The sequence below is a fragment of the Gymnoscopelus braueri genome, assembly GCF_963280865.1.
Source record: "Gymnoscopelus braueri genome assembly, chromosome: 10".
NCBI lineage: Eukaryota > Metazoa > Chordata > Actinopteri > Myctophiformes > Myctophidae > Gymnoscopelus > Gymnoscopelus braueri.
Genome location: NC_137611.1, coordinates 32155871 through 32227959, shown reverse-complemented (window position 1 = coordinate 32227959; position 72089 = coordinate 32155871). Strand labels below are relative to the sequence as shown.

General features: G+C 41.3%; 2 protein-coding genes across 9 annotated transcripts in view; one reads left to right on the top strand and one right to left on the bottom strand.

Annotated features, from left to right (window-relative positions):
• Window positions 1-15128, top strand: part of nyap2b (neuronal tyrosine-phosphorylated phosphoinositide-3-kinase adaptor 2b) — a gene marked incomplete at its 3' end in the record, with an annotated part of 26839 nt that extends 11711 nt beyond the window's left edge. The window contains exons 3-7 of the mRNA XM_080439851.1: window positions 917-1215; window positions 7826-8887; window positions 13008-14360; window positions 14498-14601; window positions 14856-15128. Of these exons, the coding sequence (XP_080295977.1) occupies window positions 917-1215; window positions 7826-8887; window positions 13008-14360; window positions 14498-14601; window positions 14856-15128 (3091 nt within the window). The remainder of the gene's footprint in view (window positions 1-916; window positions 1216-7825; window positions 8888-13007; window positions 14361-14497; window positions 14602-14855) is intronic.
• Window positions 15129-40053: 24925 nt separating this feature from the next.
• On the bottom strand, window positions 40054-56424 carry palmda (palmdelphin a). 8 transcript variants are annotated; one of them, XM_080440780.1, is made up of 12 exons: window positions 56298-56424; window positions 51980-52028; window positions 51360-51440; window positions 50128-50252; window positions 47743-47857; window positions 47516-47540; window positions 46302-46388; window positions 45600-45760; window positions 43278-44172; window positions 41509-41582; window positions 41354-41397; window positions 40054-41162 (listed from the first exon to the last, which is right to left on the bottom strand). In XM_080440780.1, the coding sequence occupies exons 2-11, from the start codon at window positions 52022-52024 to the stop codon at window positions 41380-41382; spliced, it is 1626 nt and encodes a 541-aa protein (XP_080296906.1). In that variant the 5' UTR covers window positions 52025-52028; window positions 56298-56424; the 3' UTR covers window positions 40054-41162; window positions 41354-41379. The 8 variants fall into 8 exon arrangements, with proteins under 8 accessions (XP_080296906.1, XP_080296904.1, XP_080296905.1 ...); XM_080440778.1 differs by having other exon boundaries at window positions 41354-41392; XM_080440779.1 differs by having other exon boundaries at window positions 40054-41156; window positions 41354-41392.
• Window positions 56425-72089: the final 15665 nt, after the last annotated feature.

Here is a 72089-nt window from a genome sequence, read left to right as displayed (position 1 = left end):
ACACACACACACACACACACACACACACACACACACACACACACACACACACACACACACACACACACACACACACACACACACACACACACACACACACACATGCAAAGCCTAACAAAATTACTTCACATATATACATACTGTAGAGAGATATGAATGTTTTTATACTTTAATATGTCTTTTTTTTTTATTGCATGTCTGTACTGTATTTGTTTTCTTCAGGACCCCAGGAAGCCTAGAGGCTCATTCTTGTGTCTCTAATGGATCTTTTAATAAACACACACGCACGCACGCACGCACGCACGCACGCACGCACGCACGCACGCACGCACGCACGCACGCACGCACGCACGCACGCACGCACACACACACACACACACACACACACACACACACACACACACACACACACACACACACACACACAGGCATACTATGGTGCCTTTGTATCTGGAGGTATGGAATGTTATGGTATAGTGTTGACTATAGTCCACACGGTACAGAAAGTACACAATGTTCAGGGGAAACTCCTTCGCTCATCTCCTTCACTCTAGAAAAGGCAGAATGACAGGTTTGTAAAATGTTAAATAATGTCACATTTTAGATGACTGCATTTGCTTTGTACTGTACGTTAAGTAATATTTGAGAGCATCTTGAAGTCTAAAGCACACGATGTGATGCTTCAAATCCCTTCACTCTGCCTTAGTCTCTCATCAAGCATCATGTCATTTATCATTCATAGTAACATCAATATTTCTGCTCCTTTCCCCCATCTCTGCTCTCTCCTCTATGTCTCTCCTTCTCTCTCTTTCTCTCTCACTTTCCCTCTCTCTCCCTATCTCCTGCTCTGCCCCCCCCCCTCTGTCTGTCTGTCTGTCTGTCTGTCTCCGTCTCTCTCTGTCTCTCTCCTTCCCAGGACGGGTGAGGATACAGCCACTGAAGGCAAGCACTTGCGCATGGGCTCCATGACCATGCCGGCCCCCCAGGAGCGCATGCCCGTGCCCCACCCGCATGCCCTGGCCTGCGGGCCGGGCTTCTCCGTGCGCTCCCAGTCCCTCCACTCTGTCGGCGGGGGCGAGGAGGAAGTGGGGAGCCCTACCAACAGGAAGCAGCCCCCGCCCAAGCCCAGGCGGGACCCGGCCACCAAGCTGAGCATGTCGTCGGAGGCAGTGGACCACAGTCCCACATCCACCTGCCGTGGGGAGCGATGTGACGGTGAGCGGTGCTGGCACTTCACAACACACTGCCCGGCTATATATAGCCGCTCCACAGCTCCCACTACAATGTATATGACATGACAGCTAGCTTTTCAGCTATTCAAACATACTTCACAGTTAGTAAACTGGACCTGAGTTGTCTCTATATATGGATGCTGGGGTTCAGGTGGTTAAGTGCCATGGAGAAGAGGTATGGTATGGCATAACAACAAGTGTTAATTGAAAATGTAACACATACAACAATACATAAATGTAAGACAAGAGGAGATAAAATGTAATCAAATTGTATTCCTAAGGCCCCTAAAATAACCATGGTTGACCAAAGTGCTGTACAAGATAAAAAAACAAAGCATTAACATAATATACACGTGCACCCACCTACGCTCTTCTATTTATACGGTACATAATATAAAATGAAATAAATAACATGGGCTCAGGTGAGATTTAAAGCCAGGGAAAATAACTGAGTCTTAAGCAAAGATTTAAAAAAAAAAACGTGAGAGGTTTAGTGACAGGCAGGGCTGCGAGTGCACACGCTCAAAAAGCACCTAACGGTATGTTTGTGCCACAAACACACGGGCTGGTCAGAACATGATGTGCCCAGAGTCTCTGAGGGCTGACCATTCTGCGGTGTGTGTCTGTCTGTCTTTCTGTTTGTGTGTGTGTGTGTGTGTGTGTGTGTGTGTGTGTGTGTGTGTGTGTGTGCGTGCGTGTGCGTGTGCGTGTGCGTGTGTGTGTGTGTGTGTGTTTGTGCGTGTGTGTGAGCTGGAGTGCAGGGTGTGCAGCGGCAATGCAGATGCATTCCAGAATAATCATAAAAACACACAGGCTGCTACAGCAGAAAGAGGTTACTGAAGGACAAAGGCATAAAAAAAACACAGAAAGATTAAAAGAGGATAAGTTGTAACCTTACTTGACCGCGCTCAGCTTTTTTTTCCCATCCACTGCCTGTAATGATCTACTACTAATGCCTGATTTATACCTAGTTGCGCGTGGGTGTCACGCACCGGAAATAGCTGATCTACATGCTCACAACCCGTCACAGCGTGACGAGTTGTGAGCTTGTGAGCTTGTAGATCGTCTATTTTCGGTGCGTGACAGCCGCCACGCAACTAAGTATAACTCAGGCTTTTATTCATTCAGGCTGGAGAGAGATCCGGGAGGGAGTGACCAGTCCAATTTATGATGTGCCGTTTGAAAACTAGCCATGTGGAAAATGCATGTCTCCCAACAGTTTTTAAAAAGAGATGGAAACATCTCCGTAGAAGTATAGCGGAGACTTGAGAGCATATTTGTTTATCATATGCCTGGTTGGTTGTCATTTCTGGAGCATACTGTCTGTCCCTCATGTCTGGAACGCTGCCTGAGTTCTCAGTGCTGAGAGTAATGTCCCGATGTGACCCGGTTCTTAATTTGGAACCCACTCCGCTGCGTGTTTTTGTTTTGTTTTGTTCGGGATCCAGCTCTAGTAACCTTCATCGCAGGCAGCAGATGGAGCAGCACGTTGCTGTTTTCCTGCAGCCGGTCATCGGCCACTCAGTCATTTGGTTAGTCCAAATCACCACTTTATCCCCCCCCCCCCCCCCTGGGCCCGCTGTCGAAGCTCATGCTCAGTGAGGCTAAAGGGAAGGAGATGACAACAAAACACAAACATAGTAGTGGGAAATTAAATTCTTTGGAAAACAGTGTTGAATACAAAATGCCAAAGTATAAGCACAATCATTTGGTTTAATAACTTTGCGTTCAGGTCATCATGATGGTCAAGCTTGTACATCTTTCTCACTTCAAAGTCAAGGTTCAAAGTCCCAGCTTTATTTTATCTCCAAAGATTAATTTCTCCCGTATGCTCCTCTCTCTCAATCCACAACACAATACACAATGACATACAAAAAAACTACTAGATGCATAGATAATACTTGGATTGTCATAATAAAGGGATGTCATGACACAACACAGTGGGGTGTAAGGATGTGCACACAGGCAGCCGGAAGCGACAATAAATAAGCATAAAAGAAATAACATGCTTCTTTGGCTGTGGATTAAAAAAGAGGACATAATTGCAGTATCGTACATCAACTCATTGTTAGAAACATCACTGCTGGATACAACATGAATTCACAGTGCTGAAGGACTGTTTGCATAAATAAACCACAGATAAACAGGTTGCTCAGGGGAAAGACAACAAAGCACATGCTGGACATTAGCCACTTAAACCCTCTATACTTGGTAAACACGAGTTGCCACGTACTTATTTTTTTCCCCTCTACACCAAATCTCTTGACCAAAAAACAGCCGATCTACTGTAGATCTGCTATTTTTTGGCGAACATTTCTGCCAAGGGCTCAAGTGGTTAAAGGGAGCCTAAACAAGCACTGTAAATCTAGCAAGATATTTTTTAATATTGTAGCCCTCAAATGGAGGAGCCGTGTGAGAGAAACTCACAGTTTTTTGCAGGCGGCTTTGACTGAATTGACTCTGTTTCAGCTTGGATGCTGGGTTGCCAACGTGATGTTTAGGGAGTCAGCCAAGCCTGCCTTCAGATTGGTGGGGATCTCTCTGTGTGTTGCACAGCCTGCCTTCAGATTGGTGGGGATCTCTCTGTGTGTTGTTGCACAGATCTTCCATGGGCGCCACGGCAACCGTCCCACGGAAACAAGACCCCCTGCAGCCCGGCCAATCACAACGTCGCTAGGCGTCTCCGGCCAATGCGGCTGCGAGAGATGCAGAGCTCTGAGGCTGCCCGGGCCAATGGGAGCGCGAGTGTGGGGGTGTCCCTATGGCTGAGGGGAGGGTTGCGTGCTCGGTAGCCGGGACTGTAGCGGGAAGGGGAGGGGCTTGTCAGAGTAGAATTCATTCAGGAGGAGCGATTGACCTAGATTCTGTTTCCCCAGGAGGAGGAGGAGGAGGAGGAGGAGGAGGAGGGGGGTAAACACACCCGCTACAGGGGGAGGGGAGAGGGGGAAGAGAGAGAGAGAGCAAGAGATGGATAAAGGATGGATTCATCATCAGTGCTGAAACACATCACAAGATCCATGGTGCATCTCTGTTAACACACGTGCACGCGCACACGCACGCACACGCATATCCATGCAGTCACACACACACGTTTGTATTACTATACTTGTGAGGAGGATAAGTTTAGGGCGGCATCGGAAATAGCCCACAAATTACTGATCTACCAGCTGTGCGCTTGTAGATTGGCTATTTTTTGGTGCACGACACCAGCGTGCAACCTAGTATAAATCAGATATATACTAACCCTAACCCTAACCCTAACTGTTAAAGCCAACTTCTAGATACATAATCCTAATCCCAAACCTGAATCTTTACCTAATTGTAAGAGTAGCTCTAACAAAAAAAATTGTGAGGACCAAGAAAATGGTCCTCACATTGTCTATTTGTCAAATTCAACTATACTTGTGGGGACATTTTGGTTCTCACAAGTATAGTAAATAATGTACGCATGCACACACGCATGCACACACGCATGCACTCGCTCTCTCTCTCACACGCACGCACGCACGCACGCACACACCGCACGCACGCACGCACGCACGCACGCACGCACGCACGCACACACACACACACACACACACACACACACACACACACACACACACACACACACACAGAGTACTCAGATTAAACAAACATGGACACACTTCATCAACCCAGTTTAAACACACACCAGGAGCACATCTCATTAACATGCCATTAGCCGGGTTAATTAACCAGGTTAATGGGAACCACCTTTGGACTCTCAATGGAAAGGCACGTTCAACAGGCAAACATGTACAGTATCTGCAGATGCTCTTTATTCATCCCTGTATAGACATGAATCCTTTGAAATACCAGAAGACTGACGCCGATACCTTTGAAATACCAGTTCAAAAGCCACATGATCACATCTCTCAGTGGTGGAAAAATTATTTTGTAGAAGTACTCTGTCACAAGTAAAAAGCCCTCCTCTTCAAAATCTGAGTAAAAGTACAAAAGGCTATTGGTATCAAAATGTACCCGCAATCGTTATTGTGTTCATCACATTATTGTTGCACCTGGTATACAGTAGGTAGGGCTGATTATAATTACTTTATGTGCTGTTGGGTAGCTTAAAGGGCTTAAAGATATACAGTAACAGCACTGGTTCTGTGGACCCCCAGGGGTCCTCCTTGGCAGTTGGGAAGTCATGGATCCTCCTCCTCTTCGGCTCTGAAGTCACTCGGGTCCATTTGATTCCATCTATACAGTACACTTTCAGAGTGATCACAAATTAGCATGATGGTTTTTCCTTTGTAGATTGTGGTCCCAGAGATAAGAATCATATCAAATGAGGGTCTGTGGCCTAATGCATATGAAGTTGGGGTCCCTTGAAATTAAAATGGTTGAGAACCACTGCTAGTGTATATAGATTATATATATCTATTAAAAAAAAGACAAAAGTACAGAATTGGAGTCTTCCTGTCTCTCTAGCTGTCTAGTCAACCAAAAATAGATTTTCAGGTCGAGATGCCAATTTGATCCAATCAGGCGAAATAACTTTTGCAGGATACAGGATAAACAAGTGCAATTGTATGCCCATTAATGGGCATATACTGAACATCAAGGATCTCCATATATAGTAATAAAAGGGACATGGACTGACAGATACAGAGATCTCCATATATGGGCATATCAGCATGCCATATATATATATATATCTTTTCCATGCCTTTATTGATAGGATATGATAGTAGGCTGACAGGAAACGGGGAGAGAGATGGGGGTGACATGCAGGAAAGGCAGTCGGGATCGGGACTCGAACCCGCAACGCGCTGTCAGGCTACTTTAGAGCCTGCCTGGACCGCTATGCCAGCTTGTTATCTGATTGAGGTTAGCGGTACTTTAGTCTGTTGAAGTGTGAGGACAGACCAAGGCAGAAAGACAGCCTTGTTTTTTTCCCGTTAGACCCACCAAGATGGCATAACCGGAAATGTGTGTATTCGACGTGTGCCCCAGTTTGGCTTGTGTGTAATGTGTGCGTGGGAATGTGCTCTCTGTGCATGTGTGTGCGTGCGTAGTGGATGCTGTCGTGACGCTGGTGAGTCATACGCTGCCGGGAAGTGTGCATGTGTCTGTACCATCTGGCATCTGAATTATTAAAGGTGTAAAATCTGCAGTTTGAAGATTTTAGACACGGTCCGGCTCTTAACTACACTTTACCCAACCCCCCCCCCCCATCATCAGGAAACAGGGACAGTGCTTACCGGAAGACCTCAGTTGGCTGACCTAGAAATACCACACATGCCAAGATACAGCTATTCTAGTACTGTAGTGCTGTGGTTCTCAAACATTTGAATGTCAAGGACTCCCAAATTGGTAGTTATTTGTCTGCCGAAACCTATTTGAAAAGATTTTGTTCCAGGGACCCTCAAGATTTGAGTAAAAAGAAAATCAAAATGATTCCTTTTTATGTTAAGACTTTTCTAAATTCAAAAGTAGCATATCTACATGCAAGTGAGCTGCTATTTTTGAATAGCCCAATAAGAAATAGGGTTAAACTGGTTAAACTGATTTTGATGCTATAATAACTCATTTGGCTGCGGGGGACCCCCTCTCACCCTCTCAAGGACCCCTGGTGGGCCCTCGGACCCCACCATGAGAACCACTGCTGTATAGTGTGCCTGCGTACGCTTATCACCATTGTGAATGTATGCTGTTCAGTACAGCGCTAACTAGCCTACAGGAATACTATAGTGTAGCACGGCTTCACTGCACCATGTCTAAAGAGATTCACACGGCAATGCCACGTCACCGCTATCAGAAAGAAGCACCCCGCTGCGTGACCCACTTACTGCACTCGCGTACTGCTTCACTGACGTATATGCTGTACATCGTTGCTGTCGGGCAGAAACCTCTTATCTCCATATATTGTAACCGTTTGTGTTTTTTCGTAAATCAACGCCCTACTTGATCACGCTACAGCGTCACACAAGAGCATCAAAAACAGCAGATCCACAAGCTCGGAACGCGGCGCTTCGCAGCGCTTGAGCTTGCCAATCTGCTATCTTTGAATTTGAATCCTGAAAAGTAACAGTTTTGGACATATGAGGTTTCCACCCGACAGAGACGATATATACAGTGACCTAGAAACATGCATATGCCTCAACTATTCCCATATCTGATTCAAGATATCGCTCTCAGCTAGTAGTACGCACGTTGGCCTACATCTGACCCGAACATACAGGCACAGGGAAGTGGGAAATGTAACGTCGATGCACACTTTGATTCGTCAAATGTGCGTCAACCATTTATTGGCGTTATGACAGGGAAGCATGTGTTATGTGGCGGAGCAGCAGCAACAGACATAATGTAACGTGTGTTCATGTGTCATTATCACAAATCATATGCAGTAAGGATTCATTGTCGGGAAATATTAAACCTGTGGTTGTCAAAGTGGGGTCCAGGGACCCTCAGGGTTCCTTGAGGGGGTTCCAAATGGACAAGTCTGTTACTCTGAGAATGTACAAATGGAACCAACATTTGGTTCCATTTACATACTCTTAGTCATATAATACAGTATATCAGTTAGCATTATATATGTGCTAATGGTCACATGTCACTTCTTTCAGCAGCTCAAGGATGCAGTGAGGACTGCCGCAGGGTGCCGCCCCCCAAACCCAAGAGGAACCCCAACACTCAGCTCAGTGTCTCCTTCGACGAGTCCTACATCAAGACCCACGGGTGCTCCTCCAAACCCCTGCACCATGTCACCTCTCCCTGTGAACGCTACGTATCGCAGAGCGACGACAGCCCCACGGACGACTGCGAGGACGAGCCCGTTTACATCGAGATGGGCGGCATCGACGTCGGCGGCCGGGAGCTTTCGAGGAGCGAGGACGAGGAGCCGGGGGAGTCGGTGTACGAGGAGATGAAGTATCCCATCCTGGACGACATGGAGTATCGAAGCGACCCTGTGGGCTGTCGCTCGGCGTGCCCCACCCCGGCGCCCTACGACCCTGAGCCCCTCAGTCGCTGCTCCACGCCGCGTAACATTCCCCTCTGTGACATTCCCGCGCCATTCCCTAACCTGCTCACCCACCGGCCACCGCTCCTGGTGTTCCCCCCGGCTCCGGCTCAGTGCTCGCCCAACTCGGACGAGTCTCCTCTCACTCCTATGGACGTCACCAAGCTGCCCGTGCTGGAGAGCGAGTCCTACAGCAAGTCCCCGACCTCCTCCGCCGAGCCGCCGTCCTCCGCCCGCCTCCGCAGAGAGCTCACCGCCACGCCGACCCTCACCGTGTCGGGACGCTCCTCTGCACCTCCTCTGCCCTGCACCCTCTACAAATCATCCGCCTCGTCATCCTCCTATCAGCGCAGCCACTCGGCGTGCCCGTCCCCGGTCAGCATGGGCCGCTGCCTGACGCCGCTTAGCCTCATGCGGACGCCCCCCTTCGACGCTCCCATGCCATTCCCCGGGGGTCTGCCGCGGAGCGCATCAGCCACCCCTCACGGGAAAGGCTCACCGCCACAGGACGGCGTGGGACGGCTCCACGGTTCCATGCAGAATGTGTCAACGGGACGGTCACGGACACCTACCAGTCCTTTGGATGAGCTGACCAACCTGTTCACTACAGGAAGGAACATGCTGAAGAAGAACACCAGCGGCAGGAAGTCCAAGGAACCCGGAGAGAGTGAGTGAACCCTCAGTCAGTCAGTCAGTCAGTCAGTCAGTCAGTCAGTCAGTCAGTCAGTCACTCAGTCAGTCACTCAGTCAGTCAGTCATTATTAGGTTACCTTCCTATAACCAGTGTTGATTTCGTCGACTAAAACTAATGACGAAAAATGATCGTTGACTACCTTTTTTCGCTGACGAAAACTAACAAAAAAACTAAGCTATGATGACTAAAACTAAGACTAAATATATTGACAATTTCGTCCACAAATAAAAACTAAACTAAAATGTTTGGGAGGGACTAGTGGAGAAGAGATCCAGTAGAACTAAGACAAGTCATCATGGCTATTTTTGGTCGGGTGTCACAGACCAAAAATAGTTGATCTACAAGCTCACAAAAACAAAATATTATGATATTTAGTCGACTAAAACTAGACTAAAAGTAAAAAAGTATTTTATTTTATACAGTACTTGGCACCCTCCTTCCCCCCCTACACCAAATATCTTTGCAGAAAATAGCTGAATTACAAGCTCACAACTTGTCGCATTGCGACGCATTGGCCTTCGGTGATAATTTAACTCAACCCTGTTATCAGCAGGGGAAACAAGTTAACCCATTTAGACCTGAGGCCGATTTTAAAAACGCCTTGTATTCAAAAATAATTATGTTGCTATATTGTCTCTGTCGAGTGGAAACCTCAAATGTCCAAAACTGTTACTTTTCAGAATTCAAATAAAAAATAATCAAAAATAGCAGATCTACAAGCTCAAAACACGTCGCTTGCGCCGCGTTTCAACCTTGAAGATATGCTATTTTTGATACTTTTGTGTGACGCTGTAGTATGATCAATTAGGGCATTCAATTTACGAAAAAATACAAGAAGTTAAAATAGGGAGATAAGAGGTTTCTTCCCAACAGCAATGATATACTGCATATAGCAACCACTACACATAGAGGTGTTCCCGACTTGAAAGGTATAACACTGTATAGGTGTTCCAGGTCTAAATGGATTGGTTAAAGCCTTGCCGAATTAGGAGGGGTGCCTGGTGGTTCAGCCAGTTGTGTGCACAGCAGTGGTGGGAAAAGTAAAAGTATCAATAATGTAATGTAGAAATACTCTGTTACAAGTAAAGGTCCGGAATTCAAAATGTAGTTTTCAAATAATTGTAGTGGGGTAAAAGTACAATATTTGCCTCTGAGATGTAGTGGAGTAGAAGTAAAAGTACTGTCAATTGGAAATACCTAAAAAGAAATTGTACTTAAGTACAGTACTTGATGTACATGTACTTAGTTACTTTTCACCACTGCTGCACAGACCATACATACAGTATGCTCCTTGTGAGCTCTAGGACCCAGGTCCTGACCCCTATAGTTGTCTGTCTTGTCTCTCATGTCTATCCCGTCTCTCTACACTGACCTGATCTGAAATAAAGTATAAAAATGTATCTTTAAAAAGAAAAGCATTGTAAAATTGGTGAGTAGCGTGTCCTGCATCACACGGTATTTATCTAGTGTTTGTAGCATCTCTGCAGTCTTTCCTGTAGTTTGATCTATAGGCCTATAGCCACGCCAACAGATCCCATGAATTAATCTGAAGGATTAGGGGCTAAAGCATTACGCCACCAGACAGCATTATTTTAAATATGTAAACATCATGTTTAAACGCCTCCCCACAAAACAGTCAAAACTACTGGAATTACAAATTCAAAGATGTAACCTGCACACCACCCTGAATAACTTAGAAAAGTTGCCTTAATATTTAGAAAAACATTATGTTTTTTTCCCCCCACTGTGATACAGGGGAGCCTGGTGCAAATACTGTTAACCATCAGTCATGAATTAATGCTTCCATTCTCATGCATAATGCAAATGATATATTTTCCTTCGGATGAAAAAGCTCTGGTGAGGCGATGACGAATTTTGAAAGTTTAATGCCCTAATGTAAAGGAATAAAAGATGAACCCCTGCTTGCATTCATGCCAGATCACATAACTGAGTGATTATTATTTATTTTTTAAGTACTCAGATATTTAACAATAAGTAAAAGTAGCAAGACACAATGTAGAAATACTCTGTTACAAGTTAAAGTCGTGTATTCAAACATTTTAGTTAAATTTGAGTAAAAGTATTGGCATCAAAGTATGTATGAAAGCAGGTCACGTACTAGTTTGTGAGGGTAAGGAGGAACTAAGTGTGTTAATGGGCTTACAGTATACAGTAGTAAATGAAAAGGGATCTATTCTAAATGAACCATGCATCATAAAATGACTACAAAGCGTACAATCGTCAATCCTTACTCAACTCTCATAGCAACCACAACGTAGCAACAGAGGCAGGGGGAGGAATCCCTCCTGTATCTTATTTGTAGATTCCCTCCTCACAGGTTATGCAGCCAATCACAGCTCAGGGCTACGCCTCCAAGGAGGGGACAAGCCAAAGAGTCCAAACTCACAACTCTATTCCTGATCAGAGCTTTTCTGTTGCTCCGTTCTGTCCAATCAGCAAGACCATCATGGTAACACCTGCTATGCATTCCATGTCTATACTGTGTTATAAACATACTTACAGTATTATGCATTATAAGCTGCTTATAATGCTGTATAATTATAGTTATAAGAACTGATTTGTAACAATAATCATAACACTTTATAAAGCATTTTGTAATTACTTAATTACTTGAGTATAAATGCATTGTAGTATACTTAAAACACTGTATAATTATAGTTATAAGCACTCATAAGTATTCATAATGCAATCATAACACATTATAAACCATTTTATAAGGACCCTTCCTATACATCCCATGATTTGTTTTCTATTGTAAGTTAACACCTGTGTACAGGTTCCACATGGGGCTCAGAGAATGACAGGTTGCCTGTGCTGTGCTCTTTGATTGGCTGTTTGCAAACAGCCGTACAGACTCTTACACATTCCACATGTTCGCGTGTACAAACCTCATGTAGCCTATATGCTAAATAGAGGTTAATGGTGTTTTCCTCTTTCACTGAAACGATGGAAGCAGAATCAGCTAGCATGACCCACTTACCAATTGGTTAATCACTACTCTCTCTCTCTCCCTCTCTCTCTGCCCCCCCCCCCCCACTCACACACACACACACACACACAAAGAGTAAAATCCTCAGTGTTCATTTAACTCTGAGAGTAAAAATGGATCAAATGGGTCCATTTCTACTTAAATGAGCACTGAGGATTTTATTGTGCACTCACATTCAAGTGGCATGTGTGACACAGGCATGTCAAGGGACCTCTGTAAATGGTACATGGCAGGCCATATACGGGTCAGGCATTAAAATCGATCATGCACATTAATTTGTTATTGGTGCACAGCATAATCTATATCTGTATTGGACCTTAAACGAATGTCATAGATGAGACGCTCTCTGCTTTTGGCTTCATGTTGATGAAATCTCCAGGAACATTCTATGTGTCTGTATGGTCTGATTTATACTTTGTTGGGTGCTGGTATCGCATGCCTTAAATAGCCTTGTTGTGAGCTTGTAGATTTTCACTGCGCGACACCATCGTACAATGGACTGCATTACTTATTTTGTGAATAGGAGAGAAAATGAAAAACAAACAGCTATGACAGTGATATTATTTTCCAAACCACTGATTACCATGCACACTTCATAGTACAACCAGAATAGACTTTAAAGGCCATGGGGTTCAGTGAGATGTGCAATCATATGAGCATTTTTCACTAGACAATATAAAAGTGAAAACCAATCAGTGACAATATCTGTCATTTGAGATATCTTGAGATATGTTGAAGTCATCAACAAATATGGAACCCAACAGCTGTAATGCCCACCAATTCAGGCAGAATACTAGTCTCACCCAGTCTCCTCTATCTACCAGAGTTGGTAGTGAGTGACACCCAGTGGTTATTTGTTGGTAATACAGTGACTCAAAGCTGCAGAACTGCACTGTAGTACTTGCTCATTCTTAGTTTATTTTGTATAAAAGGTATCTAATTTTATACTTATCGTTTACTTTTGGTCATGTTTTTTCATACAGCACATATTATTAATGTGCCATATGGCTAATTAAGAAAAAACTTGCATACAATGGGATGACCATAATGTACATTATCTGTCCCTTTGTCCTGTCCTTTCAGCCGAATCCAAGAGCAAGTCCCACAGCGAGTCCAAGCGTGAGGGCAAGGAACGCCACAGCCACAGCAAGGAGTCAAAGCAAGAGTCCAAGGAACGCCACAGCCACAGCAAGGAGTCAAAGCAAGAGTCCAAGGAACGCCACAGCCACAGCAAGGAGTCAAAGCGAGAGTCCAAGGAACGCCACAGCAAAGAGTCTTCCCACCGGCGGGACGGAAAAGACCGCAGCTGCAGTAGTGTAGAGCCACTGCCACACAGGCGTGACAGCAAAGACCGTGGCTGCAGCAGCGTGGAACCACTTCCTGTCTGCAGGGACAGCAGGGACCGCGGCTGCAGCAGTGTGGAGCCCATCCTCGTGAGACGCGACTCTAAAGACAGAGGCTGCAGCTCCGTGGAACCCATCCCTCTGATGAGGAGAGACTCCAAGGAGAGAGGGGGCAGCAACGGGGACCTGATGCCTCGGAGGGACAGCAAAGACAGGAGCGGTGGACACGGAATGGAGTCTTTAGTGAGACAGGACAGCAAAGACAGAGAGAGGCTAGATCTGCCCCCCGAGCTCTTACCGAGACAAGACAGCAAGGAGAGGATGAGGAACGGACTGGACTGCAGACATGAGAGCAGAGAGAGACTGCTGGATCCACCCCCTGATCTCTTACCCAGACAGGAGAGCAAAGAGCGCAGCAGGAACAGCGCAGACCCAAAACACGAAAGCAGAGCGCCTCCGGAGCTCCTGCCCCGACAGGACAGCAAAGAGAGAGCTAGGGGCGCAGTAGAGTACAGGCACGATGGTAAAGAGCACCCACCCGAGCTGCTGCCACGACAGGACAGCAAAGAGAGAGCCCGGAATGGCATGGAGCACAGGCATGATGGTAGAATAGACCAACCGCCTGAGATCCTTCCCCGGCAGGACAGCTCCAGAAGTGGCCTGGAGTGCCGGAGGAACAGCAAGGACCGATACGAGGGCCGGGATCGGAGCTGTTACAATGGAGCGGACCCCCCTCCGCCTCCCCTGCCCAGACAGGATAGTAAGGACCTGACCAGAACAGGCCTGGAGGTCAGACGGGACAGCAAGGACAGGAGTCTGAACGGCTCGGAGCAGCACCGTTATGACCCGAAGGACGCCAAGAGCCCCAATGGCTCTCTGGAGTACAGGCGCAATGCAAAGGAAAGAGGTTACAGTTCAACGGAGGCCACGCCCAGGCGAGATAACCGGGACAGAGCAAACTACAGCGTGGACCAATCAAAAGCACAGGAGAGGAATGGAGGAAGCACATCGGGACAGCAGTCGTCCACGGCCACACCTACTCGCCATGGGAGACCTGCCGGCAGCCCACCCATGGCGCTGGGATCAGGAAATGGTATGGAATTAATACATAACTGAACACGAATAAACGAATAAACATTTAGTTCAAATGCAAGATGTTTATACATTGTTTATGTTATTGGCATTTATTGAAGTCTATATAATGTGTGACTTTGTTATATTTCTCTGAAGAACTGAAACCAGCATCCAAGTATGGACGTTCGCCTTCCATGCCTGCCACTCCCTCTCCAATGGGGACGCCACAAAGGAAGGCAGCAGAAGCACATCAGAGTCCGGTAGGCAAATCTCCATCTGTCACTGATTAATTACATTTGTGGCACTCTGCATGGAAATCAGTACTCTTAGGCATTCATTCCACATTATTAAACACTTAACCACTTGGCTAGCTTTTTTCCCTTTAAACCAAATCTCTTCGCCAATCTACAAGCTCACAGCGCATCGCGTTTTGCGACGCGTTGTGAGCGTGTGAGCTGAGTTGTGTGGTTCTGGGGTGCAAGTGGTTAATTCTCTCCACCCCTCTCTACATTAGATGCCCCAGATGCCATGGATGTGTGGAGACAATACCATGCTGGAGCAGATCGAGAGGAAGCGCACCCTCTGCAAGGAGATTCGCTCCAGGCAACATCCGCACCTGCAGAGGTCTCTGGAGAGGCCCCCCGCTGAGAGGAACCAAGAGCGAAGTCAGTGCAAGCAAGAGAGCGCGCCCATTCACCCGGGATGGGGCAAGAGCAACGGGTCCAAAAAGATCCGTCCTCCCCCTTACCCCACACAGACCACTGTGTTCTGGGACACAGCCATCTGAGAGGAGCGACACTTACATCCCCCTGCCTCACCCCACCCCCCCCCCCCCTTCTCCTGTAGGCTGTGCTGATGGATCCCCGTGCACAGGGCAGCCAACGGGACTCGCTGATGTCAAAAGGACAATGGTGGTTACGTAGCAATATTTCTGCTTGTTCAGGTTGTCATGTTTTCTTATCATCACTGGTGATATTTGATATTTTTCTATTTCCTGTGATTGGATCCTTGTAATATACTTAGTAATGATCAATAGATATTTTCTAAATCAAATGGGGATTAAAAAGCAGTTAAAATGATGTATAGTTGATGTAGATGCAATCCAATGTTTGTTTTCTTTTTGTTATTTTTGTTTTGGTAATTTACATTTGAAAGCATAATCTATCAATACTTGTACTGTAGTAGCATAATGTTCTTATGCGTAACTCAATGATTTTCTTTTGTGCTGAAAAGCATCAAAATGAATGGACTCGATTCTGACTGTCAACATAATATACTCTATATTGTCACTGTTGTATTGTAAATTGGGGAGTTGAGTCAACGTATTTTAGATTTCCAAGGACCTTCCGTGGGTGCTCTGGTGTGTTCTAGAATGTACAACAGGTGATCCTAGAACAGATACAGAAACTTTGTACGCTTCAGTTTGTATGTTACAATAACAAGCTGGGTAGTCACTATGTCGAAGCCTTTTGAACAGGTTGACTCTTTTTCTATGGAAGCATGTTGGCTGGCATATTGTAGAGGAGTGAAATGAAAGCGTGAAATGTTTTTACTGTATTCTAAGATAAGAATATGAGGGCGGGTTATGGAGGTAGTAAATTAGGACAAACATTATAAACAGATTAATTCCCAAAACCAGCCAAAGCCTATTAAAGTGAGATATGGGTGTGGTTGCACTTTGGAAGGTTGGTTATCTGAAATGGGGTTGGTGGCAATAGCTGGCAAATACCAGCATCCTTACTTTGCCATGCACATTGAGAGCACCCAGGCACCCTGGCACAGAACACAAATGGTGCGATACTTGATTGATCCCAACAACCAGCCAGTACAATCAACACCTGAGCTTTTTAGAATATTTCTTAATTTTACTGCAGACTATAGTAGCCATATGCACTTGCTTGAGAAATAACTGTCAAGATTATGCTTATATATATTTTTTAAAATGTTAAAGAGTAGCGGAGCTGTGCCATGTATACGTTTTGAGTTTTAATTTATTTGCTGGGAGGTAAGGCCTCAGGTGATTGGCTATTATGTGACACGCAGTCATCTATGATTGGCTGTCTGTGACAACGTTTTCCCCGACCCGATTGGCTGCTTAATGGCAACCATATGTTAGAGATCAAATGATATAAGGACCTATGGCATGGCCACAGCTCTACCCAGTCAAGAGGACAGGGGTTGCACAAAGGCCTAAAGATCACTGAGGCTTTGTAAAATAAAAACTACAAAAAAAAGAACTTCACTACCCACCATCCTCCAGGCTGGTTACATACATGTCTCTCTCCCCATCCCCTCTCCCTCTACCTCAACCTCCAACTCACATTATCCATAGTGGTTCTCTTTTGCACGCAAAATGCAATGTCTGCATTGCCAAAATAGTATGGAATTGACACGTGGGCTCTGTAGCCTTATTTTATACTCCGTAGTACGAAGGCATCGATTGCCAAAGAAGAACAGATTTTCAAGCTAACCGAAGATCAGTTCTTCTTGGCAAGCGACAGGTCATGCGATGGCATATAAATTAAGCTTGAGTGCAGTAACCCCTTTCTAGTGAGAATCCAGTACCGCGGAGGTTCCTCTGTTTTTACCTGTGTTTGTACGAATGTGTGTGTGTGTGTGTGTGTGTGTGTGTGTGTGTGTGTGTGTGTGTGTGTGTGTGTGTGTGTGTGTGTGTGTGTGTGTGTGCGTGTGCGTGTGTGTGCCAAGCTACACTGTATGCAGGTCGGTTATACAAAAAAAAAGATTGTTTTAAGACATTCACTTTGTCTGTCCCATCCATGTTGTTGGTGGGTGCAGGTTGGAAATGTAATGATGATGATGATGATGATGTACAATCTTTGTGTGTAATAATGTGCACTGTGAAAAGGTAGAGAGCACCGCACTGTCAGTCCTCTGTCTTTATTGCACTGAGTGTCCTCTTTTCTTTTTTTTTTTGCGTAAATAATAAAAAAGAATAAAAAAACATGTGTGAGGGAGAAAAAAAATCAATAAAAGAAGTACTGTATGCTGATTGTCACTTGGGTTCTGTTGAGAGAAATAAATAAATATGAACTTGAAATCTGTTATGGAATACATGGTGTTATTTTCAGATGATTTAACTGTAGTTAAAGAGTGCTTTAAAGTTTTGAATTCTAACATACAAAAATAACACTTCAAAACCACTAAGAGACATTTGTCAAGGTGCCTTGGCGCAATGGTGAGTTGCGCTCGATTCATTCCCTCTGCTGCAGACAGTCTGCAGGTTCTAACCCCATGCTATCAAGGTACTGGAGGACCATCAGGTCCTGAGAGGTAAAGGTGGGGGGTTATGCATGAAATGTGTTGAACTTTTACAGGCGCAAAAGTATCTAGTCGACCCCAACCCAAACTGATCGTTGGGCATGTACTGCTGTTGCATACCAACAAAAACATGAGAACCAGTTAATAGCCTGATGGTCTTTAGATGTGGTTCTTTTTGTAAGATTTCAGCTGGGGAAGCACCATAATAGATGACAGGGAAGCACCTATAGGCCTACATTGAGTTTTAAATAATGAGATAATTTATTCCACAGTATAAATGTTTAAAATGTGTCAATTTAAGAATAAAATGACGTAACACATGTATTTTATGTATTTAAAATACAGAAAATACAAGATATGAAAGTATCTTGAAACAAGTTACATACCATTTTTTCCGTCCCAGCCAAATTATAAAATACAGAAGAGTATTTGAAATACGTATTTCAAATACATGTATTTAAAATACTGACCTAATACTGACCTAATAATACTGATCTCTAGTGCTGACTATGGTGCTGACTACGTTATTGATTATGGTGCTGACTACGTTAATGACTATGGTGCTCACTATGATGCTGACTATGTTAATAACTATGGTGCTAACTACTTAATGACTATGGTGCTGACTGACTACGGCCCTGACTATGGTGCTGACTTGGTACTGACTATGGTGCTGACTAGTGACTACTGTGCTGACTGGGTTAATGACTATAGTGCTGACTAGGTTAAAGGAGTAGTTCACCCAAAACATGACTTATTTTCTATCAATTGCACACCCCATGAAGCCTTGAATCCATGGATTTATTTGTGTTTTTGTGGCATTCCTAAGCCAATAATTTGATTCCCGTCTCCTACCGGCTAATGTATCCGGTAGGAGACACAAAGTAGATTATTTGTGTCTCCTACCGGATACACACCCGGTCATCAAATTATTGGCTTAGGAATGCCATAAAAACTAAAATAAATCCATAAATTCAAGGCTTCATAGGGTGTGCAATTGATAGAAAATAAGTAATTTTTTGGGTGAACTCCTCCTTTAATGCTATGGTGCTGACTACTGTGCTGACTGGGTTAATGGTGCTGACTATGGTGCTGACTAGGTTAATGACTATGGTGCTTGTGATCTTTCTTTCTGGCCATGAAGAAACTTGAGCTCTTTCAATGTCACTTTATTTAGGACTGGTAGCAACGTAGCAAACAGCATTACATCCTGTCAGTCTCTTTGGATGTGGCCTATGTAGACTAGTAGATGGTGCCATCTAGTGGTTAGTACAAATCATCACATATCACAACATCCCTTTTTCTTTAAACGTAAACCACACAAAAACACTGTACTGACTCTGTGGAATTACACAACAAAACACATTCTGTGGATTTGCTTCTGCTCTTTTTTTTTACATGCATAACACATATCAATATCCTATATATATATTTGTTTTTAATGCGTGCTCAAATGCGTTTGATAGGTGTTTTTATGTGCAAAAGGATACAGCTCTGTGCTGTTCTTTAGAGGACCAGTCTGTCAGGTAGTTTGGACTGGCGTGTGGACCTTCTAAGTTCATGTGTTGAAGGTGTCTGGTCAGCTGGTGGTGGCAAGATTGTCATCTCAGCTGGCGGTGGTGCTGCTGTTCTGCAAACTTCGTCATCAGCTGACTGTTCTTCAAGTCTCCGTCGATTCCTTCTCAGGACTTGGCCATCTTCTGTTCTGACAGTAGGATCTATAGGACCCACTTCCTCCAGAACTGTGCATGGCTTTCTTGTTTCAGTAGTTAGAATCTTCAAGTCTCACTGTGTCATGTTGTGACAGCGGCACTACACTTTTTGACTAGTTCGCTTTCTGTCTGTTTTGCAGACTCTTCTGTTTCTATCTTGCAATGTTATGCTTCTTCTGTTTTGCAGTGTAAAGGAAGCGTGGTTAGCCTGCGTCCCATCAGAAGCTCAGCAGGAGACATTCCATGTTCTAGTGGTGATGCTCGGTAACTCAGTAGAGATAGACATGGGTCAGAACCACTCTCTTGTGCTTTTTTGAGCAGTTTAATTTTTACTATGTGCACACCTTTTTTTGCTTTACCATTGGACTGGGCATACAGGGGTCTTGTTACATGCTGGAAATCATATTCTTCTGCAAAGTTCTGGAACTCTTTACAGCTGTAACATGGACCATTGTCAAAAAGCAAAATCTGTCATATTCTATGTCTCGAAAAGATAGATTTCATATGTGTAATCACACAAGTAGCTGTCATGTTGGAAAGCAGTGCTATCTCTGGATAGCCAAGGCACTTTAGGTAGGTCTATAGTTACCATTGGCTCTTTCTGCTGTTTTGTATGATGTTTCAGACAAGTTTCACAGCTCAAGACCATCTTGTCAATGTCTGTGTTGATTCCTGGCCAATAAACTGCTGTTCTGGCTCTTCTCTTATATTTTTCCATTCCGAGGTGCCCCTCGTGAACTCTTTTCAACATCTCTGGTCTCAGTGTCTGAGGAATGACAATTCTGTTTTTTTCTTAGTAAAAGTCCATTTATCACACTCAGCTCTGCTCTGATGTTGTAAAATTGCTGACGATCACCTCTAGGCCAGTTCTCTTTCAGATTTTTCATGACCCTCCATAGTACTGGGTCTTCTTTGTTTCTGCTGCAATCTGCTTAGATTTTCTGTCTGACACAGGTAGTGATTCTGCAATCAAGGTCACATGTAATTGAACATCAGTCTCTGTAGATCGTCGTTGTAGCCTGGTTCCAGACGAATCTGCCATTGCAAAAAAAAATTGCCCTTGGCAGATTAGGTCTGGCCCCTCAATAGAGATTTTATTTCTCTCCCTCCGAAGTTGTGAGGGATCAATCAGAGCCCGGTATGCAAATATGGGGTGGGTTTATCACCAGAGGCATTTTTTTTATTTGCCCCTTGGAAATGCAGGTTCCACACAGAGATTCCAGACTAATATCTATGCTGTGATATTAGTCTGGCCAAACCAGGCTACTGTCGTTGCCCTGGACAGAGCATCAGCCATCACAATGTGTTTAGCTGGTGTGTATATCAGCTCGAAATCATAACGTTGCAGCTTCATTATTAGTCTTTGAATGCATTTATTTTGTATGAGGCTTTTCTTTATGATGGATATTAATGGCTTGGTGCTGATTACGTTATTGACTATGGTGCCGACTATGTTAATGACTATGGTGCTGACTACGTTAATGACTATGGTGCTGACTGTTAATTATGAATTGTGAATCTTTATCTGCTTGACCCAGTACACACATGTGGTGAATCACTCATCTATGTAAGCATAAGATACCCAGATACGATGACCATACTTTATCAGTGAGACTTGTTGTGTGATACTGCCTGGTGTCATCATGTTCTCCGCACTTGCGACTCAACAGAAACATCACTCACCACCCTTCGTTAGATGGAGACTCTTAAGTGACCATATGGTTGGTCAACCGAAATCGCTGGTGTCAGAACGTGGGATACCAAACTGAGGTAAGTCACTTGATGATTATTTCAAAAAGTGCTTTCCTCTTGTTTGGTATTGTAATTTTTTTTAGGCTAGGTGATACAAGGTTTATGTTACTAAAATCTTTTAAAAAAATGTCTTAATAGTTTTTTCCCTAGCTTCCAAATTCCAATTTCTAGTTATAGTCTTTACAAGTGAAGTGGTGTGCACTGTTCTACCACAGTTGAGCCTGTCGGGTATACCAGAGATTTTCCGGTCACAGTATCTACTCTTCTGTAGCATATGGTAGCCTGTTTAGTGCCATATTCAAGCCTGTAGTTCCTACAGCAGTCTGGTAATTCCCCACAGAGGTGACGTTGTGTTTCCGGTCAGAATCTAATAGCCTGCCTTTCTGTTAATAAGGTAGCATATGCTAGACAGACCCTCCAGAAAAACATGGGCAAAAATCCTTCATTATGCGGGCAAAAATCCTTCATTATGCTGGCAAAAATCCTTGATTATGGGGGCTAAAATCCTTGATTTTGCGATTAAATATGCAGGGTTTTATGTGATTTTATGCAGTGAAATTGCTGGAAGTTGCGAACATCACGTCACGTCACATCACATCACATCACATCACATCACATCACATCATTGTGTGTGTGTGTGTGTGTGTGTGTGTGTGTGTGTGTGTGTGTGTGTGTGTGTGTGTGTGTGTGTGTGTGTGTGTGTGTGTGTGTGTGTGTGTGTGTGTGTGTGTGTGTGTGTGTGTGTGTGTGTGTGTGTGTGTGTGTGTGTGAGGGATTATGAAGATGAGTTTCCATGTAAAATCCTATAATCCTCTGAAAGGTTGGATAAGACTGTCGACAGATGTGCCTTGCTCCTGTATCAGTTAAGTGAGACTGCGCCTCTGTGTGCGTCTATGTTTGCTGGATGTGAATGCGTGTGTGTGTGTGTGTGTGTGTGTGTGTGTGTGTGTGTGTGTGTGTGTGTGTGTGTGTGTGTGTGTGTGTGTGTGTGTGTGTGCGTGTGTGTGTGTGTGTGTGTGTGTGCGTGTGTGTGTGTGTGTGTGTATACCCTACAGTATAATGTCAGAGCATGAGTGTGTGGCTGAATGTGAGAGCAACTGTCACCAAGGCTGCATGCCTTCTGATTCGCTATTGCCCACACACTCAATTTGTGCCGCTGGCATTGTACAGTATGTAAGCGAAAGAGAGAGGGAGACAGAGATGGAGTGCTAGAAATACAGAGAGGGCAAAACTGACAGGAGGAGAGAGAGAGGCAGTGAGCGAGAGAGCATCATAGTTCTATGTTATAGATGGAAAGGCAGTGAGCGACATCATTCACTGGTTTTACTCAAGCTCCACAACACATGGAGGCGTAATGACAACACAGTGAGGTAAGACTCAACTCTTTATCACTGATACCATTTTTCATGAATCCAGCTTGGGTGTTTTCTGTCATTTTATTTGAACTTAAACGTTCCCAAAAGTCAATTAATTTAATTAAATACCAGAAAATTGCCAGAAATATACAAGACAAAAAGTAGGCTACAGGCAACTTTTTGATGCAGATCTGATTTTGCCACAGCTGCATACATATAGAATATATAGATGTACAGTATGTACTGTACCTTGAAATATTCTATAAAAGGTATATGATGCTAAAGCTTGTTTCTATCTTTTATCTCATCTTACTTTTCTTGATATTGTTATTTATTTAAAACCCACTGAGTATCATCTTGTGTATATTACACTGTTGCACAGTCTTGCAGACATGTCGCTGCTTGTACCTGTATGAATGAGAGTGACAAACAAAACCTAATTTAGATATTAGGTGGTAATAGTGAACACATCTGGACTGCAAAGGATTGAAATGTCGAATGTCTTGCATGATGTGTAAATGCATTTAAATATACAGCCTATACGAGTATGGTCAGTGTACTAACTGGCTGTACCACTAGGAGCCCAAAGAGTTCAAGGATCTAACTTTCCAGATCTTGAAGTCTGTGTAATTAATTTCATTGAAAAAATAAAACCTAATATTTTCCCTGTCAGCATCAAATCAGTGCTGCTCACCCAGATCTTTAAATCATTCAGATTACTTAATTCCTTCAGAATATACTTAATGAATTCAGATAAATAATTCAGAGTATCAGATTTGGAACGTAACAAGTTGTCAGAAACTGTATTATTAATTGTTAAATACATAAATAAAAACATTTCCAGTGTCTACATCATTTTGTAGCAAGTGTTGGGGACACTCGCAAATAAATATAGTGTTTAAAAGTATCCAGAGAAGTTGTCCAAAAAAATCACATTTATGTGGAATGGTTATTGTGAAAAATATACCAGTGAAAGATTATATCAAAAATACTTACATTTAAAAAGTTACACTGTAGACTTTAATTCATTCAGAGTATACTTATTTGATTCAGAGTATATTATAATTTGAGGGGGAAAAAACATACACAAGGAGAACGTTTCCCCCTTGGATGTGGTTACAGTCCACGGTAGTTTAAATGTCTCAAAGCTTCTTCAGATGAAGTTACAGCTCAGATGTGTACAATTAACATATTACATATCTGCAGAAACTGACTTTTATTCTTTCATTATTATTTTTTTCTTTCACCTTATAGAATCATCCTCCTATAATTTGACAAACCTATGTGGTGCGTGGTGTAGTGTGTGGTGTAGTGGTGAGGCCAAAATTGGTTCTGCCCGTTTCTCCTCAGTGGCTGGAGCAATTTGCACATTGACCATTACGATGTGCACCTAACAGCGAAGCCCGTTTTCAGATTACACAAAATCTCAGCTGTTTATTAGCGTTTTTGTGTTCGCTGGCTCCCGGGTTGCCAGATCATGTGCGCATATCCCCCCACGGGTATGGTCTAGTATTTTATAATCCTACTAGTAAGCCAAAGAACAAAGCTGGCGACAGTGTGAATTCTTGCTATGACCTTGTCTCGAATCTGCTATTTGAAGAACTATTGCAAACCATCCAGGCTTGTTCACAACACAAACAGTACTATATCTATTCACAAGTCAACAATTTCAGTGTATGCTGTTGTTGTATAGAATACATTTTATAACTAATAAAGGCATAGTGTAATTTCTTGACTCACCTTACCAACTTTGTTCTTTCTGACTTGACCGGGAAAGGATTTGGGTCTTGATGGATGCAGATTAGTCAAGAACATGCAGATATGAAAATTATAACAGAAACATACTACATATTATAGTCTAATAGAAAAATCATACCTAAGATAATCAAAATTCCATTAAAAGGTCCATGCAGTGTCCGATAACTATAACATGGGCAACAGATGAGACTTAAAAATGCAGCTATTAAATGGTATAATCTGAATGCTGCTGGAGGCAAAGGATGATTTGTTTTATCATTTGCACAGTGTAATCCATATCACAACCATGAGATTGGACCGACTGGGTGACTTGTAGGCCCTACTTGTATTGAGTGCTGGAGACTTGGGACTCAACTTTGACTTGAGGCAAAGTGACTTACTTGTAATTGAAGACATGAAACTTAACTTGGACAACACTGCCAGTTACTATAAAGAGCTTCAAACATATTGAATAAAGCCCTCAGTCAATAGATCAGAGATCTAGCAATATGCAGTATAAAGGATTTATCTGGATTTTTTCGATTTTGCAACAGAGGTAAAACGACCCCTTCCTTTTGGTGGTGGGTGTGTGTGTGTGTGTGTGTGTGTGTGTGTGTGTGTGTGTGTGTGTGTGTGTGTGTGTGTGTGTGTGTGTGTGTGTGTGTGTGTGTGTGTGTGTGTGTGTGTGTGTGTGTGTGTGTCTGTGTGTGTGTGTGTGTGTGTGTGTGTGTGTGTGTGTGTGTGTGTGTGTGTGTGTGTGTGTGTGTGTATGTGTACTCGTCATACAATATATACTGTACGTAGAATACTGTATGTCTGCAATGAATTAAAAAGACAAAGACTTGTAAAATTCAGCAATTAATTAAAAAGACAAAGACCACCAGGATCATTAAAATATACTGCGAAATGTCTGTTGTGGAGCCCACATTATGGGAATTTGTCTTTGACAAATTTTGAGTCTCAATCCATAGTTTTGTCACAAACTGTTCTGTAGGTTGGAGGTCTGTATTAAAGCGTCCATTCTAAATGGTGTGTGGAGAAAAATGTTGACTCCATGTAAGCATTAATGCAGTGTTTAGTTGTGCATTGTAAATGCATGCATACATGTGCATACATGTGCATATATGTGTGTGTGTGTGTGTGTGTGTGTGTGTGTGTGTGTGTGTGTGTGTGTGTGTGTGTGTGTGTGTGTGTGTGTGTGTGTGTGTGTGTGTGTGTGTGTGTGTGTGTTGTGCGTGCGTGCGTGCGTGCGTGCGTGCGTGCGTGCGTGCGTGCGTGCGTGCGTGCGTGCGTGCGTGCGTGCCTGCATGCGTGCGTGTGTGCTTGCGCGCGCGAGAGCATGCACATTGACACGCGTATGCATAAGACAAACAGCTGCACATATTGCATAACTGTCTGGTAAATCGAGGTTAAATATTATGAAACAAGCAGGTCATGTCATTTCATGTACAGATACATTTAAATTACCATTGATCTGAACTAGCTAATGACGTTTTACCCATTAAGACCTGAGGCCGCTTCTACAAATGGGTTAATTGATAGCAGATGTTACAATGGATAGTAGAAATATAAAATATTGTAAGCATATATAGCAGTATCTACATTTTCCATGCAGATGTATTGGTTACAGCTAATTGTTGTCCCATGGATCAGAGGGCTCGGTTTTAGTTTCAGTTTTAATTTTAACGCACCATATGTCTGTAGTAGTGTAGTATTTGAAGTGACTTAATATGAATTAGAAACAAATGCTTTTATTTTATTTTATTTTTTATTTTTTTATCCCGCGATTTTTTTGTTATTTTCACCCGGTGCCAATTTCCTAAGTGATCCTGGGCACTACACCAGCCCTACACCAGCGCTACACCAGTCCCCCACAGCCTGGGGAGGCCAGGGCCGAGCTCATGCTTCCTTCAATGCATGAGAGCCAACTGACCTTCTTGTCACCTGACAGGGGGGAGTTTCCCCGGTAGGACGTAGCGCGTGGAAGGAACACGTTATTCCAACCAGTTCCCTTCCCCTCCATCAGGCGCCCAGGATTACTACATGTTTTTGTGAGGGTATTAACTACCCTAGGAGACACGGGGAGAACATGCAAACTCCACACAGAGTAGGCCCTTTCGCCAACCCCACCTAGGGTATGGGCGCTGATGACGCGGAGGAGAAGACACGCCCCCAGCGCCCACAGCATCCCCGGCGGGAATCGAACCCACTGGTGGATTAGAGCCAACATTAGCAGGTCACACATTATTCACTATAGGCTACTAGGCCGATGCCCGTTGGAGAACCATGGCCGTTGGGAATGTATGCCCAATACCCGTTGATACCCTCATTGTGAGAGTACCAAAATTAAATTGGGTCTCAATTAATTATTAATGTTTTTGTTTTTTTTAACACTGATAGATTAGCACTTACAGTATGTGTTTGCTGTGTAGCCTATGTCCTCTAGGTTTTCTGAGTCAAATCTAATAATATCATACTGTAACGCAGTGTTTAGTTGTGTATTGTATATGCGCACATGTGCATACATATAGCCCAGTTATTAATTACTACTCTACTAATCAATTTAAACCCAATGTAAGCCGTGCAGCACAGCCTGTGCTGTGCCGGAGCTTTGACCTTCCTGTTTCTACACGGAAAAATATTGATGGTGACCCCCCCCTCAATACAGTTATGCATGCATGAAGGCCTTGTGACATCAAAGTGTGATGGGTGAGAGAGAGAGAGAGAGAGAGAGAGAGAGAGAGAGAGAGAGAGAGAGAGAGAGAGAGAGAGAGAGAGAGAGAGCCAGTGTCAGTGAGACAGATCAGAGACAGAGACAGAGACAGAGACAGACATTTGACAGAGAGACAGAGAGACAGAGAGAGTGACAGAGAGACAGACAGAGAAAGAGAGAGAGAGAGAGAGAGAGAGAGAGAGAGAGAGAGAGAGAGAGATGAGACTGGCTAATGAAAAACAGAGGGCTGGGATGAATGGGCGGGAACGAGTGGGACGCTGCAGCATTCACGCGCGTTCGACGATACAGGGAGGGAGGGAGAAACATGTTCCAGTGTTTCTGCTCCAATTCACTAGAAACACAATATAGCGAGATCGATACACATCACGTCTCCCTTGATCTCTCTCTCTCAGATGTCCTCCCTCTCTCTCATGCACACACACACACACACACACACACACACAGACACGCACACACGCATTAAACCAGACGTCGTCATCCGTCTATGCTTCCCTCCTCTAGCCAGCGGGCGGCCACCTGGTTGCCGGTGGGGAGTGGAGGCTCAGGCAGGGAGCAGTGCGCGCGCCGCGGCCGTCTGGAGATGATTTCGTTCTGGCTGCTGTGCTGGAAACTATTGGTAGGTGAATGAACCACCGATTGGAGAAAAAATCAAATAAATAAATAAAAAAAGATCACAAATGAATGATCATTTATTTAGCAATAAACAGTGGCACTTGAGGATGAGATAAAGACGTGCCAGCTGCCCTCCGCCTTGCGATTGGCGTTTTAGGGCGTTTTGTTTTAGGACTGCATGGCATCAACCACGTTGTTTACCTGGATGGCTTTTTATGTCACGAATGATGATAGCTTTCCTCGCACGTGAAATTGAGGTGCAGTCTTTATAGGACACAAGTAGCCTAGTCCATTAGAATAGGCTAATAATAGAAGCATAGATAGCATTGGACAGTGGAAACTGATCGAGTTTCGATCACTACAGTAGGGACTGTATCAGCAGTGGAGCAAAGATGCATGCATTGTCTAGTCTGTAGAACAGTGGTTCTCAAACTTTTTCTTGTCAAGGACCCCCAAATGTACATGTATTTGGCCGCGGACCCCCATATTGTGCCAGGGACCCCCAGAAGAGAAGATTTATGTTAAAGAATTATTAGATATGTGTCAAAATTTGTCAAAAATAGCAGATATACAAGCTTGCAGCGCGGCGTTGTGAGCTTGTAGATCTGCTGTTTTTAAATAGCCAAAATATAAATGGATAAAGTGATTAAAATGGGCCCGGTCTGCTGGCGCAGCAGTCCGGGTACCTAAGCTACAATGTAGCCTGACAGCGTGTCGCTGGTTCGAGTCCCGATCCCGACGGCCTTTGCTGCGTGTCACTTCTATCTCTCTCTCCCTATTTCCTGTCAGCCAACTGTCCTATCTATAATAAAGGCATTAAAAAGTGGTTAAAATTATTGTGACGCTACATTAACTAGGGACCCCTGAACCCCCCCCCCCCCCCCCAAGGACTCCATTGGTTCTCCACATTGACCATTGAACCAATGCTGTAGAAAACATGCCAAGCTACAAGCTTCTATAATCCTCTCAACACACTTGCACTGCAGGCACACACACACACACGCACGCACGCACGCCCACCCACGCACGCACACACACACACACACACACACACACACACACACACACACACACACACACAGTGTGTGTAGGCTACACAGAGAGAAGTGATTACATCTTGTATCTTCCAGCTGCTGCTGTGATCTGAATGAAGGAAGATTGATCTCAGATCACTTTAGATCCAGTGCATTCAATATGGAAAAATAAACTGTCATTCAATTATAGGCGGTGAAGAGGCACTAATACTATCAATTAGTTCTTGATGGACAGGCCAACTTTTTTGTGACTTGTTAAGGATGCCAGCAGGGTCGATGGAAAGCCACAGAGATGATTGATCAACCAATAACAGAAAGGTCATGGGGTCAAACCCTGTCGATGATACAGTAGTAGGTCAGATTAGAGCCGTGAGCTGCTGCAAGCCCTGTGCTCTGAACAACATACGGTACAGTACTTGTCTGTTTGTCTGCAAAGAATTAAAAAGACAAAGACCACCAGGATCATTAAAATATAGTCTGTTGTCTGTTATAGTCTGTTGTGGAGCCCACGTTATGGGAATTTGTCTTCGACAAATTTTGGGTCTCAATCCATAGTTTTGTCACAAATGGAGTCAGAACTGTACTGTAGGTTGGAGGTCTGTATTATAGCGTCCATTGTTCAAAGCTGTATCAAAGCGTCCAAATGTTGCCACCATGTAAGCATTAATGCAGTGTATTGTATATGCGCACATGTGCATACGTTTGTGTGTGTGTGTGTGTGTGTGTGTGTGTGTGTGTGTGTGTGTGTGTGTGTGTGTGCGTGTGCGTGCATGTGTGTGGGTGTTTCTGTACTTTATGTGCGAGTGAGATGCAGAAGCGTTGGATAATCCTTATATAAATGCTCTAATTTTGTCTGTGAATCTCAATGTACTGTATGACTATATGGTTGAAAGAATATGTGGATGAATCAAAGAATAAGACACACATGCGTGTGTGTGTGTGTGTGTGTGTGTGTGTGTGTGTGTGTGTGTGTGTGTGTGTGTGTGTGTGTGTGTGTGTGTGTGTGTGTGTGTGTGTGCGCGTGCACTTGTGCAGTCTATCTTCATCAGTTCAGGACAATAATTCACATTTATGTAATAAGAACCTTATAATGTCCAGTCACCATTTAGTCCAGTGTGCAGTAGAAAGCCAGCCCATACATCCCTGCGGTTACCTTGGCAACGTCTCCATTCTGTCGCCCGCACATGCCTGGAAAGACAGACCATAATAGTTTTGTAACCCACTCACAGCCAACGCAGGGTTACCCCTGGTTACGGGCATGCTGGCTTTCTCTTGGATAGTTTACCCTGTCTAGCATTTCTAGGGCAAATGCACTGCTTTATTCTAGTGACTGTGTATGTGTTCCATATGCATGCGTTGTATGCATAGAATAGGTGTTTGCACATGGGTGCATGCATGCATGCATGAATGCATTGGTGCTTCCATGTGCATGCTTGCTGTATGGTTTAATGTGTGAATAAGAGTGAGCAAGTGTGTGTGTGTGTGTGTGTGTGTGTGTGTGTGTGTGTGTGTGTGTGTGTGTGTGTGTGTGTGTGTGTGTGTGTGTGGTACATGCTTGAAACTAGGTTACGCTAATACACAAATGAACATCTGTGCAATTAAGCACAGGAAGAATTCCAAAAATGTATAATGAAGGTACCACTGAACTTGTTCTCATATTAGAAGTGAGCTAATTTACGCACTGTGGTGTGGCAGAATGGAATGATGTGAAATGGAACACAAAATCATTATGTAATGTCACATGATGAGGGTGCTGGTTCCTTGGGGTGTCATACACAGGATGTCACTGGCTTGAATCTGATTCCTAAAACTGAATGCCCTGCCCTCAGTCATCCCCTCTTTTAATGCAGCTCCCACTGTAGACTGTTTAATAAAACATAAATGGATAACAGAAAGTCTTTAACCACTTGAACGCCAGCATCCCAATTCTGGGCGAAACTTTCGGCAAAAAAGCAGATCTACAACGCGTTGTGAGCTTGTTGAGCAGCAATTTTTAGCAAAGAGATTTGGTGTAGATGGAAAAAAGCGGTCCAAGTACAGTTTTACTGAGAATAGTGGATTTATATTATAGTCGTTTTGTAAAATTAAAATAAAGTATGCATATATGTTTGTCCACTGTCCATCCACAGAGAGCTACCGCAGGGCTTCGAAGAACAACCCTTGAACTCACTGACGGTAGCCACGACAGCAGTAGCCCCAGCAACAGTAACCCTGTCAACGGTTCCCCCAATCCCACACACCCGACCGAAACTGTTGCTGTGGCGATGAGCTCATCACCACTGCCGCAAGGAACCGAAAGGGACGAACTGATTGGCTGCCGCAGCCAGGAAACAGAACGGCTCCTATACCCAGAAGGCCATGGGGCATGGGAGCCAATCGCTGATGAGCAGGAGGAAGTAGAGAGGGAGGAGGAGGGAGAGGGAGAGGAGGATTTAAAAAGAGTTGAGTGCGGTTTCCTACTGAAACCACAAGGAGTGGAGAAAGGAAGACAGACAGGGGGAGCGAGCAAAGGAACACAAGACATGAAAGGAGGTGAAGAAGAAGAGGGAACTGTAAAAGTCAGCGGAGAACAAACAGACAGCTGTGTTTCGTCTTCTGATGGTCAACTGTGCCCTTCGGCAGGGCAGCAGCAGGCCGCCGGCTCAAAGCCGTCAGAGCAGCTCGCGGTTCCTGCGGCCATGTTGGAGGACAGAGACGACCTCAGCGACTTCCTCAAGGCGGAGTTGGCTATCGTGTCATCAGACAGCGATGCCGGGGAGGACTGCCTCAATGTGTCCAAACCCTGTGACATCACCAACCAGGAAGGAGGAAGCAGAGGACCGTCAACGCTCAACAGCGTTTACGGAGGAGAGAAAGAGGAGGCGTGGGTTGGGAAGGAGGATTGTAGGGGCGAAGAGAGGGAGGAAGACGGGGAGGAGGAGAGGAAGGGAGAGAGGGATGAGGAGGCAGACAGACTTAAAAGGGCGGGGGAGAAGGTGATGAGAGAAGACAAGGAGGAGGAGAGAGAGGTGTATGATGAGGATGAGGAGGAAAGGAGGAGAGATCTCTTTGTACGTTCTCCTTCGGTGAGTTCCACAGCCAGCTCCACTGACCCGGACAAGAAGGTAATGCTGACCCTTACCCTGTAACGTTAATAATGTTGAATTAATCAGCACACAAGAAATACAGATTTCAAACATGTAAAACTACAAAACTGTTATTCTATACCAGTGGAACTGGGTGCTCCCCTCAGGAGGCCTCTCTTACAGCGTTCTTACAATGTTGCAATGCTTGCTGTAATCAATCTATATTTTCCTCTCTGAGAGTGGGTGCCTTTTATTTCCTGCATGCGCCTGGATAAGTGTGTAATTGACATTTATGAGACCATACAGTGTATGGTCTCATAAATGTCAATTACACACTTATCCACCTTTATTTTAGTTTATTTTAGTATAGTGTGTATGGCATACACACTATACTAAAATAAACTAAAATAAAGGTGCCTGAAACCAAAGCTGGTTCTTTAGAGTGATGCCATAGAAGAAAAGGTTCTCTAGAGCTAGATGAGGAACACAAAGAACCATTCACTAGATCAAATGGTTCTTTAGTAGTGGATGGTTCTTTGTGGAACCATATAGCCTGTTAAAGGACCATTTAAGAACCATTATTTTTCTGTTTGTATTACCATGCTCTCTTTCTAACAATTGATGGGTGTGTTCGGAAAGGTCCCGGCAGACCTCTGTGTGCAGGAGACCCGCGACGAGAACATCAACTCCGAACACGTGGACTTCCTGTTGGCCCGGCAGCAATGGAGGAAGATGGAAGAGGAGGTGAAAGGATGGCCCATCCCCAAGCCAGGGATGACACGCCAGGGGAGTTTTCGGGGGACCCACACCTCGCTGTACCCACCGACACGCAGCCCCCGGCTCAAACAAAAGTAAAAGGCGTAATGTAACTGAAAACACATTCATTTTTGAGTTACAAGCTTTAAAGGGATTTTTATGTCCTCCTCGCATTCTTGAGAGTGTCATATTTTCAAGGTTTCAAGCTAGATAAAAAATGGTTTGATTGGAATTTTATCTTAGGCTGACACCCCTACCCTTGGCTCTAATTGACATATATAGGTCAAGGGAAAATAGCTGGTTTGGAACAGTCTGCGTAGTTAACCGAGCTACAGTATATCTTCAGAAAATGCTGGGTGATTTTGTCTATGACTCAGGTACACGTAGGCCTTTACTTGCATTGTATTGTATTGTCTTGAGACCACCATTATTTTTCCTTTTCATACTGTAGGGAGGTCCCTCAACCCAACAGACAACCTCCCTTCTCCACAACCCTCTCTCCCAATTCAGAAGACTCAGGTCTGGATGACTCCTCATACCGCAGTCACCAAGAGGAGACAGAGACCGCCGTGGAGAGAGAGATCAGACTCACTCTAGAGAGAGAAGAGAGACATCGCAGAGAGAGGGGAATGGTTGCACAGGGATTGACAATACCCAGGTAAGGACAGACAGACAGACAGACATAGTAGGCGTTTATGTGTGTGTTACTTAGATACATAGCTAATGTTTACATGCATAATAGTCATTCAGTCATCCCCATGCTTCTATAAGGCAATGTGGCCATTATCAAAATAGTCATGTGCCTTACTGTACCTCAATCGGTTCTTAATTACAGTGAGCATAACCTGATTATGCCAACAGTTACATTTCTGTACAATGTTTTGATTAATTGTGGTTGTCGACAATCTCCCCAGGTCAACTGTGGGTTAGTAGCAAAAGGGACCATATTGTAGTATGATGGATGGTAAATGCTCAGCATTTCTATAGGACTTTTTAATGTGCATTACATTCACCCATTCATTGGCGGAGGCAACCACGCAAGCTACCAACCTGCTTGTCTGGAGCAATTAGGGTGTTTTGCTCAGCACTTGCTGAGGAACACTTCGGTACGATGCCACAAGAACCTTCTGGTTCCCAGGTGGCCATCTCCTGAGCAACTGCTGCCTTGTATAGTTCATTATTCAATGGGATTTGGCATAATGAGTACATTGGGGAGAAAAACACAAATACAAAATTGACATGTAAGCCCCGTAGCCTGATTTCTTTCAGTTTGTTTTAATCATGTGAATGTATAAAATGACCATATAGATGAAGCAACGCATCGCTGGATTCAGGACAAAAGCCAACATGGGAATCAACCGATAACTAATTCTCAGTGCATGTAAATGCTAGATGTATGGAACACCAATGATTTTCAGACGCGACAAACTGCAAAAAAGCATATTATATTGGTGACAAGCTTTGAATAGGTTTTTCACTTTTTCACCTCAGACCAGCCAGCCTGCAGACGGGACGATCACCCCCCCGCCCGCCAGCTTGCCGAACCCCTACCCTGTCCATCTCTCCTTCCCCCTCTCCCTCCTCTACCTCTTCTTCCCTACCGCGATCCCTCTATCATGAGATGACAGCCAACAATGTCATCATCTTGGAGCCAGACTCTTCCCGCAGTGCCTCCAGGACCCGCCTTCTTTCCCCGGGCGGCTTCTCCGATCGGTCAGCGGGCCTGGACACCATGTCCGCCAACGTCATCGTCGTAGAGACCTCCAATCTGATTATCCGCAGCGCGTCAGAGTTTTGCTTGAGCTCAGCTCCGTTATTGGTGGAACCGCAGGAGAGCACCTTCTCCTCCAACCCTTTCTTCAAGCTACGTTCGCTCAGCAGCCAATCGCTGGTGGAGCAGGAGATTCGCGTGGTGAGACAGAGAGAGGAGGAGTGGAGGAGGCAGAGGGAGGAAGAGTGGAAGAAGAGGAGGAGAGAAGAAGAGTGGAGAAGAGTGCAGGAGAAAGAGAGATATGATACGGTGCTGGTATCTCCTGGGATGAATGATAGCGCTAGCTATAACAGTATGTATTTTTCACTACACTCAATAGCCATCAGCCATTTTAGAAATATTTGTTATATATTACAGTTGGGGATGCAAAATAGCAGGATTGAAAGTGATGGTACCTCTCTTACTCTCTCTCTATTCTATCTCTCTATTCCTTTTCCTATATCATTTTTTAACCCATGTTTTAGTTCCATTAAACCGACAATCTGGAACTTATTTAATGAATAAAATGTTATTGTAACCAATTTGTATGGTAACGTATGTTAATATAAGATAAATAGCACATCTGTAGTGATTGGTGTTCTCCCTATACTTATGTTGAGAAATGTACTGTAGATGCTGGTGTCAGGTAGTAGGACACCTGCTGGTTGACAAGTAGTAGGCTACTGTATCAAGCTCATAAACGCAATATCTGGCGAAGTGGGGTTTCCCTCTAGGCTGAGCAGATTTGAATCTTGGGTAGGAAATAAACCAAAAATTGCAAAATTGCAGCTTACTTCACCTCTATATTTAAAACAGTGGCAATGAAAAGAACCTGTACATTGGTATTTCCCAATTAAATCATATGAAAATGTAGCTACCCAGGATACAAAACATAGTTGAGGGAAAATCTTATATTTAACTATTATCTCATGATTTGAAAAATGCTTTCTCCCTGCCCCTGCCCCTACCCTGTCCCCGTCTGACTGACACTGTCTGTCATTCCACCCTCATGTAAATGCATGGTAGGTGAGGTTCCAGACAGAAGTGTCTCCTCACCTCCCTCCCCCTCCAGGACCCGCAAAATGGAACGATCCAGCCTGTCCTGTGACCTCAAGGTAGGATCCCACTGTTGAACATGCAAGCATATTGCTCAAACACATGCTCAAACACAAACACACAGTAACCTTTACTCAAAGAAACAACCAAAGTGGAAAAAGTGGCACTCCCAAAATATTTTGGGAAAGACTTCAAGGCTCAAGTGCACATTTCTTTATTAAAGGCTAACGCGTTTTGGCCTCAGCCCTCCTCAGAGCAAAGTGTACAATAATGATGATTATAATAATAGCTCAAATTTATATAGCGCTTTTTTAAGTACCCAAAGACGCAAAGATATGAACGTTCAACATCCAAGCATGGAGTAAAACGCCACATTCAGGCGCAAGAACACTGCCCCACATCCTGACCCCAGCGTGGGAGGTGCGGGACAAGCCAAGACAGTTTACAAAAAGATTAAACAACTGAACTTTCAAAAGAAGGGACCGCACACTGCAAATAACAAATGCAGGCCTTGCCTCAAAGATTGATTGCATTACGTGTTTCGCCTCACGCTTACAGCTATAGCAGCTGATGAAGCGTAAGGCAAAACACGGTGTGCAATTAATCTTTGAAGCAAGTGCAGCATTTGTTCTTTGGAGATGGATGGTGGCTTAGTAAACATAATAGGAATGATGAAAAAAATATATATTATTGGGGAAGGGCCCATTCATGACCTTTATAACTATTGTCACAATGTCTAGAGTACCCATTTTGTCATTCATTCTTTTTTTATTCATCTTAATATACCTATTCATTTGTCGTTTTCACTTCATTCACTCTAATTTGTCCATTTGGGAACTAATTGATTTGTTAATCAGCTTGGGACTGATTAAGTTGTTAATCCTTTCAGTTCACAACCTAGCAAATATTTATTAATATTTTAGTTTATTTATTCATCAATTCATCTTCCTGCATCCGTTATTCTAGCTGCCATTCATCTATCAATTAATTTATCCACCCATGTTTCGATTCATTCATCCCCCACTCCCTCCCTATCCATCCATCCATCCATCCATCCATCCATCCATCTATCTTGAATCCAGTGGTTCAGCTGAATCTCCCCTCCCCACCCAGTTCCCAGCAGCCCTCATGTTACCACAACGACAGAACGCCATGGCGCAGCGATGGGAGGCCAGCCTTCAAGCCAATCAGAAGCAAGAATGAACTGGACTCCCAACTGGACCCGTTCAAAAGACAGAATGGGAAAAATACACATCTTCCTTCCCTACTTCCTATAATTCAAATACCAATGTTTATATAAAATAAGGTTTTATTGAGTTGTTTCCAGAATGAGTGAGTGCATTGAGTCTGGAAGTCCATGTGACAAGAGGAATTGTACTATATGTTGTGATCTGCCTGGACCTCGCGATAAGAAAAACAAGACAGGCTCTAATAACGCAAGGCTTCCCTGTGGATATCTGACGTCATGTTGATGATGTCATGTTGATGACGTCAATCTTGCCCAAATATGGAGGGACAGGTGGATCTGGGATTATGAATTCACAAAATGTATAATGATTCACACAAAAAATGAAACATTACAATATTATAAAAATATTCAGGGATTTACTTCTTGGCCCACTGGCAGTGTGCACAATCGGCGCTGATCAGCCCAGTAGTTAGTGTGTGGTCCCCTACTGTAGGTGCCACGCCATAAAAAAATAATCTATTCAGTTTGTAGGCCTGCCTGGAAAACATACAGGAACCCCTGCTTCAAACAGCAATTGTGACATTTGAAACAGTTGTTTCAACTTTAACAGTGTCTGGAAGAGGAAATATCGACACCTCACAGGTTAGCACAGCATTTTTATCAAATGTGATGGTTTTTGTAGAGCTTTGAGGTGGTTCATGGTTGACCTAATTTTTCAGTCTTTGGTAGCCATGAAACAACTCAAAATGGTAAATAGATGTAATGCCAAGTAATGGTAATAGGTGCAGAATGTTCTGTTTGAAAAGAGAGAGAATAACAAAGCAGCATAACAGTATGCAGTCATTTAATGTTCAATATGTCAAGCACTTTGTTTTCCAGATGTTTGAGATTTACTATTACTGTAAAAATCTTACTTTTAAATATTTATATGTATAACTACATTGCAGCCTCTATAGTGCAATGATTTTCAAACCTTTTTTTCTGGAGGAAGTTTTAGTTATGATTAATAATTGAATTTATTTTCTGCCAGTGTAAATATAATCTACACTAATATAATTTACACTGGCCTTCAGTATTTAACAACTTAAACCCCATATGGTTAACCAGAGTCCCTCAGGGCTCTATGCTAGTGTATTTTCAGTTTTCTGTTATTGTGGGGAAGGCTTTTGCAGAAAATAGCCGATCGTGATGCTGGGGTTTAAGTGGTTAAATAAACCCAACATTTATAGGACAGCATAAATCAATTCCGTATTTATGTAAAAAAAAAGAAGAAAAAAGAAGCTTTTGATATCAGTTCTTTGAAACACTTGTTTTGATGTGGATGTTAACCCAGACATTGAAAATCGCTGCTCAAAGGAGATTTTAATAAGCCATTAATGAAAAGAGATTGAGAGAGGATTCAGTGTCAGCCGTTTGGCAGTCCTGCTCCATAGACAGTGGTACAGTAGTAAGTGACTGGTGGTTCTATATGAACTGATCTTTCGATGCCTTGATCTCTCGATGACAGATGATGAACAGATGCCCATTGCAAATTGTATGGTCATTTTATATACAGTAGAACTTGGCTAAACTCTTATTATTTATGACTCTGCTATCTGACTGTCTGATGACTTCACCTAACACAACACTTCAGAGTGAATATCTTATTACAGTTGGTGAAGATCTGGTGAAAATTTCTATATATTTTTATGTCCCGTCTTGCTTACTAAAAAGTGATATTTATTACAATGTATTTTTACTGGATATAGTAATATAGTATTTATAAACCAAGCAATGACCTGATAATTGTGTTCTGAGAGAGAGAGAGAGAGAGAGAGAGAGAGAGAGAGAGAGAGAGAGCTGTTAAAAAGCTTCTAATTTATTTATTGCAAGTTGTTTTAAAGTATTTTGTTGGAATGACCATTTTAAATTCTAGGCCTGCCATGCTTTGTGTTGTTTTAGGGCTTACTCATTAGCCTGCTTTTTCCACCAGGGCCAACAGGTGCTAACCAGAGCTACCTACAGTACCTAGCTTGGTTTCCACTGAATGGCCAGCTTTTCTTGCTGCTGAGTGAACTGCATTCAAGTCAACCCAGTAATTGGAGTTCTTCCACAAACATAATAGTACCAGTTGAATAGCATGTTATTGAAAAAAAACAATGGCATTATTTTTGTGTTTCAATATTAAACCACTGTTTTGATAGTACTATACGCTTTTAGTTGTCTGCACTATTGTAGTAGCCCATGATGTAAGTCTCAAATTGGCCTTCTGCATCTGGGCTGCCATGAGCTACCAGCCCACGCAGTGTCGATAGTGTACAGTATCTAGTCTTTGTCATGTCATGTTGTTTGTAACATTTCTGAGATGTCTTGAATGCAGCGTAATGGCGAAGACTGGAGCAATGGGTTCACAGTTCATTTCAGCATGGCATCATTGTAGTACACTAGACAGGTAATACCACATATTGTGCACTACTATAATATTGTATGCTCAATAGTGACCCTGTTATTTCATTACAGTAGTTATTTTGGGTTCACAACTGTCATTGTAGCTACTGTATTATAGCTATTTGTGCTTGGATAGAATGATGATGAATCACTACTGCTAAACATTTAACTAACCTTTTGTTATGTACGGGGGAAAACTATTCCAATGAGTTTTCTTTTTAATTTCTCCTTTTCTGTATTGATGATGTGATGTCATGTTGTGGTGGTCTGCCACTGCTGACTGAATATAAAGGAAATGCTGGGTGATACCACACAGTACTTGCTAGGACAGTCTGTATGGACTCATGTAGCCAATATAGTGAATTTCTGGGTTTCTCTTCAATAGTCACTTTATTCTGCTTCTGTTGTACTTTATTTACCTTCAGCTGGAATCATTTATAATTGCCAAATTAAATGTCCAGTGATGACACCAACAAGACTGTGAGTCATTTGTATTCAAGATGTAGGCCTATAAAAAATTAAAGGTTGCACAACTCAACCTCTTCTGACTATTACATCATACTGTATTGTTAGGCTAGATGCCTTTTGGGTGGTGGTGTGTATTGTACTGTACACGGGCCATGCAGTTGCTCAGTATTGATTCATTTCACATTAAAAGTTTCCATGCAGTAGTCTGGGGAGTCTGTCCTGAATGCAATTACACAATGATGCTAGTGACAATTCAAATCAATAGTCTGTTTCAAGTCACCATTGTGTCACCATTGTGATTCCCTATAAGTGGAAGACCTAACCATACGGTATGATGGTGCCATGAAAACAGCCTTTCTCTAAATGCTGAAAATAAAAAAGAAATCATTGTTGATGTCAACAGGGCCGCAGGAAGGGTAGTGCGAACGGTGCGGTCGCACAGGGCCCCGCGCTTGGGGGAGCCCCGCAAAAAAACAAAAAAACAAAAAAACGTTTAGTAAGAGTTATACCGAGAAATAACCGCAAATAACCACCAAAAACTCGGAAATATCCGCCCAAAACCCCCATCCCCGCGCGCGCGGGGATGGGGGCGCGCACGCGCGCTGCGCGCACGCGCGCTGCGCGCACGCACGCGACTTCGCACAGGGCCCCGCATTTCTCCCAGACGGCTCTGGATGTCAAAAAGAGTAACCACACTCATAATGGGACATCTGTTCAAATTGTTGATAGTTTTAAGATTTCTTTGTTCTATGCATATCTCAGACACCCTCACATGGTTCTCACAATTCCAAGTGCTTCCTCGAGAAAGCACAGCAGAGACTGTGAATGTACTTTCAGTGACAGTCAGGAGGATTGCAGACTACAAGGGACTGTAAAGACAGCAACAAAATCATTAGAACTACCACAACTTCATAACTTTTACACCACTTGCTACAAAAGGAAAGCCCAAAACATCATTAAGGACACTAGCCACCCCACTCATGTTCTGTTCTCACGCCTTCCATTTACTGTAACAAACATCAAATCACACACCACCCGTCTCAGTAACAGTTTATTTCCACATACAGGTTGCTGAACAACCAAAGGCACCGCACATTGTTGTTGTATGTTATGTAAAGTTATCCTGTACTGTATATTGCGTAATTTATTGTATAATGTACTGTGCTAATAATTTCTTATATTCACTGTTAAGGTAATGTAGCTAGTGTGAGGAGCTGTCTTGGGACAAACATTGATGCGAAGATGTTATTCATCTTTGGCCTTATGATATGTCCCGACAGTCTGAATAGTGCAGAACCGAGATTATGTTTATTGTTATGAGTATAGCTTGGCTCGTTGACACAAGCTCACCTCATGTCTATGTGTACAACCATGGTCTGATACTTGACTTACACACACTCCTGTGATAAAAGTCATGACTCGTAATTCATCCGGAATTCCTCGACATGACATATGAGGGTCTGCACTAGTGTTTTGGATGGTGCATCCTTTGTGTTTTGGCATAGAGACCCAGAGCACATGTACTGTACATATTTGATGTATATTGTAGGGTCAGTGATTGCTGATTTAAGCGGTCAATAAACAATTGAACATTGAACTAATCGATGAACACCAGGTATATATAAAAAAAATGTATTGAACTTGAACTTCATATTATTAACAATAATCAGAGCCAGTGGAATATTTGGCAGCGTATTGTTTCTCTTAATTAATATGGACATTTCAAATCAAGTCAAAACATCACAGTGTTGTTAAACAGGCTTAAGATCTGGTGGTTCATATATAATTAATTATATATAATTATTCCCCTTGCTTTATGATGGGGGGATGGGGGGGTGGTATGTTGTCTGTTCAAATGATCAGCTCCTCTTCAATCCTCAATTGGACAGCTGTGACTGACAGGAGAGAACACATGCGCGTGCGCGCACACACACACACACACACACACACACACACACACACACACGCGCACACACGCGCGCACACACACACACACACACACACACACACACACACACACACAGAGCCATCAGCATAAAAGTACCTCCATGTGGACATCTTGTCTTAACATTTCAGTGCTTAATACCTTGGGCAGAGACGACTGTCCATGTTCTATTGTTCTCTTCTATTCTTGTTATTAGAAGATGAAAGTCTTGTTAAATGATAGATTAATGTTGTCATCACATTTGAAAGACTAAAAACTGGCCCATCATCAATTATACAAACACCTATCAAACTTACCGTTGGTAATTGGTTGTGTAATAGTAGGCTGGTGGAAGGTTTGTCACTTTGCTTCAACATTGATTTAGTCACACCTTATTACACACAGCAACACACATGTATACATTAGTTGTAGCCTATTTCATATAGCAGCTAGTTGTCATTCTGTCACTGACACTAATAACAGAGGCAGCGCTACAGAGGAAATGAGAGAAAACAGGAAGTGACTCAAGCTGATGCTCAGCATGACCCGTTAGGAGACATGGGCCCTTTCACATCAGATAAGATTAATTCAGATTAATGCTTATTACACACACACACACACACACACACACACACACACACACACACACACACACACACACACACACACACACACACACACACACACGCTAGGTGTTGTGATATTGTTTAGTTAGACACAGGAGATGAGCTGTTAGTTTCGATTAGTAACAAAAGTTTATTAAAATCCTTAATTTACATGGTAGTAATACACGCACACGCACGCATGCGCATGCACACGCACACGCACACGCACACGCACACACACACACACACACACACACACACACACACACACACACACTGTATGCAGGCCACATATAGACAAAGTTAGGTTTAAAAATGTGATACAAAACCTTGCACATAAATCATCTAAACAGAAAAGTCTTTGGTCAACCGTCTAACCTTTTTTTGTAACTAACTTCTAAATCAGTGATTCTCAAACACTATAAGTTAATATGTATTTGTCCGTGGACCCCCTTCTGAAAATATTTTGTTTCAGGGACCCCCATACAAGATTTGTGTTGTTAAAATGAATCCAAAATATTCAAAATCTTTCAAACTAATTTCAAGATTAAAACTTTTCTTTGCAGATTGGTTCTTTTCAAATAGCCGGTTTACAGTATATAGGGTTAAAGTGATTAAATTGATATATTGACTAATTTAGCTGGGGACCCCCTGGAACCCCCTAAATATCCACTGTTGTAAATCTTACAACATAATAGTTCATGAAATGCCTCAATGGGTTTTATGGCCCCCTTCCATGATAACATGACTTTTCATTTTCTTGTACCATGGTTATATGTTTGCTTTCCTACCATTTGTTGTTGGCACTAAGTAGAACTGTAATGTTAGTGGCAGTAGTAGTAGTAGTAGTAGTAGTAGTAGTAGTAGTAGTAGTAGTAGTAGTTGTATTTGTATATTTGTAGTAGTGACACTACAGTACTACACAACTAGATTGAACCTGCAGAGGTAGACAAAGGAGGGCCACATATGATTGGCTGCCAAAGCGAGTTTCCAGTGGTGCAGGAAAACTATGTATCTCTTTGTAAAACAGATTGGATCTACTCATGTCTAAATGGAGACATTGGTTACAGCCATCAAAAGACAAGGAGCACATTAGGAAGCTGTGACCAAATCATTCTAGGAATAAAGGCCAGGCTGCCAACACATGGACTTGGGATAATATTTTGGCCAATATTTTACAAGTGGGCCAGGTAGATATGTATAGGCGAGTAAGTAGACAGGCTGATAGATAGACAGTAGATAGATAGCCAGACAGATAGATAATCAATAGCTTAGTTAATAGATTTATATTTCCTTATCTCTTCTCAGTCTGTTAGGCAGGAGGGTTAGTTGTCAGCAAACCGTGCAACAGGCTTTGTGATTTTTGTTGATCTTTTTGATGCCTGGTCCCATCGGTCTCCGTTTGCCTGGGCCCATGTCCACCTGCCAGGCTTCTCCATTGGCTTCTGACTGACTGGGTTTTTCCTCTTCCTGCAACTCACCATCAACATATTCATCATCATCATCATCATCATCATCATCATCGCCGATGACAACAAGCTCCGCCTTGATGGAGCCCTCGTACTCTTGGTCACTCTCATCCTGACTAGTCTGGAAGCCCAGGAAGACGGCTGTGATTGGCTCGGTGGTGTCCATGGCATCGAGTATCGTGTAAGGGGCGTCTGGTTCATAGAGGGGGGAGGGGCCTCGTTCAGAGCCACCGGGATCGTAGAACAGAGCGGCGGATGCCGATTTGACATCTCTGTGGTGATCACACGCTGACCGGTAAGGGGGCGGGTTGTAGGCGTACAGTTCCTCTCCCTCCTCCACGCTGATGTAATCGCTCAGAGGAATGTGATTGGCCGGAGTATAGCAGAGCTCCGGGTGGTAGGCGGGCACTGCCACTTCCTGGTCATGTACTCTTGGCGGAGGGCAGACAATGGCACGCTGACTCCTCTTGCTTACACTTCTTACAACACTGTTGGAGGAGCGGTTGGCACGGTAAACCTCACGCTGGTTTCTATGACCATTTCTCTCCTGGTGGTAGATAGAGCGATCATCTTCCTGTCTGGGGAAGCCAGGTCCTACCCCTTGTTGGTTTCTATGGTGATACCCCTGGTCGTTATGGGAATCCCTGTCCTTCTGACTTCTGTAACAACTTTCCATGTCACTAAAGTGGTTTTGGGGGTTACTAAAGTAGCCATCTTCCTCCCAGTGGTTGTTTCTGAGGTCATGGTTGCCATTGTGATGACTGTCATGCTGGTTGTTATAGTGATGCCCCTCACCCTTTCTGTTCTTCTGATGATTTCCACGGCGATGCTGTGTAGCATCCCTGAGTAGCTGTTCTACTTCACTGGGTGACAACTCAGTCACGTTGCCCCCCTGGTTATGTGAGCCCTATAGGAGCAGAACCAGGAGAGGTCAGATTGCTAGGAGCATAATCAAACAGTAGTTTTTTATTCTTTTGAAGGCCATGTAGCTTACTATAAACATCACATTATTATTGCCATACTCACAGCCACATACTGTAGTGAGTATATGCTTAACTGAGCCAAGCATATTCTTAAAGAGATAGTTCACCCCAAAAATGTATTTTTTTCTATCAATTAGTCACCCCATGGAGACTTGAATTCATGGATATTTTTTTGTTTTTGTCGCATTCCTAAGCCAATAATTTGATGACCAGCGGACCGATAGGCAGCGGTTCCGGTAGGAGATACAAAGGAGACTCTTTGTGTCTCCTACCGGAACCACTGCCGGTCATCAAATAATTGGCTTACGACAAAAACCAAAAAATATCCATGAATTCAAGTTTTCACAGGGTGACTAATCGATAGAAAAATGTAGGGGTGAACTATCCCTTTAAGCATATTCTGAAAATCGGGATTGTGGAGTACTAGATGTTCAGGCCGCTACACAGCCTTCACATCAGGAAGCGCTGATCAGAGCATTACGTGACGCGAAGCCTGTTCAATCAAATCTGGATGTTTTAACACCATCTTAACACAATTTTAACACACGCCTATCCACCGTCCACCGAACCGTCCGTCCACCCATGACTATCAGCTAGTCATCAACAACATCATGACATGCACCGAGACCAAGACCGAGACCGAGGACAGTTCTTTAGGCAACACATTTAAACAGCTTAATAGGGATATTGTCTTATCCTTATATTAAAATTGCATTGCGGGTTGACAGTGGACGATGGGTGGACATCACAAACGTAACATGCCCACATAAGGAGAGACCACTTTAGATTTGGTGGCGTAGATGTAGCAGCCTGAAAATCTAGTTCTGAATAAGGACAATAATAATCATGTTATTGTGTGCACGTAAATGTAACCATTGACATGTATCGTGTGTATGAATTGTGTGTATTTAACAGGATCTTACATTAAAATTCACCTGTCATTAAAATGCATCCCCCGTACAGTATGTACACATAATAATTTCTGTCCAATGTGTAGTTTGCTCCATTTGGCACTTTCTCCATCTGTATGTTTACAGCTTTTAGAGAGGAGGCAACATTGTGTTCCATAGCTGATGTCATCTGACTCGTTTTTATTAAGTTCCTTGCTGGTCATTTCATGCATTTTAGTGCTATCCAATTGCAATATAATCACCCAGGACCCTTGGGTATTGTTTGGTGATACACAGCCCTGTTGTTTACCTTACAGCATTTTGTATTTATTTCGTTATACATGAATCTTTAACTGCCCAGTATGCCAACTACTGTAAGCTTAACCTCAGCATGTACAGTACATAGATCTGACACTCTACTGTATATTAAAGTAATACCAATATTAGTGTTGTAATATTACCCTGTTGGCTTCCAGGGCGAAAACACACTTTCTGCCGTCATCATAAACTTTAACCCCTGAGCAGTGACTCAGCTCCTGGGGGGTCACTGTCGCCGTAGAGACGACCTTGCTCTCCCCCGTTAGAAGATTCTTAGCCACATTGATCTCCATGGCAAACAGAGCTGAGAGACAATGAGAGAGATAAAGAGACAGGCAGGGAGAGAGAGCTTATTCATATAGTAGATTTTAAACAGAAATGTAATTCTGCTACACATAACAACAGTCTAACATTGCCTTGGCCTCCCTGTCCAATAGTTAGCAATCGATTGTGAGTTATAGATGTATAGTTCATGAACAAAGCTCCATACACTGGCTCCGGTCAGGTGGACTACTGTGACCTATCGCCTTTGGCCAAATGGAAGGGGTGGGTAGCATTTACAGTAGGTTTAACCTTTTTTCTCCTTTTTCTGAGTAGGTGTGAGGTTAATGATTTGTCTTTTTGTTCCATTGATTTAATTAGGTAAGTTTAGATTGCTTATGTTTAGTTTCTTTTTGTTTATTATTTTGCTGTCTGCCCAGGTTTTGTTACTGGTGGTTTTTGGGAGCGGGGGAAGGGGGTCCCACTTAAATATGTTGCACCATGATTTCCCTAGGCCTGGGCAGTAACAAAATGGAAATCTAATTGCAAAAAAAGTGTTTGTCTGTTCTGTCTGTGTGTCTCACTCTGTCGGGGTGGGTTAGCATGTCCATTGGCTGATAGAGACAAGGATTGTGGTTGATCAGGTGGCGCTGTGATGGACTGGATGGGCTCTGTATGGAGAAAACACAAAACACTGTCAATTTAGCTGTGGATAGCAACCAGGCACTCTTCTGGTGAAAACGTTAAAAAGCCTTTATTCAGATGGCTATTTCATCATTGAAATGAATTAAAAACTGTGATGGGGATACAGCCTATGCGCGTAGCGGCTCCATAGCCTTCTTCTTCAGGGTGTAACCCTCAACAAACAATTCTGTTCTGGAAATCCTGAAACCACACCATCTTAAAAACCCCACCCTAAAACACTAGTGTAACAGGTGTACATCACCATTTGTACATGTTATGTTGTATTGCTATTAGTATTGCAGACAGATAGCTTACACCCTGGTCACGTGACATCTAACTTGGTGTAACAGGTACACCAAGTAGTTACACTGTAACTAGTCTTGACTAGTTTTGATTATAACACAAAAATGTGTTAAAAACTTAAAGTATTAACCGTAACAAACACCTACAAGAAAGTTTAGAATGTCCAGTGGGTACACCAAAATGTCCTAGAAAATGACATCAGAGAAGATTAAAGATTGATAACTACAACAGTGTACGGGTGGGAATCGTGGGATTTTCCTAAAATAACTGAAAAGGGTTCAGTGTTTGGCTGCATTTCTACCACAACTAAATATTTTAGTGAAATTTACTAAAATATTTAGTTGTGGTAGAAATGCCCTTTTCAGTTATTTTAGGAAAATCCCACGATCCCCACCCGTACGCTGTTGTAGTTACAACTTGTTCATTGTTATTACAGTGAATAACGACAATATTATAATATACATTATACACAGCAAGTGATCATGATCACTTGCTGTGTATAAGGTATATTATAATATTGTCGTTATTCACTGTAATAACAATTCCTCGTAAGTGCAAACATACCTGCCGAACAAAATAATCCTAATTCTGAAAATCATTATAAAATACTTGAAAGAATCTGGAACGGGGGCTCAAAAGTTTGCACTTGCTTCACTGTTCTGATCTGATTTTCTAATTAGAGTTGAAGTTGATTACCTGCATGTTATACGGTCAGCCACAACTGATTCAAATGCAAAATAATGAGTTGGCATAACTACTTATTTTGTGCATATACAGTAGGTGTGTGTTTCTACGAATGTAAACTCCTCACCTGGAATGAAGTTCTGCTGGGCTTCCTGAAAGACACACACAACAGTTTGAACATGATGTATGACTATAAGGTTGAAAGAATAGGTGGATGAATGAATGTGCGTGCGTGCATGTGTGTAAGTGGGTGCACATGCGCGTGCGCGTGCGTGCGTGTGTGTGTGTGTGTGTGTGTGTGTGTGTGTGTGTGTGTGTGTGTGTGTGTGTGTGTGTGTGTGTGTGCGTGCACACCTTGATAATTTCCTCAGGGCTTTTCTCCACAGCCTTCAGTCTGAGGAGGATGAATCTCTCATTGGTGGAGATCATAGACTCCTCCCTTTCCAGAGACTCCACCTCACTCTCTATCCTAACAGATCAGAGGATAAAGTTCAGTTTGCTGCTAATGATACGGATGATACTCTCTAAGAAGGAATACTAAATGTTATTAATGCGGACATTAAAGGACGACTTCACCCATTTTCAACCTATCGTCATATAATTGGTCTTCACAAATGCTCATGATAATATTGTTTAAAAAAATCGACTTGGTCTGTTTCTCATAGGAGGGCTGTGGACACTTCAGAAACCGCCTACCAGTGACATCCTCGTTAAGCAGGTGTTTTTTTTTTTTTTATCAAGATTTTTTTTTTTTTGTTTAGAATTGTATTAACGCAAGAAACAATGGCTTCCATTATAGCACGCTAACTTTCTAGGAATAGAAGGCCTGCCACTTCTATTAGCTTGGATTCCCCATCGATGATGTCACTGGTAGGCGGGTTTCTGAACTGTCCAAAGCCCTCCTCTGAGACACAGACCGAGTAGACAAAAATTGTACCATATTATAATGAGAATTAGTGAGGACTATATGAAGTTAGGTTGAAAATGAATGAAGTTGTCCTTTAATGGAGGCAATGGATTTGGAGGTGGAGTTTCCACCTCTAAAGGTCAGAGGTCAGGGGTGAGGGAAGTTGGGGAAGAAATTAAATTGAGTGCTACAAACACAGACCTCGGTGCTTGTCTATAAAATACTGATACACTTAAAGGGGAAATCCACCCATTTTCAATATTTAACTATGTCATTAATATAGCATAAAGGAGTTGTGTGGAAATAAGAAAAAATTAAAAAAAAAATTAACATTGCAAAAAAATGTAACATTGCAAAAAAATGTAACATTGCAAAAAAATTAACATTGCAAATTACACTGTGATGACTCATCATGGTGTAATTTGCAATGTTAATTTTTTTGCAATGTTACATTTTTTTGCAATGTTAATTTTTTTTTTAATTTTTTCTTATTTCCACACAACTCCTTTATGCTATATTAATGACATAGTTAAATATTGAAAATGGGTGGATTTCCCCTTTAAGGGGATAAATTTGCCATATAGAGTTGTTCAGTCTGTCACAATCCGTGTTGTATTGTGTCTCCCTGTTGTGTTTTCTTGTGCTCCTTGTTTCTTAAGCTGTAGGGTTAGGTGTGTAATTTGGAGTAATAGGTCTTCTTGTTTCTTAGTTTTAGTAAGGGTTTTACTTGATACTTGTGTACCTTTATTTTGTAGTGAAGTCCTAGCGTTTCCTGTTTTCCTTAGTTACTGTTACTTGTCTTGCCTCACCTCCTGTGATTATTAGTTATCTCCACCTGTGTCCTGTTAGTCCCCTCCCCCAGCCCTATGCTTGTCAGTTGAGTTCACCTGTGTCTAGTGTTCTAATCTAGCCTATCATGTGTTAATTGTAGTTATGTTCACCCATGTGTCCTGTTACCTTGTGTGTATTTATACCCGCTGTTCCTATTGTTACTTTGGTAGTTAGTTGTGAAATGTCGCATGTGTGCTGTTTTGACTCCAGTTCCTTGTGGCTTAGTTCTCTTGAATATTTTCTCGTGTTCCCAGTGATTTAGTTCTTGTATAGTGATGTAGTTCTTATGTATTTCCTAGTTCCTGTGTTTGTGTTTTCAAACACTTCTTAATCTACCAGCCTCATCCTGAATTTGGGTTCTACACTTTTTCCTGACTCACTCTTCATCCACATCTAAACCTACTAGTTTCAAACTTTTTTTCTAAGTTCTAAGCAGTTACACTGATATGAAGTCTGTTTCAGTCAATTGCATGACCTCAGCAGGAAAGGCTCTTTGACAGTGTTTTGTCTTTGTAAAAGGTGGAAATTTGTGAACATAGCCTGTCTGGGGTGGAAAAAGGTGAGTGAGTCTGCAGATCCAGGAGGGAGAAGAGTCTAGTGGACACTTGGAGCAGACAAGTGTGTCTTAGACAAGGGAGGGGTCAGATGTGTTTGAATTCTAAACAAAACCCAAAAGTCCAAACATACTAAATCTCGGCAACACTGGAAAAGAGGGTCTGAACCCTCTGTATGAGAATAAAATAATAAAGGTAATTATACTACAGTTGTTGAAACTGAACCCAGCTCAGGTAGCGATGACTGAAAAAAGGGAAGCAAAGCTGAGCATCTGTTCATTGTTTGGGCTCTCTTTGGCTTCAACAAACAAGATGCAGAATAAAACCAAGCAAATGCATGAAAGCAATATCTACATTTACAAAATCAATATGTAGTATAACGATAATGATTTCAGTTCAGATTCCCCAGCAAGCTGACGTATAGCCTTTGTTTTGTCTGTGTTTTACCTGTGTATGTTACTCTGCAGTATTCTTGTCTGTTGTTGGTCAGCCAACAGGCTTTTTTGCCGCTGCTGCAGTGCGTTGTGGGAAGCCGAGTCCCCCAATAGCCACTGTTCTCTCAGAGCCGTCTTCTGTTGACACAACGGACAACCCGTTCACAAGTAGCAGGAGCAATTGTGTTAAAAGCAATGATGTGGTCGGTGTGTGGTCACTGAATACCATTCTCATATCGGTGTTGCTTGTGTCAAGGAGTTCAAACATAGGAGCAGGGAAACATCACCACAGCGTAAAGCTGACTAAATTGTGTGAAGCACGCAGGATGTTGCTGTGTACAAATGCCTTAATCAAACTCAAGGCACACTCTGAGGCCATTTTTCATCGCTACCAAGCAACAAAACGATAAAAAAGTAAACAAGACACAGAGGGTTTGTTTGACACGGCAGATATATGACTGCCTCTAGCTTTGCTCACAGATGAGAATTCTCTTAAGAGATGAATGATCATGTAGGGTTAATAAGGTCTGTCCTCTTTGCTGTAAACTAACTTTTCCATTGCATAATAAGATCATCTTGATTATGAGATAGATGTGATTATGCTCTTAGTGAGGTAGACTCTCTGGTGCTGCAGTAATAGGGAAACCAAGATATTGCTGCCAGATTTTTCAATTTTGACTGCAAAGAAAATGTCTGAAAATATGAGTGAACATAATTATTATCTTTATCATCTTTGGAAGGTGGTCACGCTGTAGTGTTATTATAGCCAAGTTTGTTTTGACCTCACGTTGTCTGGCTGAGGGGCATTGTAATGAGTGACAATATCCCCTGATATAGCAGTCAGAACACATCCACCTTGTTTAACTTACCTGTATCCTAGCAACAGCCACTGTAGCTGTTAGTAACACAATAGTAGTGATACAGGACTTTGTTTGGCCTTGTCTCTATGACCACAGTACACGCTGTAAAATCCTTAACTCAGAGAATGTACAAATGTGCACACTGAGAATTTCCCTGTGCACCGGTGCCAATATCTCACAGCATAGCACTCTCTCTCTCATGTATTATTGCATAATTATAGCACAGTATAATAATCATTGCAACAGACTCCAGTTTGCAAAGAAATGAATAGTGTAAGAACTCATGTTCATCATGCCTCTTCACATTGAGTAACTTGAGTGTGTTTCTCTCTACCAGTATTCATTCTGACAGCATTTTGAGATACTGTAAATGGGTTTTGCAAACCTTCAGGTGTTTTAGTTTGAGTTTCTCTCGGTCCAGTTCCTGTTTCTTCTGTCTGATGTCCTCCTGAACACGACGCTTCTCCTGGGACAACAGGAGCAGGCAAAAAGTGGAACATTGAGTAAATGAGAGCAGAGGAGAGTCAAGTATGAGTAAAGAGAGATCACACTTTTTTGCGTATTATTAGCCATTGCAGGGCTTCACTGTCATTGTAATTAATTTTACATATTCTGAAAATATCGTTCCCTGTTCAGAATGGTGTTGCTGACAATTTTTTGGTTGATCAACTTTGTCTTCTACACACAAAAGATATAGGTAGCAGTTTCTTGTCATGTCTGAGTGTCTGTACTCTGTCTGCAAATTGCCCGAATACACCCTTTCGGATCAATTTGTACAATTTCAGAGTTACATTGACACTCATTCATTTTACAGTGTTGATTGTCCTTAATTGTTGAATAAATGCCTGCGCTGAGTCTGAAGAAGTATTAAAATGAAAGAGCTGATATGTATGTAATATGTATTATGTACACAGGGGGTAGTGGCAAAACAGGAGGTTAAAACTGCAGATTCGACTGAGGAGCACATCCTGAGTTTACAGTATACAAAGCAGAGTAAAACCTTACAGTGATGGCCTGGAGTCTCTCCTTCAGTAAGTCTGACTCCTCCATGGTACTAAAATAAACAGACAAAGACACAGAAATGGACAGAGATTGGAGGGACAGAATGAAATAGAGAGGTGATTACATTCAGGTATTTGCTGTCTGGTTTTACATTGAGAGATTTATATTTACAACAACAAGTTTCAGAAAACCTCCACGCTTGTTTATTGTAAATGAATTGTGAAATTGGATTTTATTATGCATTTTGTATTGCCTACCATGATGGAGTGTGTGTGTGTGTGTGTGTGTGTGTGTGTGTGTGTGTGTGTGTGTGTGTGTGTGTGTGTGTGTGTGTGTGTGTGTGTGTGTGTGTGTGTGTGTGTGTGTGTGTGTGTGTGTGTGTGTGTGTGTGTGTGTGTGTGTGTGTGTGTGTGTGTGTGTGTGACCAGAGGAAGTGACTGGGACCATAGACATAAGGAAATTTGCTTTAATTATCTTTTCTTTTCTTGAGTTCAATGTAATTTTCTTCTACCCCTCCATTTCAAGTCTGCATCTGAAATGGCTCCAAACAGAGGGCCTTCTGGAAGGCTAGATGGCCACTAACCCTCAAATTGCAAAAGGAATGGGACGGCCTACCCTATAGGCAGGAAGGAACACGCAAAATGGAGAGGTAGTGTGTACGGCAAAGTATTGGGATCCTTAAATAAAGTATCATAGTGTTGCACACAATGCCTGGCCTATGGGAAAAGGTGCATTTAGGGCATCACAATACATGTTGCAATGTTGCTGCAACAGCTGATGTTGCTGAGAAATTGCCAAAAACATGGACTATATGAGTCCTACAACTCAATAGTTAACAGGATAGACAAATAGTTTGCATTTGTACTTGGAGACTGTTAGGTTAATAGGTGACTGCTGAGAATGCTAGAATTTACAAGACCTTGCTCAGACCACAGCTGCTGTGTGTGTGTGTGTGTGTGTGTGTGTGTGTGTGTGTGTGTGTGTGTGTGTGTGTGTGTGTGTGTGTGTGTGTGTGTGTGTGTGTGTGTGTGTGTGTGTGTGTGTGTGTGTGTGTGTGTGTGTGAGAGAGAGAGAGACTTTGTATTTCATCACGGTCATTATGTCATTCCTAATTTTGCAGCAGAGAAAAGTAGACACTAGCAGCAAACAGTGTTATTGGTGCATATTAATTTAACTGCACTGCAAGAGTTGGAGTGCAGGAATAGAGGCAGTAGATCTGTTACATAGTATTTAAAAATACCCTAAGGGAAACTCAGAGTCAAATGTATTTATTTATATTGAGTAGGTCAGTGGGCCTGTTTTTTTATGGGATGGCATCCGGTTGGCTCAGCAGTCCTATAAGGTCATATACATCCTGTAATTACCCTGTTGTGGTTTTAAGTCCAACCTGGGTTTCCTGTGGTGTTTTTAAATGTTTCTTATCAACATAGGGCATCAAGAATGAAGTAGTAAATCAGTACATGAAAGGCTTATTATTTGTTCATTAACTATGTCACCATTTGAACGTAACAATTCATGAGACTATATGACAGCTGTTTTGCGCATTGCCTTGTTGGATTTGACAGCCTTGACAAATCACAGCATATATGGCATAGTTACGGCAGTTTACTCAAATAAGGAAAGTCTGATGGCGTTATAATAGCGGTAGAGTCCAATCAGTGTGCTAAGTAACCACATGATGGTGCTGTTGTCCCCATGATGTCTCTTGAGGAGAGACCACTGAGATTCATAAAACAGATGTGACCTACACTGCTGAAATGATTTTGTATGTATCTGAAAAACTGATTTAGAGTTGTGGGCACACTAGGCTCAAGGACATCAAAATGTTCTTATCATGTGAAATTTATTTTTGCACTCCAAAGAGGCTACTTGCAGAGATAAGACATTATACTTGGATTGTCATCTGTGTTTATGAGAAAAACAATCAAAGCATGACAAAAAAAATTAGAAGGCGCCTAGTTTACGTATAAGTTGGATGCAACTTACAATGTTCATGTTAAACATGTTAAATTTTTCTTCTACATGAAACAAAGATATCATTTGTAGATAAACATATCTATACAATTTCTGGCCAGGTCCTGCCTTGAATGGCAAAAGACTGAAGGAGGAAAACAACTATTAACATACAAATTGGACAACCCTATTTGCTTTGTGATAAAATACAATACTGTACTACTGAACATTTATGAAAACCAAAAACAGTCCGAAAATCAAGTTCATCCTGTTCTCAAAGTAAGTTTCTCCAACATCCAACTGATTTCAGCAGGTCAGAACTGTGAATGAGAACATAAATGAGGCTGGGTCCAGTCTAAAAATGTGGGGTGATTTTTTTTATGAAAGGTTAAACTGTGAAAAATGTCGGTCTTTAACACACTATACAGGTCAGCTATGTGTTTTATTTAGATGTGGGTCAGGGGTGATATGTTGGGTGGCGAGTTCATTTATATAAAGAAAGCTGGAGTGGGGTGTTGTGGGTAAGAAGGTATTCTTAGACAAGAAGAATCAGTTCTATGGCTTCTATTTCTAGGCCACCATTTTCAAAGTCTGGGTTGGGAGCCAAAGATGGAACACATGGAGATTAGCATGGGTCCTGGTTGAGTCTATGTTATTCTATTAAATACTAACATGCCATTGACCCACTCACCGCCTCAGGTCTAAACTGGAAGTGGGGCTTGTATTCATCCTATCCCAATTTCTGTCAATGACAGTCATCCAGTCTCATGCGCCTAAACAAAACAGGGTCTCACATTTTTGTGCTCTACCTCCTGTGAACAAATCAATGAGTGCCCCAGGCAGTGATGCAAAAACCTAAAGTGTTTTTTCCCCTATAGGCAATCGGTCATTCAGTCAGTTAACTGATTAACCAGCCATTCTCACATCGTTGAAGAACTAATGACAATAATTCAGCCAGTAACAGCTGAGTTGGTTGAATCTTTCTCATGGCAAGAAAATATAAAGCTGTGCAGGAGAGAGGTCACTAAGCAATCACTTGCTATGGTCAGACTGTCACTCAGTAAGCCACCCAGGCAGTAAGCCACCCAAGCACTTCAGTCAGTCAGTCAGTCAGTCAGTCAGTCAGTCAGTCAGCCCAGTCAGCCCAGTCAGCCCAGTCAAGCATTCAATAAACTGTGCTAATCTGCTCATGAGGATGGTAATCTGTAAAAAACCATCTGCCTGCCAGACAGTAGCAACAACACAATGTCCTCAGTTCTATCAGCACAATATTAACACAAAAAGTCCATCTCCTCTGCAACCTGTAGAAAACTTCAAATGTTCAAATGATGATCTTCATATTGAATCCTGTATTTGTCATGTTTCAGTGCTTTAATTTTGTCCCTTAATAATTATATTCATGGTAAATTACTGTATAGCGGCAATGATTAAACAATACCACAGACAATACTGTCTGGATTGCCTATAAAGTAAGTAAATAAATACGTTAATTAATTAATTAATACAAATTATTTAACAACACAATTGTAACTCCAACAAGGAGCCATATCCAGAGAATCAGAGTACTCTAATCATCAGTTGTTGAATGTAAAATAATTAGAAAGCTATTAACAATATTAAGCTAATTCAGTCAACTGGCAGTTGGCTGCAACAGTGAATGAATGCGTGCTAATCTACACTTTTGCTTAATAAGTGATTGTGAATAGAAAATCAAGACCAACTCCAATCATGATTATTATTACATGAACATGTTGGTTGAAGCCCTACAGTGCTAATCAACTTCAACTCAACTTCAAGTTTAATGTCACATAGTTTACAGCAGTAAAGTGGGTGAAATTATTCTCTGTAGGCCTACAAGCTTCCACAAATTGCTGTTTCAAAAGATAGGCTAATCATATGAAAAGCTAAATGTCATATAACAAAACAACATTAATATAGGGCCTACAATGGCCTCTTAGTGCCATAGTGCAAAGTAAATGAACAATATATCTCGGACCTGTGATTGAAAATCATATAGCTAAAAAACGTTGAGAAGTGTGTCAGTGAGCCTCAGTTGCCCCTTTCAAGACAGCATGGTGAAACTGAAGCTTAAACAGAATTAAGGCATCCCCCCTTCTCGCTCACATCACATCACGATGAGTAGCTCTTCAATAACGTTATCTGACTTCACTATTTCCTATGACTCAATAGCTTACACATTTCATCAGCTATCACTAATATAGGCAACTTTTAGGCTACTCAAAACATCCAACCATACACTTCATGACCTGTCCACCTGTGAAATTGTTGTTAGAAATAGAACAAGGCTATTATAGCTACACACTATACACACATACAATAAAGACAACATATAGGCCTACGTACCTACCAAGTAAAAGTTGGAGAGGTTTTGTATTAAGTTAATTAGAAATCCACTCTGTGACTGGCAGCAGCAGCCTACATTACCTCCACCACTACCACTACTACTACTACTACTCTCTCTGTCTCTGTCTCTCTCTCTGTGTGTGTGTCTCTCCCTCTCCCTCTCCCTCTCCCTCTCCCTCTCCCTTTCCCCCTGACACATAGGATGCTTTTTTACCTTGAACGATGTTGGTTCAGTGGCAGGTCCTAAATTTAAGTTATGATAATTATATTCGAACATTTGTTTAATATAATTGTATTGCTTATCACGTTTTAGAAGTTTCTAATAGTTCTGACATTGCTTTAGCATACTTCTTCTTCTTCTTAGCCTATAGCTATTATTATTATTATTACTTTATTATTATTATTATTATTACCCTTATTATTGTTATTATTATTATTATTATGGCCCCGAACTATCATTTATTATTATTATTATGAACAGAACAATGAATACTAATATCAATATTATTATAAAAAAGTAATAATGATAATTGTAATAACAACAACAATATTATTATTATTATTATTACTATTATCCTTATTATTAATAATAATATAATAATAATAATAATTATTATTATTATTATTATTATTATTATTATTATTATTATTATTATTATTACTATTACTATTACTATTACTATTATTATTATTATTATTATTATTATTATTACAACAACAACAACAACAACAACATTTTAAACTTGGTGAGAACTTTGAATTAATTGTTTTCAATATGCTCATTGCTCATGAATGGGGGGAGGAAAAAGTACCTAATCTATTCAGGACGCTGCAAGTCCCAGCCAGGGAAACATAAGCAGGTTGACAGTTGGCATGTGGGATGAGGTCAGTGTGCCTGGAAAAGTTGAGAAAGGCGTTATGTCACGTGTGTGTGTGTGTGTGTGTGTGTGTGTGTGTGTGTGTGTGTGTGTGTGTGTGTGTGTGTGTGTGCGTGTGCGTGCGTGTGTGCGTGCGTGCGTGCGTGCGTGCGTGCGTGCGTGCGTGCGTGCGTGTGTGTGTGTGTGTGTGTGTGTGTGTGTGTGCGCGCGTGTGCGTGCGTGCGTGCTTGCGAGAGAGAACATGCTCTCATTCCTTGGAGAGAAAATTTGTCCTCAAATTTTAGCAGTTGCCTGAGTTGTGTGTCCACCATGGTGCATGAGATGGCCAAGGGGTCATCCTGCAATCTGCACATTACATTTTGAAATATCTTGTGTGCAAGTTAATCTCAAATAGGCCTACATTCTTTACACATGTGACGGACCTTCTCCTCTTATGTCAATCCTCTTCCATAAACCTGCACCAAAGACATGCGTCTAAGCAAATACTGTAAATAATAACCATTAAGCATTGTGTGAATTGCTGTTGGTTTGAGTGAGGCATTGCATAGAAGAATCAAGAATGAGAGTGCGTGTAAAACTGCACCGGCAAACAGCTGATCAAGAAGGACTTGCATGGTTGGAAGAATTATCAAATAATGAAATAAATTACAAATGATATGCATGCATGTGCTATTCTGATATTGTCCAGCAGATGGGAGTGTATTCCCACATCTGTTTTTGTTGGTTCCTTCTAGTGGGCATGAATGTTCTTGCCTTTTATAATTGCATTTAATAGGCCACCAGTCCAGTAATGTTGATATTGTTATTAGCCAGTTTTTATTTATTTATTAGCCAGTGACAAACAGTATGCCACCTCTGCATGTTGAGAGCTGAGTGTGTGTGTGTGTGTGTGTGTGTGTGTGTGTGTGTGTGTGTGTGTGTGTGTGTGTGTGTGTGTGTGTGTGTGTGTGTGTGTGTGTGTGTGTGTGCGTGCGTGCGTGCGTGCCTGCGTGCCTGCGTGTGTGTGTGTTTACAGTGGGACCAAAGGGAGTAACTGGGACCATAGACATAAGGAAATTAGCTTATTGAGTTCACCATAGTCTATGGTGAAATAAACAAACATTGCAGAGCACTACAATGCTGAAAAAAATTATGACACCGAAACCCTGGAGTGATTTTGTAGTTTGTTTTCCAAACACAAAGAACTGTGTGTGTGTGTGTGTGTGTGTGTGTGTGTGTGTGTGTGTGTGTGTGTGTGTGTGTGTGTGTGTGTGTGTGTGTGTGTGTGTGTGTGTGTGTGTGTGTGTGTGTGTGTGTGTGTGTGCACGCGCGCGTGCGTGCAGACCATGAGTCACTGCTAATAAGTGATAATTACCTTTAATTCCCTCGGATGAGTGGGTGGGGTATGAGATATGGGTATTAAGGGGTGGGGTGCCTGCTTCCATCTGTCTGCTTATGTGTTCGTGGGTGTGTATTCAGGGGCATAGCCAGCCTTTCAGGGGCCCTGGGCTGGGGTGAAGCACTCTCGTCTTCTGATGAAAATCATTTAAAATTCACGACTCATAGGCTGGCACTTATTGAGCCATGCAAGCCGCAAGTATAAGCTTGTTCTGAACGACACAAAAAAGAAAAGAGGTTGCCAGTCGCGATACAATGGACAAGTGTCACTCCACTGTCATTAGCTAATGTTCAGCACCACCGCCGATGGACAGCGACAGACCATGCGTGCTGTGCCCCAGCAGCATAATAATAGGCCTACCCAGAAGAACAAAGCAACTGTCTGTATGTTTGTCTAATCATCATGTTGTCTGTATGTAACCAGTGGTGGAAATTAACTAAGTACATGTACTCAAGTACTGTACTTTTTTTTTTTACTGTTCAGTACTTTTACTTCTACTCCACTACATCTCAGAGGCAAATATTGTACTTTTTACTCCACTTCAATTATTTTTAAACTTTATTACCAGTTACTTTGTAGATCTTTATTATTACAAAACATGCATTAACCAATTTATCCCTATATACTTTGGCTATTTGAAAATAGCCGATATACAAGCAATATGTTGTGAGCTTATCTGCTATTTTAAAAATATTTGTATACACTTTGGATGGATCACGAAACGGGACACTCTACATAAAGAGTACTTTTACTCTTGGTGCTTTTTTGATGCCAATAGTTTTATACTTTTACTCGGTAGGCTACTGTAAATTTTGCATATACAGGACTTTTTCTTAAGAGTATTTCCACATTGTGGTTTTGATACTTTTACTTAAGTAAAAAAGTTGAATACTTCGTCCACCACAGTAGTATCCTTAATGGGGCGTTTCATAACCACCTATGGCCACTGGGGGGATAGATGGCGCTGTTGCGCACATATCTATTTATATTAATCTATATATATATATCTATTAATATATGCATACAAATAGCTTTTCTATTAATAACATCATTATAAATAGATTTAATCCGAATAGGTATATTTAGAATTTAATATTAATAGGTGATGTCACAATAAGACCCGTTTATCATTCTAATTTCCTATGTCTCTCTGTGCTGTGCTGGGGTGTGCTGTGCTGTGCTGTGCTGTGTGGGACTCTGTGAGTGGTGATCTCGTTCTGGACTTTATTACTTTATGACCTACAGCTGGTGTTTTGTCAATGTATTTTGAGCTCAAGTGGTGTTAGTAAAGACAGAAACAGTATTTTATGGTCCACAGGTCCGGGGCCTATGGCCCATGTATTCTCAATGTGTGACAAGTTCCCACGCTAGCATCTATCTATCTATCTATCTATCTATCTATCTATCTATCTATCTATCTATCTATCTATCTATCTATCTATCTATCTATCTATCTATCTATCTATCTATCTATCTATCTATCTGTCTATCTGTCTATCTGTCTGTCTATCTGTCTCTCTCTCTCTCTCTCTCTACCGCTATGTCCGACCCGTCGAATCACCATGTGATGATGGGATTATGGGATTATGTTTAGGGTTATGTTTGATCAAAAAATAAATAATGTTTTTTAATCCAATTATTTAATTTGTTCATTAATTAATGTATTAATTAATGTACTCTTTCTCTTTTATCTATCTAATTCTCTTTTTTCTCCCTTCTCTGTCTCTTTTTTTTTCCTCTATCTTTTTTTCAGGAATTAGACCTAGTCACTATACAACCCATATTTACATCATAAAAACTGTACTACAGTTTAAAAATACCCTGAAACATTTATTTGCATATTACTTAAAAGTAATATAGACTAGTACCCCTAGAGTACCCTACCCCTCTAGAGTATCTGCTCATGTGCATTATTGTATAAGATTTATGATGTCTGTTACTATGGGTCATCATGTAGAACCTTGTGTATGTCCTAAGTGTTACGATTTTTATGGTGAACCATTGCATGATAATAAATAAAATAGCACGAATTTACATCCAGAAGCTACAGTTAAAACATTGGCTGTGAACCATGATGCATTGTGAGATTGTAGATCAGCTATTTTCGTATCATTTTCGAAACTGTGTCTGTAACACAGAAATGTGAGTCTGAGTAATATTACATTAGGGAATTTTAAGAGTAGTAAGTAAGAGTAACTTTAAAACACGTTAAAAGTGTGTCAATGGTTAATGCATTGACTTATTTACTGATCAATTGTAATGAAAAACTGCACCATTTTAACTTCTGTACTGTTCTGATGGTGGTACAGAATATATTTCAAACCAGATCGGTTGATTTTTCTGTCAGATTCTATGTCAGTCATAATAGAATATATTGAACTAAACCATTTAAACTAAATATTGTGATCTAAAAGACATGATCAGTCATGTCAGATATTAAACAAATATTTAATTATTCTAAATAATTATTTTCAGAACACCCAAGGGTCCATTTGGTTACCACTAAGAGACTGAGTTATTTTTAGGGTACCTACCAGGTGCCTGTAACACCCCCCTCGAGAACTAGAATATAACATATAGATGCGGAAGGCAGCTGCTAGATGTATTATTGTACTGAAAAAACAGACAACCTACTGTCTATGTGGTTCACTATGCCCTAAAATGTATAGAACATAGAGTCGGTCATCATCAGAACTCTCTCTCAATACCGTTACAACACACACACACACACACCATGTCTGTCTATCTGTCTATCTATCTGTCTGTTTGATCTAGTTATATGGCTATCAAGTATATTTACTCAAGTACTGTACCTACGTACAGTTTTGAGGGGTTTTTACTCTGTATTTCCACACAAATGTTGTACAATTTGTACCCCCAAATCCTCATAACAACTTTAAACTGTTATACCGTTATTATAAGCACATAGATACATTAAAATCATTTTTGAACACTAATGTCAGCTTGTAAAAGATATTCTGTTCAGACCCAATTCTCCCCATTATATAGTACGTTTTCTATGTCAATTTGAACATGTCTTTGTTCATTATGGGGGACATCTAGCATAACTTTAATTCTGACATTACTTTAACTTTCACATGACTGAACTCTAACAATACCCATGTGATTCCAGGGTGATGAAAAAACAGGGATGCTCTAATGCCTACCATTCTGGATGTCATACCTGGTGTTAGCTGTACATTTCTATTGCCATGATATAATGTATAGATAGAGGTGCCAAATAGTATGAAATATGAAATATGAAATGCTGGTGATTAAATCCCCCTTCCCTTAATGGTTTAGACAAATGTTATAGTGGAGCTGTAGGTATTGTAGAGCTGATCCATCTAGTGATTTCTTTTACAAAACTATAATTATTTGAGTTTGAGAGAGAGTGTAGATAGAGTGGAGTGTACACCACTATAGCATTATTGAAAACACTTGGTTATTTGAAAAATAACCTTTTAGAAAATAATGTACTTACGACTTCGGGTGACTAGTAGTTTTCGTTCCCTGCCTATGTTGAATGCACTTATTGTAAGGCATTCTAATGTAATGTCCAGGAATGATTTCACTAGGTATGGCTAACCCCCAGGTTTCACCTTATTTCTGAGGTGTTGGGGGCTTAATAAATTAGATTAGATTAGATTCCTAATTGTATGGCCATGGTAAGCAAAGCAAAGCAAAGCAAAGCAAAGTTTGTTGTTTACCCAGGGTGTTGGACTAAGTTAACACTTATTTACAGCCAGGCCCTGCATGGAAGCCTTGCTCAAGGGCTATTCAGCGGTGATTCATGATTGATGTGATGAATTGGGGAATCGAACTAGGGACCTTCCGGTATCAAGGCCGCCCCTCTAACCACTAGGCCACCGCTGCCACTTACGGTTTTTCAGTTCACTCTACCCTGCTACTCTACCCCTGAGCCACTGCCGCCTCTTAAAGAAATGACCTCGACGGGGTCCATTACAAGTCCAAAGTCAATTACAAAGGAAAGCATAGCATTAAATAGTGGATAAATAGACAGAAATGATCTGTTAGTCTAAAACTCTGTCTAGAATTTAACTTCTAATAATGGTAGGGTTAAACAACTAATGTATATCGATGTATTTTGATATCATCCTAGAAGAAAAAAAATCTACATTGTTATAGGCTACTTATTGGGGAAAGTTACCCTCCTTGTAAAGAACCTGTGATTACTCACCCCGGAGTATGTTAAATCGTCATGATGTAAAAACTGTTTTATGCTTTTTTTCTAAGTAATTTAGTTATTTAATCTCTCTAACTGTATTATACCGTCCAAGATCGACACAGCAACCAAAACATCAATACCACTATAGCATATACAATTTTAAACCCAAAAACAAAATACACGATGCCATGACTAAACCATAACAAAACAATGTCAATACTACTGTACATTGCCAGACCAGCTACACGTTTTGCAGAACACAGCTTTACATCCCCAGTACACCATCAAAAACAAATCAACCACACAAAATGTCCCAATATCAAATTCAACTATCTGAACATTCTCCACAAAATGTATAACACCATCACCACTGTACAATATCAATACGTCTACACAAAACAAAACATTTACGTAGGGTAAAAAATACACTATATTTTACTAATAAAATGTTCAACACACCCACTTAACAATCAAGTACGTACATAGTTAAATGCTAGTGCTTTGGTAGTGTATACGCATGTTTTTCCCAGGCCAATATATATATATATATATATGTATATATATATATATATATATATATAATATGTATGTGAACGCTCTTTGGTGCAAAGCTATGTAGATAATGTTAATTATTAGTGACAATATAGTATAGAAGGGTTTGTATTTTACAGTAGTCACCATTTTGTATCATTAGAGATATTTGCTAGTTCATTAAACTGTGGTATAACCTATAAACATGCAATCATGTAGATGTACATATCATAGTTAAAAATAAATAAATAAATAAACTGTTTTTTTTTTTTCCGCACACAAATACTGCTTCGGTGTAAATCTCTGACAAAAAAACAAAAAAAAAAAAACAAACTATTGACAACAACAACACAGTATGTTAGTAAAATGACCTTAACCCTCTCGCCTCTCACCCACCCCCCTCAATCTTTCCTCTTTCCTCTCCTCTCTCCAATCCTCTGTCAATCTTTCTCCTCTCTCACCCCTTCACACATAATCTATCTCACCTCTCGCACACATTATCTTCTCACATAATTTCTCTATTTTCTAAGTCATAACATGTACACTCGTACCTGTCAAAATACTTCAAAAACGTACTGATCATGTCCATACCAGATTTGGCACAAAAAAAAGGGTTTGAACTCGTTCTCATGCTATGCAACAAAAATGTGGAAACCCCTACCAGAAGGAGTAAAGGAGTGTAAAAACCTTCTCTCACACATTCCCCCCGCAATCTTTCCTCTTTTCCTCTCTTCTCTAACACCAGATCATCCCCATGTATACAGTATTATATACCTATGAACCAATATTTAAGATACAAGTAAGATGTTTCTGCTCTAAAAGACTTCTAAGTGTTAGGGCTGTTTTTTTTTTTTTTTTTTTTAGTTCAATATCGATATTGAACTAAGAAGATGAAAATTGTTAATAAAAGATATACCTTATTCTAAAACAGAAAACTATTTGTCTATAGTGTTTTATACCCGTGTATATATTGTAAGTAGTATCTACTAAGAAGAAAATAAGATTATAGAATATATAGAATATATATATACAGAATCTAAAGAGTTTAATTCAGGGGATGTGGGGGGTGTCAAAGATCTTACTAGGGCACCATTTGGCCATTCAACAAATGGTCTAGGTGTCCTATGTAAAACATAGCCTATTTAAACCGGTTCTATGGTTAGTTTTAAATCTACATCTATCATCAGAACAACGAAACAGAAACAACTGAAGGTGTACATCCACTCAACTTCAATTTATCATGGATGTTTTGGCTCCAGGACAAACTATGTATCCTACAGATATGAACGATGACCGGTTATACAGTAATGCCGTGGATTTGTATGACATGCATAAGGCTAATGGCCTAATCCTCACGGACGAAGAGCAGTTGAATTACATAGAGCCTCTATTGATGTGGTCTACTACTGCTTCTGAAGACGAGGAGAACGAAGAAGAGGAGGCAACAGAGAGATACTTAACCGATTATCAAAATTATCTTGATTGATTGATCATTTTGAATTGACAATTATTGGACATTTTATTTCACAAAGTGTTCAGAAGAATACAAACATCAGTGTACACACTAGTATTAGTTACACATAAAACATCTTGTATCCAATGTCTTGTATCCAGAGTCTTTTGCTCAGGGACAAATTTCATGTCATCGACACATATGCATGGCAAGAGTCAGTACAGTTAGTTAGTTAGATCAATCTTGATCTAATGAGACATCGGCGGGGTTGAAGCAGATAGAGTCCCAATGATCCACCAGCCAGTCCGTGCTGTAATCATATTTGCCCCCATATTCACAATAATCAAGATAATTTTGATAATCGGTTAAGTATCTCTCTGTTGCCTCCTCTTCTTCGTTCTCCTCGTCTTCAGAAGCAGTAGTAGACCACATCAATAGAGGCTCTATGTAATTCAACTGCTCTTCGTCCGTGAGGATTAGGCCATTAGCCTTATGCATGTCATACAAATCCACGGCATTACTGTATAACCGGTCATCGTTCATATCTGTAGGATACATAGTTTGTCCTGGAGCCAAAACATCCATGATAAATTGAAGTTGAGTGGATGTACACCTTCAGTTGTTTCTGTTTCGTTGTTCTGATGATAGATGTAGATTTAAAACTAACCATAGAACCGGTTTAAATAGGCTATGTTTTACATAGGACACCTAGACCATTTGTTGAATGGCCAAATGGTGCCCTAGTAAGATCTTTGACACCCCCCACATCCCCTGAATTAAACTCTTTAGATTCTGTATATATATATTCTATATATTCTATAATCTTATTTTCTTCTTAGTAGATACTACTTACAATATATACACGGGTATAAAACACTATAGACAAATAGTTTTCTGTTTTAGAATAAGGTATATCTTTTATTAACAATTTTCATCTTCTTAGTTCAATATCGATATTGAACTAAAAAAAAACAAAAAAAAAACAGCCCTAACACTTAGAAGTCTTTTAGAGCAGAAACATCTTACTTGTATCTTAAATATTGGTTCATAGGTATATAATACTGTATACATGGGGATGATCTGGTGTTAGAGAAGAGAGGAAAAGAGGAAAGATTGCGGGGGGAATGTGTGAGAGAAGGTTTTTACACTCCTTTACTCCTTCTGGTAGGGGTTTCCACATTTTTGTTGCATAGCATGAGAACGAGTTCAAACCCTTTGTTTGTGCCAAATCTGGTATGGACATGATCAGTACGTTTTTGAAGTATTTTGACAGGTACGAGTGTACATGTTATGACTTAGAAAATAGAGAAATTATGTGAGAAGATAATGTGTGCGAGAGGTGAGATAGATTATGTGTGAAGGGGTGAGAGAGGAGAAAGATTGACAGAGGATTGGAGAGAGGAGAGGAAAGAGGAAAGATTGAGGGGGGTGGGTGAGAGGCGAGAGGGTTAAGGTCATTTTACTAACATACTGTGTTGTTGTTGTCAATAGTTTTTTTTTTTTTTTTTTTTTTTTTTTGTCAGAGATTTACACCGAAGCAGTATTTGTGTGCGGAAAAAAAAAAAACAGTTTATTTATTTATTTATTTTTAACTATGATATGTACATCTACATGATTGCATGTTTATAGGTTATACCACAGTTTAATGAACTAGCAAATATCTCTAATGATACAAAATGGTGACTACTGTAAAATACAAACCCTTCTATACTATATTGTCACTAATAATTAACATTATCTACATAGCTTTGCACCAAAGAGCGTTCACATACATATTATATATATATATATATATATATATACATATATATATATATATATTGGCCTGGGAAAAACATGCGTATACACTACCAAAGCACTAGCATTTAACTATGTACGTACTTGATTGTTAAGTGGGTGTGTTGAACATTTTATTAGTAAAATATAGTGTATTTTTTACCCTACGTAAATGTTTTGTTTTGTGTAGACGTATTGATATTGTACAGTGGTGATGGTGTTATACATTTTGTGGAGAATGTTCAGATAGTTGAATTTGATATTGGGACATTTTGTGTGGTTGATTTGTTTTTGATGGTGTACTGGGGATGTAAAGCTGTGTTCTGCAAAACGTGTAGCTGGTCTGGCAATGTACAGTAGTATTGACATTGTTTTGTTATGGTTTAGTCATGGCATCGTGTATTTTGTTTTTGGGTTTAAAATTGTATATGCTATAGTGGTATTGATGTTTTGGTTGCTGTGTCGATCTTGGACGGTATAATACAGTTAGAGAGATTAAATAACTAAATTACTTAGAAAAAAAGCATAAAACAGTTTTTACATCATGACGATTTAACATACTCCGGGGTGAGTAATCACAGGTTCTTTACAAGGAGGGTAACTTTCCCCAATAAGTAGCCTATAACAATGTAGATTTTTTTTCTTCTAGGATGATATCAAAATACATCGATATACATTAGTTGTTTAACCCTACCATTATTAGAAGTTAAATTCTAGACAGAGTTTTAGACTAACAGATCATTTCTGTCTATTTATCCACTATTTAATGCTATGCTTTCCTTTGTAATTGACTTTGGACTTGTAATGGACCCCGTCGAGGTCATTTCTTTAAGAGGCGGCAGTGGCTCAGGGGTAGAGTAGCAGGGTAGAGTGAACTGAAAAACCGTAAGTGGCAGCGGTGGCCTAGTGGTTAGAGGGGCGGCCTTGATACCGGAAGGTCCCTAGTTCGATTCCCCAATTCATCACATCAATCATGAATCACCGCTGAATAGCCCTTGAGCAAGGCTTCCATGCAGGGCCTGGCTGTAAATAAGTGTTAACTTAGTCCAACACCCTGGGTAAACAACAAACTTTGCTTTGCTTTGCTTTGCTTTGCTTTGCTTTGCTTTGCTTTGCTTACCATGGCCATACAATTAGGAATCTAATCTAATCTAATTTATTAAGCCCCCAACACCTCAGAAATAAGGTGAAACCTGGGGGTTAGCCATACCTAGTGAAATCATTCCTGGACATTACATTAGAATGCCTTACAATAAGTGCATTCAACATAGGCAGGGAACGAAAACTACTAGTCACCCGAAGTCGTAAGTACATTATTTTCTAAAAGGTTATTTTTCAAATAACCAAGTGTTTTCAATAATGCTATAGTGGTGTACACTCCACTCTATCTACACTCTCTCTCAAACTCAAATAATTATAGTTTTGTAAAAGAAATCACTAGATGGATCAGCTCTACAATACCTACAGCTCCACTATAACATTTGTCTAAACCATTAAGGGAAGGGGGATTTAATCACCAGCATTTCATATTTCATATTTCATACTATTTGGCACCTCTATCTATACATTATATCATGGCAATAGAAATGTACAGCTAACACCAGGTATGACATCCAGAATGGTAGGCATTAGAGCATCCCTGTTTTTTCATCACCCTGGAATCACATGGGTATTGTTAGAGTTCAGTCATGTGAAAGTTAAAGTAATGTCAGAATTAAAGTTATGCTAGATGTCCCCCATAATGAACAAAGACATGTTCAAATTGACATAGAAAACGTACTATATAATGGGGAGAATTGGGTCTGAACAGAATATCTTTTACAAGCTGACATTAGTGTTCAAAAATGATTTTAATGTATCTATGTGCTTATAATAACGGTATAACAGTTTAAAGTTGTTATGAGGATTTGGGGGTACAAATTGTACAACATTTGTGTGGAAATACAGAGTAAAAACCCCTCAAAACTGTACGTAGGTACAGTACTTGAGTAAATATACTTGATAGCCATATAACTAGATCAAACAGACAGATAGATAGACAGATAGACAGACATGGTGTGTGTGTGTGTGTGTTGTAACGGTATTGAGAGAGAGTTCTGATGATGACCGACTCTATGTTCTATACATTTTAGGGCATAGTGAACCACATAGACAGTAGGTTGTCTGTTTTTTCAGTACAATAATACATCTAGCAGCTGCCTTCCGCATCTATATGTTATATTCTAGTTCTCGAGGGGGGTGTTACAGGCACCTGGTAGGTACCCTAAAAATAACTCAGTCTCTTAGTGGTAACCAAATGGACCCTTGGGTGTTCTGAAAATAATTATTTAGAATAATTAAATATTTGTTTAATATCTGACATGACTGATCATGTCTTTTAGATCACAATATTTAGTTTAAATGGTTTAGTTCAATATATTCTATTATGACTGACATAGAATCTGACAGAAAAATCAACCGATCTGGTTTGAAATATATTCTGTACCACCATCAGAACAGTACAGAAGTTAAAATGGTGCAGTTTTTCATTACAATTGATCAGTAAATAAGTCTATCCATTAACCATTGACACACTTTTAACGTGTTTTAAAGTTACTCTTACTTACTACTCTTAAAATTCCCTAATGTAATATTACTCAGACTCACATTTCTGTGTTACAGACACAGTTTCGAAAATGATACGAAAATAGCTGATCTACAATCTCACAATGCATCATGGTTCACAGCCAATGTTTTAACTGTAGCTTCTGGATGTAAATTCGTGCTATTTTATTTATTATCATGCAATGGTTCACCATAAAAATCGTAACACTTAGGACATACACAAGGTTCTACATGATGACCCATAGTAACAGACATCATAAATCTTATACAATAATGCACATGAGCAGATACTCTAGAGGGGTAGGGTACTCTAGGGGTACTAGTCTATATTACTTTTAAGTAATATGAGATTACAAATAAATGTTTCAGGGTATTTTTAAACTGTAGTACAGTTTTTATGATGTAAATATGGGTTGTATAGTGACTAGGTCTAATTCCTGAAAAAAAGATAGAGGAAAAAAAAAGAGACAGAGAAGGGAGAAAAAAGAGAATTAGATAGATAAAATAAAATAAATAAATAATTGGATTAAAAAACATTATTTATTTTTTGATCAAACATAACCCTAAACATAATCCCATAATCCCATCATCACATGGTGATTCGACGGGTCGGACATAGCGGTAGAGAGAGAGAGAGAGAGAGACAGATAGACAGACAGATAGACAGATAGACAGATAGATAGATAGATAGATAGATAGATAGATAGATAGATAGATAGATAGATAGATAGATAGATAGATAGATAGATAGATAGATAGATAGATAGATAGATGCTAGCGTGGGAACTTGTCACACATTGAGAATACATGGGCCATAGGCCCCGGACCTGTGGACCATAAAATACTGTTTCTGTCTTTACTAACACCACTTGAGCTCAAAATACATTGACAAAACACCAGCTGTAGGTCATAAAGTAATAAAGTCCAGAACGAGATCACCACTCACAGAGTCCCACACAGCACAGCACAGCACAGCACAGCACACCCCAGCACAGCACAGAGAGACATAGGAAATTAGAATGATAAACGGGTCTTATTGTGACATCACCTATTAATATTAAATTCTAAATATACCTATTCGGATTAAATCTATTTATAATGATGTTATTAATAGAAAAGCTATTTTTATGCATATATTAATAGATATATATATATAGATTAATATAAATAGATATGTGCGCAACAGCGCCATCTATCCCCCCAGTGGCCATAGGTGGTTATGAAACGCCCCATTAAGGATACTACTCACCACTATATGTAACCCATGTAGAATGCACATAGAATTCAACAATGGAATGACACTTCGTTGACAAATGAGTTGTGATAGGCAAGAGTGGTTTTGTTTGCTCCCTGACTGGCTGGTCCGGTCATCAGGGAGTAGTCTACACTACATATATATCTAGCAGCATGGAGGAGGGTTCTTGCAGGAGAACCACACAATGCCAGAGAATACTTCTGTTCTGTTCCTATAGTCAATTTAAGCCCAGTGTTGTTCCTGTTCAAATGCATATGACTGGGGTCTTCTCAGAGATAGTCAATGCTATCTATGGTGCTGCTGCCCTCTAGTGGAGCAGCACATAGATCAAAATGCATGCGCGCGCGCGTGTGTGTGTGTGTGTGTGTGTGTGTGTGTGTGTGTGCGTGTGCGTGTGCGTGTGCGTGTGCGTGTGCGTGTGTGTGTGTGTGTGTGTGTGTGTGTGTGTGTGCGTGCGTGCGTGCGTGCCTGCGTGCGTTAGTGTTAGGCCTACAACACTTATGGGGGCCACATGTCCCCACAAAGGCCTACAGTAGAATTTGAAAAATAGACATTGTTAGATTGTAGATCTGCTGTTTTCATTAGCTAGCTTTCAAAGTTTTTGAGATTATTAATCTATTATTTCATAACATATCGATTATCGATTCTTTTTTATAATCAATTAAATCGATTGGTTTAATTAACTGTTGCAACCCTACTCAGCACCTATTGCATACTGTCTGTATGTTATACCATCTCCTCTGTCTCTGCTCTGTACGTGATATAAAGTCATCCAATGTGATGGACAAAATGTGTGATGAAGGAGACATATTCCCTGTTGGAGTGGCATCGTTTTGCTGGCCCAGAATCTATTACTGACAACCAGATGGTAGTCAGAAGGTACAGTAGAACAGATTCTGACAACATTATGCAGAAAAGAACAGATTGATACATGTATGTTTTTCTACCATGACACCCTGCAACAGAACTGTGGAATTGATATGTGACTCACCTTTTTAATCTGGAGCCATGAAGACATTATGATTACCAGACCACAGGTGAGACTATCTCTCTATCATTCTCTCATCCTCTCTCTCATCTCCGAGTTTTCAGTAGCCTATAGGAAAACATGTGAACAATAACTCACTCAGTTAAAAGATTTAATGAAACATACATGTCATGTGACTGACGTCTCAAAACTTTGATGCATACACACGCCACACTTGAAGAAGGGTACAAGAAACGTGAGTGAATATACAGTATCCTATCATTCTAAGAAATGACAGTGCGCTCACATGTTATGTGAGGGCTCTGCCTTCATACTCCTAGAGCGCCCGTGAATGTTATGTGAACTATACGAATTTGTCTCATTTTTTCTCTTTTTTACATTTAGAGTAGCCAACTATTTTTTACCCATTTTGTCTCCCAGTTCAGCCATTATGCCAATTAAATCCTTCCACTGCTTGCCACAGTATGTGCAGTGACAAAGATCGCCCTCTTCGCCGGGCTTCCTTACCCCAAACATGGCCAATTGTATTCGTATAGACGCTCGGCAGTCGGCAAGCCGGATGCAGCATTGGTGCATTCAAACCCTCATATACTTCGCAGAGGTCAGCTGGTACTTTACCACATGCTCCAATCTGCCTCTCTCTGTCCATGGTGCTGAAAATTGAATGCTGCACGTCAGAGAAAAGGACAGTATTGATTAACACATTGTAGCCTATAGGCCAGGCCTGCATAATGTATGAACTAT

Bases quoted from the DNA above. Each gene is read 5' to 3' on its own strand.
- palmda (XM_080440777.1), bottom strand. From the start codon at position 52,024: ATGGAGGAGTCAGACTTACTGAAGGAGAGACTCCAGGCCATCACT. The intron at 50,253-51,359 runs GTTTGCAAAACC...TTGTGTCAACAG, and splicing joins TCAAACTAAAACACCTGAAG to AAGACGGCTCTGAGAGAACA. The intron at 45,761-46,301 runs GTGAGACACACA...ATTGTCTCTCAG, and splicing joins TGCTAACCCACCCCGACAGA to CTCTGTTTGCCATGGAGATC.